Here is a 72,089-nt window from a genome sequence, read left to right on the forward strand (position 1 = left end):
AAATCAGGTGTGCACTGCGCAAATCCTTCTGTGGCAAGGTCCAAATAACCACCGATATGTGGACCAGTAAGCACGGGCAGGGACGTTATATCTCCCTAACTGCACACTGGGTAAATAGAGTAGCAGCTTGGCCTGAGGCGGATAGCAGTTTGGCGCATGTCCTATCACCACCGAGGATTGCAGGATGTTTCTCGTTGCCTCCTGTTGCCTCCTCCTCCTACTCCGCTTCTTCCTTTACAGTCTCCTCATCCGGTCAGCATAACACCTGCACCACCAACTTCCGCACAGCCTGGGGAAATGACAGCAGGCTGTTTTGAAACTCATCTGTTTGGGGGGGAAAAACCACACTGCACAGGAGCTGTGGACGGGCATGGAACAACAGACCAATGAGTGGTTGATGCCGCTGAGCCTCAAGCCCGGCCTGGTGGTGTGCAAAATCTCGTAGCAGCTCTGGGTCTAGCTGGTTTGATGCACATCCTTTGCCTGGCACATGTGCTGAATTTGGTGGTGCAGAGGTTTCTGAAAAATTTCCCCGATATATCAGAACTGCTACAGAAAGTGCGGGCCGTCTGTGTGAGCTTTCGGGATTCTCAACCTGCTGCTGCTCACCTGTCTGTACTGCAGCGTAACTTTAGCCTTCCCTCTCACCGCCTCATAAGCGACATACCCACAAGGTGGAACTCCACCTTGCACATGCTGGCTAGAGAGACTGTGTGAGCAGCAGCAGGCGATAGTGGAGTTTCAGCTGCAGCACGGACTGGTGAGTCGCTCTGCGGAACAGCACCACTTCACCACCAACGACTGGGTATCCATGCGGGATGTGTGTGCCGTGTTACGCTGTTTTGAGAAATCCACCAACATGGCCATTGCCGAAGCAGCTCATGGGCATCACTAGAGCGTGGCTGGGGGGAAACAGAGGACACAGATGATGCACCTCCCACCAGGGCCGGACTGGGGATAAAAACCAGCCCTGGAAAAAGTTGCACACCAGCCCCACAGCATTGTGTCATTATTTACTTGTTTATAATAGGAGAAAGCATTCATTTTAAAACACGTGTGTAAACACGAATATGAACTTTGCCCCACGATAGCTCTTTTGTAGAACCCCCATTGTTTATTATCACAGTGTTTCCCAACCAGGATGCCTCCAACTGTTGCAAAACTACAACTCTCAGCATGCTCAGACAGTGTTTTACCACGTCCTTTGACCCGCCCCTTTTTTGTTGGCCACCTATTTAATGATTGTTGCATGCAACATTTTACTTGACAAGCTATTTTAGATATTCTACGGCAGTCCTGTTACAATCCCCCCTCCCCCAATGAGCCTTTCGATCAAATAATAAAAATATTTATAAAATCTCACCCAAAATCTGCAATGTAAAATCGATAATAAAGATCAACTACAAACATAAACATATTTCACATGAAAACTTACAATTACTAGGCTTGGCGCTTGGGGATCTCGGACACCACTTCAACACTTGGCCGGGGGCTCGGCAGAGCTGATGTTGTGCTTTTTCCTAATGAGAAAGATTTTATAATAAGGATTTGGAGAAGGGGCAGAGGGATAGCAGAGCAGGGAGAGGCTGGTGCTGCTACTAGGGGGTCATACCATGGGGGAGTAATAAAGCCCACCATAATGCCCCCCCAGTAGAAATAATTCTCCTTATAATGTGCAAAACATTCCCCTTTGTAATGCCCCCAGTTGAGCTAATGTTCCCATAATGTGCCAATATAAAATACCCCTTCTCAGTGCCCCCGTAGATGACCCCATAGTGCTCCCCCCCCCCTTCCCCCACCATAATATGTCTCAGTATAAAATGCCCCTATACAGAGCCCCCCATATAAAATACCCCTTCTTTTTAGCCTCAGTAGATGCCCCTATAGTGCCCCCCAATAATGTGCCAGTAAGATGTGCCCCAATAGATGCCCCCCAGTCATGTGCCAGTAAGATCTGCCCCCATAGATACCCCCAATCATGTGCCAGTAATAAGAGCCCCCATAGATGCTCCCAATCATGTGCCAGTAAGTTGCCCCCCAATCATGTGCCAGTAATAAGAGCCCCCCACCATCATGTGCCAGGATCCAGTAGCCCCCATTATCATGTGCCAGTAGCCCCCATTATCATGTGCCAGTAGCCCCCATTATCCTGTGCCGGTAGCCCCCATATCATGTGCCAGTAGCCCCCATATCATGTGCCAGTAGCCCCCATATCATGTGCCAGTAGCCCCATATCATGTGCCAATAGCCCCCATATCATGTGCCAATAGCCCCCATATCATGTGCCAATAGCCCCCATATCATGTGCCAGTAGGCTCCCCCTTATCATGTGCCAGTAGCCCCCCTATCATGATCCAGTATTGTACCTATATAAAAAAATAAAAAAAACACTAAGGCTGAGTTCACTCGGGTGAGATTTCCGCGCGGGTGCAATGCGTGAGGTGAACGCATTGCACCCGCACTGAATCTGGACCCATTCATTTCTTTCAAAATAGTTTTTATTGATTTTCCTTAGTGTAAAGTACACTTAAAACATATAAGAAATTTGTAATTAGAAACATGAAATTTGGAATTACTTGGCAAGTTGTTACAGTACATTACGAATAAAATGATTAGTTATATTTATATCATCGTTTAGGTTGTTACAATTTGTTACAGAAAATAACAAGGTAATAAAGATTAATTGACGAACAATAATCTGTTTCCTGTGAGTGAGATAGTGTTTTATGATAAGCTTTAAGTTGTTGTTTATTAACAATGAGTCAAAGATTCATTTAAAGATAATATTGTAATCTTAAGCTTCACTCCAAACTCTGGTGAATCCAGATTTACAGTTTTGTTCTCCTCGGCTTCAGGTAGTCTTGAATGGGTAAACTGCTGTATTTAAATGAAAGTGGTATTGAAAGGGAAATGTGACTAAGTTTTGTTTGGAAAGTGTAGTAGCCAACTTTCCCATCTTTTTTTTACATTTGTTTCCGTTTCCGAGTTGCCAGGCAAAAGCTTGTTCGGCGGTGTAATTGTTTGACACTATAGAAATAATATCATTTATTTCTGGGGTGTTTTTTGTTTTCCAAAGTTTTGCTGAGTCTTGTAGCTATTGCTATATGGCAAATCGGAAATCTCCAATCTGGCGAAAGGTTTTCCAGTCCAATGTTTAATAGGAAAAGTTCTGGTGTAATGATGTTTTTTTTCCCTGTAATCAGCAGAAAGAGGCTTTCCAAATCTTTTCCTAACTTTTTTAGTTTGGGGCAGGACCAAAAGATATGTTTATTTGTGCCAACCCTGTCCCAATCTCTCCAGCAGTGATGAGCAGCAGGTGCCATATTCGATTTCGACAAAATTCGCGAATATTCGATAGAATATTAGTTTCATATTCGTCGAAATCGAATATTCGTCATTATTCTAGTTATCGCGATTATTATGCGATTTAAATAATCGTGTATTGCGATTTTAATTTAAGGCTACTTTCCTATTGGTTTGATATCTAGAATTAGCGAATATGACGAATGTATTCGTCATATTCCTCAAAACGAAGCTAACGAAGTATTCTACATCTTCGTTTTAGCTACCTATTCGTCAACTTCGCTAATTCTAGCAATCAAATAGGAAAGTTGACTATAGAGACAGCTAAGTTTAATTCGCTATGCGATTATATTACTTTGCTTCTTTTGAATTTTTTTTTTATAGTTAAATGCTTGATTATTATACTGATTCTATTTATAAAAATTAAAAAAAAGCGAAGTAATATAATCGCATAGCGAATTAAACACAGCTGTCTCTATAGTCAACCTTCCTATTTGATTTCTAGAATTAGCGAAGTTGACGAATAGGTAGCTAAAAGGAAGATGTAGAAAACTTCGTTATCTTCGTTTTGAGGAATATGACGAATATATTCGTCATATTCGCTAATTCTACCAAGCCAACCATAGTAAACCAGGTCCAAGTTGAAATAGCAATTCGATTAATTCAAGTTATAATAATCGAATTGCGATTTCAACTTAGCACTGCTATATTCCATATTCTTTAAATTTAGCATAATATCATATTAGGCTAGAATTAACGAATATGGAATATAGCAGTGCTAAGTTGAAATCGCAATTCGATTATTATAACTTAAATTAATCGAATTGTTATTTCAACTTGGACCTGGTTTACTATGGTTGGCTTGGTAGAATTAGCGAATATGACGAATATATTCGTCATATTCCTCAAAACGAAGATAACAAAGTATTCTACATCTTCCTTTTAGCTACCTATTCGTCAACTTCGCTAATTCTAGCAATCAAATAGGAAGGTTGACTATAGAGACAGCTGTGTTTAATTCGCTATGCGATTATATTACTTTGCTTTTTTTTATTTTTATAAATAGAATCATTATAATAATCAAGCATTTAACTATTCAATAAAAAAAAAAAAAGCAAAGTAATATAATCGCATAGCGAATTAAACTTAGCTGTCTCTATAGTCAACTTTCCTATTTGATTGCTAGAATTAGCGAAGTTGACGAATATGGAGCTAAAACGAAGATGGAGAATACTTTGTTATCTTCGTTTTGAGGAATATGACGAATACATTTGTCATATTCGCTAATTCTACCAAGCCAACCAAAGTAAACCAGGTCCAAGTTGAAATAGCAATGCGATTAATTCAAGTTATAATAATCGAATTGCTATTTCAACTTAGCACTGCTATATTCCATATTAGGCTAGAATTAACGAATATGGAATATAGCAGTGCTAAGTTGAAATCGAAATTCGATTATTATAACTTGAATTAATCGAATTGCGATTTCAACGTAATTCTCAAATCCGACAGTACATTCTAGTATGGAGACGTTCCCATGGTGATGGGGACGCTCCATGAGCACGGAAGTCGTCAGAAGCGGCAACGGGCACTGACTGGAGCAGCCAGGAAGCCAGAAATCCTAAGGACAGGTAAGAACTACTTTTGGGAAATGGGAAAGAAAAAAATATAACAATAAAAAAAAATTAAAAAAAGAATATTCAAAATATCTAATTTATAGCACGATATTCAAAATATTTGCAAATTATCTAAGTCATATCACGTCATATCACCGTGGTGATAGACCATGTGATTGGACCATGTGATCTGACGTCACCACAGGTCCTTTAGCCGGCAGCTCATGATTAAAGAAGTAAGAAGAGACCGGCAGCTACGCGATCAAGAGGAGAAGGTGAATTAATTATTTTTAATTTTTTAACCCTCAATTGACCACCTACTAAGCATTCTATATTAAAGAATGCTATTATTTTCCCTTATAACCATGTTATAAGGGAAAATAATAACATCTACACAACACCGAACCCAAACCTGAACTTCTGTGAAGAAGTTCGGGTCTGAGTACCACAGTCAGTTTTTTTTCACGCGCGTGCAAAACGCATCCGGACCTTATCCGGACACGCTCGTGTGAACTCAGCCTTATACTTACCTCCAGCGATGCGATGCAGGCCTCTTCCGGCCTGTGTCCCTAGCTATACGGCTCAGGCGGCGCGATGACGTCATTGCGCCGCCTGCACCGGCTTCTGATAGGCTGCCAGCACTAGGCCGGCAGCCTATCAGAAGAACAGGAGGGGACACACCTCTCCCTCCCCTGCCGCAGCATAGACATCTGTACCGCTGTCATGAGGACGGTGATACAGATGACTATGGAGATGAGCGCTTCCACAATGGAAGCGCTCATCTCCTGATGCTGTGCCCTGCCGCCGGCCGCCCCCACTTGCCACCAGGGCCGCGGCCTTGCGGCACTCAGGCCTGCCGGCCTATCGGGAAATTTCCTGGTATCCCGGCAGGCCAGTTCGGCCCTGCCTCCCACAGAGGACAGCTTGTCGTTGCCTCTTTGCAGCCTGGCACACATGAGCGACTACATGCTGCAGTGCCTGTGCAACGACCGCCGAGTTGTCCATTCTAACCAGTGCTACTGGCCACCCTGCTGAATCCCCATTACAAGGACAACGTACTGTCCTTAATTCAATCACTGGAGCATGATCGAAATATGCGTGATTTCAAGCGCACGCTGGTAGATGTGCTGCTAATGGCATTCCCACCTGACAGTGGGGGCTTAGTGGAAGCACAAGGCGAAGGCAGAGGATGAAGAAGTCGCCAATACAGCTGGGGCACCGCCAGCACCTCAGAAGGGAGGGTTAGCATGGCCAAAATATGGAAAAGCTTTGTCAGCATGCCACAACAACCAACATCACCAGCTGATACGAAACGTCTTAGGCAGCATTTAAGCAACATGGTTAAACAATACATGTGCACATGCCTACACGTACTGACTGATGGGTCTGCCCCCTTTAACTTCTGGGTCTACAAATCGGGCACATGGCCTGAACTTTCCCTTTACGCCTTGGAGGTGCTGGCCTGCCCTGCGGTCAGTGCATTGTCCAGGGGGGTGATCATAGACAATTACAGCCGTCTGTCCACAGCCAACGTGGACAAGCTCACCTTCATTAAAATGAACCAGGCATGTGTAACATCCTGGAGTATGTCACTAAACTCTTTCTCCCTGCTACAACATGTCAGGTGCATATGTATTGTCATCTTGTGTAGTCTAACATTGCATTTTCCATTATATGTATTTTCTATGCCTGTTACATATTTGCTGTAATTTCCATGTACACCAGCAGGTGGCAGCAATGTGTTTAGTTCAGTTTAGTATAGCTAGACTGGAATAGTTCATTCCAGTGTAAGCTCCCCCTCTTCTAGGAGCAGAAGTGGGCTGGTCCCATGTCCTGCCTAATGGGGAGGAAAGAAAGTTCTAGTGAGTGTACCAGCCACCCCAGCTAGGGGAAGGCTGTGTTAGTAGGAGCTCCCAGAAACAGGGATCCCAAGACAGGATCGAGCCTCGGCTGAGGCCAAGATCACTCTTCCCAGCCTGAGCCATCAGCCTCAGCTGGTTGACAAGAAAAGCAGCCATCTCCAGCCTCCAGGAAGAAGCATTCCCTGTGAGCCAAGCTGTGAGTACATATCCAGAGACCAGGAGAAGCCAAATTCCTCCTCAGCTAGTCAAGCCCATATCAAGCAGAAGACAGACAGAGCAGAAGATAAATACCTGCCAGACTCACTAGGCATATAGTATAGGAGCAGAAGAGGCATTAACCCCTGTTATAAATTGCCAATACCTGCTGGGACCTAAAGACTATTGCTGTACTCATATGGATTTATGCTGCACCCATTAAGTAAAGACAAGTTGGATTATATCACCAGTCTGGATCTCATTTACTATTACCCAAGTTCCTCAGTTGCTCCTATTAACAACACTCATTTTATTGCAAGTGAGCCAGGATCCAGGAGTCCAGCCGTACCAAGGTAGGAGACACCGTTGACACTACACAGAGACATTATCCCCCTCTGGCATTCCTCACCTGGTACGTGAGTTATTACATCTTAAAGGGCCCTGAGACTATAACCTGCGCACATTGCAATTGGCGTCACAAACTAAAAACTATTAATTTTGCGCCAGCGTGCATCAGTCCCAATCCGGCTTACTGCACATGGATCCCACAGGACTTGTCTGTACCTTGTGCTGAATAGGCAAGTATTCGAAACTTGCAGACTCGTGTGTTCTTTTTACCTCATTGTGCCAATATGGTATGTGAGTGAGCAATAGAAGTCATACTCACAAGTCGCTGGGACAAAACCTTTTGTTTCTTTTATTTCTTTACTTCATTCCAATATAAACAGACATCGTTCACACCTCCTCCCCTCCACACAACGTTTTGGGAGAACACGCCCCCTTACTCAGGCGTAGACAAGTATACCTGCCACACCCATCAATTTTTATACACTAGCTCACTTTCTCTTTGCTTTCTCTTTTTAATTTCCCAATGTTTTGGGGCATTCACAAATTTATTTTAAAAAAAAAGAAACAAAAAAACAACAACAGAAACAGTGTTGTTTACCTCCTCCTCCACCGCCGCTTCCACCGCCACATTCACAGCCTCCTCAACCTTCTACTCCACTTTGACCTCGGCCTCCTAGTTCAAGATTATAATTTTTGTTTTCTATTCCATGTCATTTTAAGTCATTTCCCTATCTACATTTGTTTACAGGGCAATTGTCCTGCTATTACCCCCATTTTGCTTCCTTTTGAAGCCCTCTAGCCCTTACTATGACTATTTTACAGCCATTTTAGTGCACCAAAGTTCGGGTTCCTATTGAATTCAATGGGGTTCAGGTTCGGGTTCGAATTCGGGCCAAGTTTGGGTCCCGAACCCTAACTTTGACCCGAAGTTTGGCTGAACCCGAACATCCACAGGTCCGCTCATACCTAGTGATGATAAATAATTTTTATGAGAGTATATGAATTAATATTGCCAAATATAGTATTTATGCTGTAATGGGAGGGGGCTGTGCAATGTCATATCTAAGCAGGCTCTATAATCTACTATATTCCTGGAAATAATTGGCACTCCCTGGACAGTGCTTGTGATGTGGGCACAGTTTAGCCCTGTGTGGGCAAAAAGTGCCCCATGTGGGCACTCTTCGACTTTGTTGGCAAAATGGTGCTCACTAGGCACTGTTTCTGAGTATATAGGCACAATGTGGCACTATTTAGCTCTATGCACCCCCAATAAACAAGAAACCTTCATGCTGCGTATTTCTTCATTCTAATCAAGCCACTGATATTAAATTGTTGGAATATCATTTAAGAACAGTCTAATGTCAATGGCCAGGTTTAGCCCCAGTAAATAGTCTATGACAAGATATAGACATGCACATTTTATGTTAGTCCATTGTATAGTAAAATACTGGGGGTCATTTATTTGAGCTGTACGCCAGTTTTGTGGTATAGAAAAGTTACAAATTTTTTGGCAAGTGACATTTTCGTGACAAAATGTGTGACTTTTTTACTTTTCTGGCACCTCACCAATTTTCCAAAAAGTAGAAAGGGTGTCAGTGGAAGAGGGGGGACAGAAGCCCGACTCATTTCACAATCTGTGCAGCATTACATCAGAAATCTACTGTATCTGCTGGCTGGAGTCGATTGCAGTTCTGGCGCATGGACAGCAGAAGTTGCAACAAATTTATTGAGCGGAGAGCACCTCTTAATAAAGTGGTTAGAGCTTCCTCAAGAGGGATTTTTACTGGTATGGGAAACAACGGTCTTAGTAAATGACCCCCACTGTATCCAGTTAGCCAGACTTACCATCCTATTTAAGGCATTTTAATTTGTTTTAGTGAATTGAAAACTATACGAAAATGTGAAGGACCAAGAAAAATCAGGAAAGGAAATTACAACTTCCACATTTAATATAACCTGGAACTCCGCCAGGTCAAAACGTTCCTGTGTATTAGGCCATGAGTGTGAAATCGCTACAGCTGTTAAAAGAATCCCGTGCCTAATTATGTGAACTGTTTGCAGAATACGCTTTCAGTGTAATGTATCTAGAAAAGACTCTGTGTTGCTTCCGGAAGGTTGAAGTTATTACAGTCAATCTTTGAAAATAGAAACTTTCATCATTTCCTTCTAATTGTTATGAAACCTTTTATAGTTTTAATGGGGGGTTAAATCCAAGGGACATATGTCTGTAATTTTCAGAAGATCAATAATTATCCCAGAGAATTGGATATGTATACTGTATATTCAGAGTAATATGAACAATAAAAGATAGCTCTACATGATAATCTATAATCTGTATTCTGATTTTGAATTACATTTCTATAATATATTCCATTATTAGTGTATGACTAACGTTTGTGTAGAAGACATGAGCTATACTACTGGGGTAGGCCTCATTCACACATCTGCGATGGCATCAGTGACAAGTTGGTCAGTGGTTCATCTGTGAAGATGTCTATGAAAGATCTGTGTTTGGTCCATTTGTCTGTCTTGTGCCCTTAATGTGTCATCCGTATTCAATGAAAACTGCTCAGCTGAATATTAATTTTGAGAGATTTTCCTTACAATGATCCATGAAACACAGACGAAACATGTGTTGTGCCTGTGTTTTTTCACTGACCCATAGACTATAATGGGACTGACGGACAGATAAAATAGGGACTGCTTCTGTGAAGTAATCACAGTCCTGTGGACTGTGGAAATTCATGGATGGGTGAATACACATATATACGTGTGGAGAACACGGGCATCACACATCCGTGACTCACTGACGTGTGATTAAAGCCTTAGAGTGACAAGATAATAATAATTAAACATTTTGACTACTTGAGGTTTCCTGGTATGATAAAATCCTTACAACTATTCCTAAATTTGTTATATTTTTCACGTAATGATCTACATAGTAAAGAAGAAGGCAGAAATGTTTAAGTTTTTTAAGTTTTTAATCAGATCTAAAAATTATGGTTTACCAGTCTTTTTATTCTCTTTATTGTTAATCCTATAAAATGAATTTATTATTATTATTACTACTATTTTTATTTCATTATTATCATTATATAAAAATAATGTGACTAGTTTTGCTAACTACTAATGATACTATATAGTATTCATAAAAATGAAACAATAATAGCATGAAGAAAACTAAATGTAATATGTATGCCCCCTTCAAGGATATATTGTTCACTGATGCAGCCAGTGATTGGCTGCAGCGATTTCAAACTGTATGTTTTCAGTGATCTAGCCCAGTGGCGGGGGAAGGGGGAGGTGTGCCACCTCCTCTATTCTTGCACAACTCCTTTAAAACCTTTAAACCCAAATAATTGTATGTTTATTATTTTTTTATGGGAGCATCTAATAATGGCAAACCCTTTTCAGATTGAAGCCAGCTGATTGCCTCTGGTCCAACTTCAGAAACCAATCAGCTTGTATGGCCAATGCAGGGGAAATGTAGTGTTTTGGCCATTCAAGTGAGTGGATAACAAAGCAACACATGGACATAGCTTTATTAGTGGCTCTAACAGAGGGGGGTCCTGAGCAAGGGACCCTTCGCTATGATGTCCATATGCTCTAATAGGGCTTATGGATAGAAGTTGTCTTCCTGAAAGAAAAGTTTATATGTTGTGACCGGTAAAAGGTGTTACCTTGGGTCTTTTGGAATAGATTTGTGGAAAATCTGGTGCAACAACACATGGGTAATATCGGTTTACTGCAAATGGGTATAATGCAGACTTCTCAAATGTTGAGAGCTATAGCCTCTACCATTGTGAACAGTCTAATGGCAGCAGCACTGACAGTTCTTTCCTGTGCACAGGGGTATTAATGGCAGGTCTATTCAGGTTCAGGTTCAACCTAGCCCAGTCCAGTTGAGCTCCGTATGGCAGCTCCTCCCTAAGACCTGAATGGTGGCTCTGGCCCTTGATAATCTGGTTTGGTGTCTGCAGCATCCAGTGGTAGGCTGACCATTTCTCACCAGTCCTGCTCCCCCCTACCTTCAGCTGCAAGCAGACCTCAGGTTCATTTGGCACAAAATAGGGCTTCAATCTGGCAGTTACAACTATGACACGCACACCTTAGCAGGCTTTGAAGCTATAATAAAAGTTGGTACTTTTTACTGTAATTTGATTTTGCTTGCTTCATTAGATGAGCTTTCAAAAGAGGCAGCCTTTCCAAAGTTATTTTTAATAACTGCCAAGAGAGATATTGTTGTAAATTGTAATTTATTTTACTAGACAAATGCAACATGGAATTGTTGTTTGAAATGTTAAATGTCATCTCTTTCAGAATAAAAAGTTCTATAAATTAGGCCATTCCAGGACATGGTATGAATGCAGCAATATGTCAACGGCTGGAGGCAAGAAGCCAGTCAGTAAAGACATGGCACTGCTGCTCATTCCTTATTACTTAGCTATGACTGTATTGTTAGTCACTATTACACTACTCTGTTTGTTGCATGAGGACATGTTACTTACATGGCATGACACTTTCCCTTGCTCAAGGAACAGCTGTGTTTCAGTGATGAGTCCCTTAGGGAGTGCATTCCTTTTTGGTGGTTCTCCACTTAATTTTATGGGCCACTTTCAATATGGCATCAGCTCATTAACAGTTCAAACAGTTCATCCCTTACAGTGTATACCGGTTCATGAAAAAGTTATTTGTGGCACACTGGCACTGAGCTGTACATTGAAGATTCTTAGCTGCTAGCTTGCTGTGGATTATTCCATTGCAACAGACTGGGTGAATAGTAAATTAAATTGCTGGTAACCCGAAAATTTTATCATTACTTCCAGTAAGATCAGAAGTATAATGCTGTTTGTTCTTTTCCTCAGTTCTTAATAAAATTGAAACTAGTAAAATTTGTTATAGTCCAGATTAACTGCTCTAACATCTGAAATTTGATCGAAACTTGAAATTTCTTCCTACATTGTTCATACATAGGCCCAATCTAGTTACTATATATAATTATCAGTGAACTTATTGTAATCTCTAATTGGCTTCCTTTTGCAAAATCTCACTATTGATTATATCAGAACATACGGTGGCATGATGTTTTTCAAAGGGTGGAATAACTAAACATACGCAGAATAAATCAATGCAGACAAAAAAAAATGGCAGATGCCAAAGAACAATCACCTCCCTGTTCACCTGATTTAGTTGTCCAATAGAGACTATAGTGCTTTAGTGGCATGTAATTTTTAGGGCTACAGTTATCAGGGATCATTACCTGGTCACACAGTAATCTGTTTCACCTAGGTCTTGAAAACTTGAAAGAAATGACCTATGCATAAATAAAGCCTTGAATATGCAATGTAAATACAATGTACATAAGCAGTGAGCCCTGGGGGAGCCGGTATAGAGGATGGGAGTGGTAGTTGCTCTGATGTAGTGTAGTTGTGTCACGGTGTCCTACCTGAGGACATCCCTCCCTGTCTATCACAGTGAAAATTTTTGGGTTGGTTGGTGACAATTCAGCATTTAGATACTGGCCTAGTGGTTGTTTGGTGATGTGGGTGTCTTTAGTTGTATTCCCTCACTTCACAGCAATTTCTGTAGAAGCTGAATATATATTTACTCTGCTATATTTACCTTCTCAAGGCTTTACTTGAGGCAATTAACTAATAGTTCACTGTGGAGAAATCTGTATCAGGATTAGGGGCAATGCAGGCTGCATCTTCTCCACTCTGTAGCTACACAGGAACTAAAAGGTGATGAACAGGGTTGTTAACCCTGTTCCTGCCAGTCTTTGCCATACCTTCCTTGCTGAGAGTAATAGCCAGGAAAAAACAGTGAAATACAATGCACCGCAATAAACAATTTGGAGTACCCCCAGGTCTGTGGTTCTACACATATATGTGTTATACTGTGTGCATAAGATATTGTGTGACATGTTGATGTTGTACCTTTAGGTCCTGGGTTTCTGGACTGGCAGGCAATGGTACTCAGTGGCATGGTTGCAGGCAGCAAAAGTAAATAGTTTTTTGACTGTCAGGAAGAGGTGCCAAGCATTAGCGTAGGTCCAGGAAGAACCTGATGCTGATATTGTGTTGTATCAGGTAAAACCTCTGGTTGTCCAGTGTAAACTATAATGCCTGGGGCCTTTCTGTCATATGTGCTTTGGTGAGCTGGAGGCTAGAGAAAGCTTGTTTATTGTGAGAACATTGTTAGGCTGGAAGCCAGGGCAGCCTTGTCATTGCAATACATGCGGTGGACTGGAGGCAAAAGCATGTGATTGGGGGGCCTGTGAAGATATTGCATAGTTGGTCTTTGGGAGTGCTCTTGAGACATCCAATAAATGAAGATTGTTATCTTGATATTGCTGAGCAAGTGTCACGGAAAGCAGATGGTGAAATTGCTGAGTAAGGATGGTCCATGTGGGCTGTCAAGTTGAGCTGTGATTGGCCAGTGTAAACTATAAATCCTGGGACCTGTACCATCAGAGCTATCCACCAGAGAATTAGTGAGCTGGAGGCCATAGTGAGCTTGTTAATAGCATTGTTGGGTTGGAAGCCAAAGAAGTGTGTCCATTGTAGCAGATGAGTGGACTGGAGGTCACAGTGTGTGTGACTAGGAGCCTATGGAGACACTGTATAACCCCAGAAGAGAACTGCTTGCAGAAATCTGTGCTGACTATCGCTAAAGTTGAGTAGCTGAGCATGCTGTTAGCCTTGGAAAGAGTCAGTGTTGGGAAGCCTGCTGGAACTGTGACAGACTTAAGCCTGGGAGGAAGTCAAGGATGGGTAAATGGGGCTAGATACTATTGGACATAAGCCTTAGGTGATCTAGTGAGCAGTATGTGGTAGAAAGTTGCCTGCCCCTATTTCTATAGTGCAGCATAGTTGATTCAGTCTTGTGGTTTAATGAACGAAATCACTGTAGGAGGGGTCTGTTGAGTAAGGGCTCTCAGGAAAAGGGCTGTAGATAGTAATGGCCCTCCTCATCTTTATGTACACAAAGTTGTGTTGTGATGTTGCACGATTAGTCAATGACTTTGTTGATAAGCTCTGAAAACCACAGTGAAGTTATGGCTGGGTTCACATCAGTTCTTCATATCAGCACTATAATAGAAGCACCGGATCAAATGATGGCAACAAATGGACCCAATTGACTATAATGGAATCCTTCGAGCTTCCATTAGAAAACCCATAATTTTACCAGACAAAATAGTGCAGCATGCTGCTCAATTTTTCTATGTGCTTTTAATGGAATCAGCAACAGAGGTCATAATGGAGCCTCTGATACAGATGCAAACATAGTCAAACACTGTCCAGAGATCCAGGTGAAGTTTTATGAGAGAGTTACAGTATAAACTGAGTATTCTAAAAACTTTTCAATTAAACATATGTTCTGGTGAATTCAAGTGATAGTGCCCGCAAAAGTTCTGTGCTTTATACACTGAACAAAAATATAAACGCACCACTTTCGGTTTTGCTCCCATTTTGCATGAGCTGAACTCAAAGATCTGAAACATTTTCTACATACAAAAAAGACCCATTACTCTTAAATATTGTTCACAAATCTGTCTAAATCTGTGTTACTGAGCACTTCTCCTTTGCCGAGATAATCCATCCCACCTCACAGGTGTGGCATATCAAGGTGCTGATTATACAGCATGAATATTGCACAGGTGTTCCTTAGACTGCCCACTATGAAATCCCACTCTGAAATGTGCACAGTTTTGCCTTACTAGGTGGGGAGGGGGGGGGGGGTCAGAAAACCAGTCAGTGTGGCCACCAATTGCCTCATGCAGTGCAACACATCTCCGTCGCATAGAGTTGATCAGGTTGTTAATTGTGGCCTTTAGAATTTTGGTCCACTCCTCTTCAATAGCTGTGCGAAGTTGCAGAATATTGTCAGGAACTGGAACACGCTGTCGTATACGCCGATCCAGAGCATCCCAAACATGCTCAATGGGTGACATGTCCGGTGAGTATGCTGGCCATGAAAGAACTGGGATGTTTTCAGCTTCCAGGAATTGTGTACAGATCCTTGCAATATGGGGTTGTGCATTATCATGCTGCAACATGAGGTGATGGTCATGGATGAATGGCACAACAATGGGCATCAGGATCTCGTCACAGTATCTCTGTGCATTCAAAATGCCATCAATAAAATGCACCTGTGTTCGTTGTCCATAACATACGCCTGCCCATACCATAACCCCATCGCCACCATGGGCCATTCGATCCACAACGTTGACGTCAGCAAACTGCTCCCCCACACGACGCCACAAACGCTGTCTGACATCTGCCCTGAACAGTGAAAACCGGGACTCATCCGTGAACAGAATGCCTCTCCAACGTGCCAGATGCCATCGAATGTGAGCATTTGCCCACTCAAGTCAGTTACGACGACGAACTGCAGTCAGATCCAGACCCCAATGAGGATGACGAGCATGCAGATGAGCTTCCCTGAGACAGTTTCTGACAGTTTGTGCAGAAATTCTTTGGTTATGAAAACCGATTTTTGCTGCAGCTGTCCGGGTGGCTGGTCTCAGACGATCATGGAGGTGAACATGCTGGATGTGGAGGTCCTGGGCTGGTGTGGCTACACGTGGTCTGCGGTTGTGAGGCCTGTTGTATGTACTGCCAATTCTCTGTAATGCCTATGGAGACGGCTTATAGTAGAGAAATGAACATTCATTGCATGGACAACAGCTCTAGTAGACATTCCTGCAGTCAGCATGCCAATTGCATGCTCCCTCAAACGTTGCGACATCTGTGGCATTGTGCTGTGTGATCAAACTGCACATTTCAGAGTGTCCTTTTATTGTGGGCAGTCTAAGGCACACCTGTGCAATATTCATGCTGTCTAATCAGCACCTTGATATGCCACACCTGTGAGGTGGGATGGATTATCTCGCAAAAGAGAAGTGCTCAGTAACACAGATTTAGACAGATTTGTGAACAATATTTGAGAGTAATGGGTCTTTTGTGTATGTAGAAAATGTTTCAGGTCTTTGAGTTCAGCTCATGCAAAATGGGAGCAAAAACGAAAGTGTATTTTTGTTCAGTGTATGAGATTTGTGTCACGGATGGTGTACAGGAAACAAGACAATACAATATAAACAATGACTCACTGGATCCACAACTAAGGAACAAAAGGGAGACCCCTGCATGAGACCTGCCGCTCTCCCTTATTGCTCAGCCTATGCGACCACCCCAAAGGTGGATGGGCGCATATCCACGTACCTCAACTATCTTACACCTGAAGACCCTATAATAGTGAGGGGATACGACCACTGGCTCCCTACACACACACGGAGGGAGTCAGGGTCACCTGGATCCAGAAAACAGAAAATCATAAATACATAAACAGCACTTATCTTGCAGACGACTGGGGACTGTGGACTGAGAACTAGGAACAGCATGCACACACACTCCAGGAAGTTGTATAAGCCGCACACTACTGCATTCTGGGGAGGAACTTAAAGGGCAGCAATCAGTCCAACTGCATGACAGCTGAGATAGACTAACGAGATGAGGAACTCAACCAAAACAAAGAAATTCAAGGAGGAGGATCTGAAAGGCTCCTGTCAGAGCTTCTCAGCTGTCTGGCTGTGACAGTACCCCTCCCTCTACGAGTAGACTCCGGACACTCAGAGCCCACCTTCTCAGGATGGGACCTATGGAAAGCCCTGATGAGACGAGAGGCCTTAATGTCCGTCACTGGGACCCACATCCTCTCCTCAGGACCATAACCCTCCCAATGAACGAGGTACTGGAGGGAACTGCGGACAAGACGAGAATCCACAATCCTAGAGACCTGAAATTCAAGATTTCCATCAACCATAATCGGAGGAGGAGGCAAAGGCGAGGGTACAATAGGTTGAACATAAGGTTTCAATAAGGACTTATGAAAAACATTATGGATCTTCCAAGTCTGAGGAAGATCAAGACGGTAGGCAACAGGATTGATGACAGACAGGATCTTGTAAGGCCCAATAAACCTAGGACCCAACTTCCAGGAGGGATCACCAACATTCAGGTCCGGACCAGGCACACGTCTCTTATCTGCCACACGCTTATATCTCTCACTCATGCTCTTTAGATTATCCTGAATCTTTTGCCAAATAGATGACAAAGACGAGGAGAATCTGTCCTCATCAGGTAAACCAGAAGACCCCTCTCCCGAGAAAGTCCCAAACTGCGGATGAAACCCATATGCACCAAAAAATGGTGACTTATCAGAGGACTCCTGACGACGGTTATTTAAAGCAAACTCAGCAAGGGACAAAAAAGAACACCAATCCTCCTGATTCTCCGCCACAAAACAGCACAGATATGTCTCCAGATTCTGATTGACGCGCTCTGTCTGGCCATTCGACTGCGGGTGGAAAGCAGAAGAGAATGACAACCGAACCCCCAAGCGAGAACAGAAAGCCTTCCAGAATCTGGAAACAAACTGCGTGCCCCTATCAGAGACTATGTCTGAAGGAATACCATGCAATTTGACAATGTGGTCAATAAATGCCTGCGCCAGCGTCTTAGCATTGGGCAAACCAGGAAAAGGGATAAAATGCACCATTTTGCTAAAACGGTCCACCACCACCAGAATCACAGTCTTCCCCGAGGAACGAGGCAAGTCCGTTATGAAGTCCATGGACAGATGTGTCCAAGGACGGGAAGGAATGGGCAAAGGGAGGAGAGGACCTGATGGCCGTGAATGAGGGACTTTGGCACGAGCGCAAGTCTCGCAAGCTGCCACAAAACCCTCAACCGACTTACGAAGCGCAGGCCACCAGAATCTCCGAGCGATGAGATCCAGTGTGGCTCTTGCCCCCGGGTGCCCAGCAAGGACCGTATCGTGGTGTTCTTTAAAAATCTTGTGTCTCAAAGCGAGAGGCACAAACAACCTCCCAGGAGGACAAAGATCAGGAGCTTCTGACTGGGCTGCCTGCACCTCTGCCTCCAATTCAGGAAAAAGAGCAGAGACCACCACACCTTCAGCCAAAATGGGACCCGGGTCTTCAAAATTCCCACCTCCCGGAAAACAACGTGACAGGGCATCTGCCTTCACATTCTTAACCCCAGGGCGGAACGTGACAACAAAATTAAACCTTGAAAAGAACAAAGACCATCTGGCCTGTCTCGGGTTCAGACGCTTGGCTGACTCCAAGTAGGTCAGATTTTTATGGTCAGTAAACACGGTAATAGGGTGTCTGGCTCCCTCTAGCCAATGGCGCCATTCCTCAAAAGCCAACTTGATGGCCAACAATTCCCTATCTCCCACATCATAATTTCTCTCTGCGGAGGAGAGTTTCTTTGAGAAAAAGGCACACGGTTGCCATTTGGCAGGAGAGGAACCCTGAGACAAGACCGCACCCACCCCTACCTCAGAAGCATCAACCTCAACTATGAAGGGTAATGAAATATCAGGTTGTACCAGGATGGGAGCGGAAGCAAAACTCTCCTTGATATTAGAAAAGGCCTTACGCGCCTCTACCGACCAGGAAGAAAAATCTACCCCCTTTCTGGTCATATCAGTGAGTGGTTTAACAACAGAGGAATAATTCAAAATAAATTTCCTGTAATAATTGGCAAAGCCCAAAAAACGCATCAGCGCCTTCTGATTCTCAGGAAGCTCCCACTCAAGCACAGCGCGGACCTTCTCGGGGTCCATGCGAAAACCAGAAGCGGAGAGAAGAAACCCCAGAAATTGAATTTCTGGAACTGCAAACACACATTTTTCCAGTTTTGCGTATAATTTATTCTCCCGCAGAATGAGCAAGACCTGACGTAAGTGTTCCTTATGAGTCTTGAAATCAGGAGAAAAAATCAAAATGTCATCCAAATACACTAATATAAATTTTCCCATTAAATGATAAAAAATGCTGTTCACGAAATGCTGAAAAACGGCTGGGGCATTCATCAAACCAAAAGGCATAACCAAATTCTCAAAATGGCCCTCAGGGGTATTGAAAGCCGTCTTCCATTCGTCTCCTTCTCTGACCCTGACCAGGTTGTATGCCCCTCTTAGGTCTAATTTGGAAAAGACTTTAGCCCCAACAACCTGGTTAAACAGGTCCGGGATCAGAGGAAGCGGATAAGGATCACGAATAGTGATACTGTTCAGCTCCCTGAAATCCAGACGGCAACAGGTGACTTCGAGGCCAGCGGCAACAGGTGACTTCGAGGGTCGTATGTGTCCTTTTCTCAGACTCTCAGAGATATAAGCACGCATAGCGACCCTCTCAGGTTGGGAGAGATTGCATAAATGAGATTTAGGCAGCTTGGCGCCTGGGATTAGATTAATAGGGCAATCATACTCCCTGTGCGGAGGCAAATCCTGAACTCCACTCTCAGAGAAGACATCCGAAAATTCAGAGAGGAAAGGTGGTACAGTCTTAGTAGAAACCTCAGAAACAGATGTTATGAGGCAATTCTCTCTGCAAAAGTCACTCCAACCATTTATTTGCCTCGCTTGCCAATCAATGGTGGGGTTATGTTTAGTGAGCCAGGGTAGTCCCAAAACTAGAGGAGTAGGCAAACCGCTAAGGACGAAACATGACACATCCTCAACATGAGCATCACTCACAATTAAACGGATATTGTGAACTATGCCCTTTAATGATTTCTGAGAAAGTGGAGCGGAATCAATAGCAAAAACAGGAATATCCTTTCCCAAAGTGCATACATGGAAACCATGAGTTATTGCAAATTGATTATCAATGAGATTGACAGCTGCTCCACTATCCACAAAAATCTCACAAAAAATGCTCTTGCTCTCTAGCGCCACCCTAGCAGGTAGGACAAAACGGGAACTACAAGCAAACGGAAAACCTTCAATTTCCGCCTCAACCCTGCCAATAGTAACAGACGGAACATTTTTAAAAGATTTTTTCCTTTTTGTCTCTTTATTACTCCCAGAAAACTGCCTGAATCTCCTAGAGGGACAAACATTTGCCAAATGATTTATACCTCCACAACAAAAACAAACCCTCCCATGCGGGCTGAATATTCTATTGTCTGAGGCAATCAACCCCAGCTGCATGGGTTCCTGCTCAGAAGGGGCTGACAGTGACTGAGACCCCTGCGCACAGAATGAGACCGCTGCACTGTCCCGGGACTGAGTATGACAGGAAGGAGAGATCTCTCCTCTCTCACTAAGACGCCTGTCAATACGAACGGCCTGAGACATGGCAGAGTCCAGGGAGATTGGCCTCTCATGAAAGGCAAATGCATCTTTCAATCCCTCTGAAAGACCCTGGCAAAATTGACTTCGGAGTGCAGCATCATTCCAACCAGTATCAGCTGCCCATCTCCGAAATTCTGAGCAGTATATCTCAGCGGATTGTTTACCCTGGCATAACAGACGTAGTTTAGACTCAGCCAGAGCAATACGATCCGGATCATCATATATCTGACCCAGGGCTAAAAAGAATTCATCCACTGAGCGGAGGGGCCGTGCCCCCTCCGGTAGCGAAAAGGCCCAAGACTGAGCGTTACCCCTGAGCAGCGATACAATGATCCCCACCCTCCGTTCTTCATCACCAGAGGAATGGGGAAGAAGGCGAAAATGGAGTTTGCAAGCCTCTTTAAAACGCACAAAATTCTCACTACCCCCAGAGAACATATCCGGGAGCGAGATCTTAGGCTCAGCACAAACTCCATGAACGCAAGCTGAACCGGTCACTTGAAACTGAGAAAAAATCCTACGGAGATCAGCTACCTCCAATGAAAGACCCTGGAGGCGTTCAGCCAAAAGTGAAATCGGATCCATGCTTGAGACGGTTTTGGCGGCTTATAATGTCACGGATGGTGTACAGGAAACAAGACAATACAATATAAACAATGACTCACTGGATCCACAACTAAGGAACAAAAGGGAGACCCCTGCATGAGACCTGCCGCTCTCCCTTATTGCTCAGCCTATGCGACCACCCCAAAGGTGGATGGGCGCATATCCACGTACCTCGACTATCTTACACCTGAAGACCCTACAATAGTGAGGGGATACGACCACCGGCTCCCTACACAGACACGGAGGGAGCCAGGGTCACCTGGATCCAGAAAACAGAAAATCATAAATACACTAACAGCACTTATCTTGCAGACGACTGGGGACTGTGGACTGAGAACTAGGAACAGCATGCACACACACTCCAGGAAGTTGTATAAGCCGCACACTACTGCATTCTGGGGAGGAACTTAAAGGGCAGCAATCAGTCCAACTGCATGACAGCTGAGATAGACTAACGAGATGAGGAACTCAACCAAAACAAAGAAATTCAAGGAGGAGGATCTGAAAGGCTCCTGTCAGAGCTTCTCAGCTGTCTGGCTGTGACAATTTGTATGCATGAAATGCCATTGTCTTATCAATGAAAATCCTTCTGTTTTAACCAATATGGTATGCAAATGTTTCTTTAAATGGGAAATACTCTACCACTTTCTTACATATCTACAGTAGTTGAGAAAACAGATTTAGCTTTTCCCATATGCTCTCCTATAGTGTAGAAATAAAATTTTCAGTCATAAGACTCCCTACCTTCCAACATTATATAAAACTCCTATAGCATGGTGATGTACTGTTTGCTTATTGTTGTCATTCACAGTATCTACAGTATGTTTTCTCACACTGTGCTATACAGAAATGAGAATATTACAGCATTTAACTATATTGTTAATGGAAAAAGACTAAATTCTTTTTATTTCTTATATTTACAGTACCTGCATAAGCATGATTTTTAAAGCAATGCGTTGGAGGATTTTGGAAATTCTTCTGAAGACATCTGTCTAACATTTTGTTTGTGGCACTGATATTAGTTAAATTGTTCTATTGAAATCTAAGAAAATATTATGCAGAGGTTTTGTGTTTATCGCAAACTACAAAATAATTGTTAGAATCTTTTTTACTATGTGGTTTAGTGTGACCAATGAGTACTTTATAACCTTTTTTAAAACTACTGACAGCTTATGTATTTATGTGGGCCACCCCAGATGCTTTTGTATTAGTACAATTGAACATATATAATACAGTTGCAAGAAAAAGAATGTGAACCCTTTGGAATGATATGGATTTCTGCACAAATTGGTCATAAAATGTGATCTGATCTTCATCTAAGTCGCAACAATAGACAATCACAGTCTGCTTAAACTAATAACACACAAATAATTAAATGTTACCATGTTTTTATTGAACACACCATTTAAACATTTACAGTGCAGGTGGAAAAAGTATGTGAACCCTTGGATTTAATAACTGGTCGAACCTCCTTTGGCAGCAATAACTTCAACCAAAAGTTTCCTTTAGTTGCAGATCAGACGTGCACAACGGTCAGAAGTAATTCTTGACTATTCCTCTTTACAGAAATGTTATCAGCAATATTCTTGGGATGTCTGCTGTGAATCGCTTTCTTGAGGTCATGACACAGCATCTCAATCGGGTTGAGGTCAGGACTCTGACTGGGCCACTCCAGAAGGCGTATTTTCTTCTGTTTAAGCCATTCTGTTGTTGATTTACTTTTATGCTTTGGGTCGTTGTCCTGTTGCAACAACCATCTTCTGTTGAGCTTCAGCTGGTGGACAGATGGCCTTAAGTTGTCCTGCAAAATATCTTGATAAACTTGGGAATTCATTTTTCCTTCGATGATAGCAATCCGTCCAGGTCCTGACGCAGCAAAGCAGCCCCAAACCATGATGCCCCCACCACCATACTTAACAGTTGGGATGAGGTTTTGATGTTGGTGTGCTATGCCTCTTTTTCTCCACACATAGTGTTGTGTGTTTGTTCCAAACAACTCAACTTTGGTTTCATCTGTCCACAGAATATTTTGCCAGTACTGCTGTGGAACATCCAGGTGCTCTTGTGCAAACTGTAAATGTGCAGCAATTATTTTTTGGACAGCAGTGGCTTCCTCTGTGGTATCCTCCCATGAAATCCATTCTTGTTTAGTGTTTTACATATCGTAGATTCGCTAACAGGGATGTTAGCATAAGCCAGAGACTTTTGTAAGTCTTTAGCTGACACTCTAGGATTCTTCTTCACCTCATTGAGCAGTCTGTGCTGTGCTCTTGCAGTCATCTTTACAGGGCGGCCACTCCTAGGGAGAGTAGCAGCAGTGCTGAACTTTCTCCATTTATAGACAATTTGTCTTACCGTGGACTGATGAACAGCAAGGCTTTTGAAGATACTTTTATAACCCTTTCCAGCTTTATGCTGGTCTTCTAAGAGCTCTTTTGTGCGAGGCATCATTCACATAAGGCAATGCTTCTTGTGAAAAGCAAACCCAGAACTGGTGTGTGTTTTTTATAGGGCAGGGCAGCTGTAACAAACACCTCCAATCTCATCTCATTGACTGGACTCCAGTTGGATGACACCTCACTCCAATTAGCTCTTGGAGATGTCATTAGTCTAGGGGTTCACATACTTTTTCCACCTGCACTGTGAATGTTTACATGGTGTGTTCAATAAAAACATGGTAACATTTAATTCTTTGTGTGTTATTAGTTTAAGCAGACTGTGATTGTCTATTGTTGTGACTTAGATTAAGAACTGATCACATTTTATGACCAATTTGTGCAGAAATCCATTTCATTGCACTTTTTCTTGCAACTGTATGCTACCATTTTTACATCCATCTTGCCTTTAGATCAATTCTGTGCTATCTTTATTGCGGTCAATGCTTTTTTAACTAATTCAAAGCTCTAAATTCATGCATGGACATGGGTTTAAAGGGCCTCTATCATCAGAAACATAACCTAACATGGACCTAAAACTGTTTTACCTTGACAGCTAAAATTCATGATCTTGGTCTTGATCTTGGACTGACAGGCCAGGCAGTGAAAACAAATTCATGCCTGGCCCTGAAGTCTCACTGGAAATCGTTCGGCATATGCGCAGTAAAGGGATGGAGATAGCCCATCTGCCTGGTGACTCCATCCCATTATTAATCATGTTCCGAACGTGCTCTCAGAAAACTTTGGGGCTGAGTGTGAATATGTTTTCACTAGAGGCTCATTTGTATATTACAAAAATGCAATTTTCTCGAAAATGCAGGAACAGATGCAGATGTGACCAAAACCATGTTCTTCAGCTGTCGAGGGCTCGTGTCTCAGGTGAGACCGTTTTAGGTCCATGTTTCTGATGTCATAAGCCCGGCTTTAATGATAAACTCTTGGCTTTAATCAGCTGCCAATACTGGGAACCTAGGAACTTCATGCATCAAATTTCATAATAACACAGTATGCCTTAGGCTTCAACACTCCCTGAATTGGTGGCTGCTGGAAGCCATGAGTTTGTCTTTTAATTCTCTATGCAGAGAAATCAGAGCTGTGTGTGACTGCTATGAAGATAAATTAAAGAGGACCTTTCACCGATCCTGACATTGTGAACTAAGTATCATGACATATACAGCGGCGCCCAGGGATCTCACTGCACTTACTATTATCCCTGGGCGCCGCTCCGTTCTCCCGTTATGTCCTCCGGTATGTTCGGGGACTTGGTTATAGTAGGCGGAGACTCAGGGGACTTGGTTATAGTAGGCAGAGTCTGCCCTTGTTCTGCTGGGCGTCTCCTTCTCCTAGGTTGTAGCGCTGGCCAATCGCAGCGCAGAGCTCACAGCCTGGAAGGTTTTTTTCTCCCAGGCTCTGAGCTCTGCGATGCGATTGGCCAGCGCTACAGCCTAGGAGAAGGAGACGCCCAGAAGAACAAGGGCAGACTCTGCTTACTATAACCAAGTCCCCGAACATACCGGAGGACATAATGGGAGAATGGAGCGGTGCCCAGGGATAATAGTAAGTGCAGTGAGATCCCTGGGCGCCGTTGCATATGTCATGATACTTAGTTCACAATGTCAGGATCAGTGAAAGGTCCTCTTTAAGAAAGTAGACAGCAAAGAATGTTTGGCTAAATTTAGCTTAACAAATGGTGTTACTACTGGACATTCACTATAAAGGTTAATTGTTTCCAGTTTTATGCTGCTCTCAGATACTGATGACAGAGACCACAAATAATATGATTAATCAGTTACTCTGCTAAAATCTATATTGCACAGCTCCAGTGCAAGCAATGCGATGGAATCCACTCAGTAAAAATCCCAATGGGAAGGGAACTGTCAAGCAGCAGCAAGGGGGCGAGGAGAACAGGAGCTCATGAATATGAGGAATCCTTGGCACATGTATTATGAGGACCCTACTGCTCAGCTTTCGCTGGAGCCTTTCCATTGTTGTCAATCGAATATAACTGCACTTTAATTTTGCTGTATGGTGAGTACTTGCAGTATTTCACTGACAAGGCCTGCGTTTTTTTTAATGAACTCAGGTTGACTCAAGCATTCAGGGGCTAAAAGGGATAACAAATATAGAAATTTAGAAGTCTTTAGGGAAGCATGTGGAAGTTCTGTCAGCTCAATACAGTAACCCTGTGGGAACCCCTCATTATTGGAGAAAGTGGTCGCACAACAATATAGTAGTTGTCCAAAGTAGCCAATCCCTTTCAAGCCATTCTTAACCATGGTCACCTCTTTGTTAAAAAGCATCAATCTACAATTCAGTAAAACAGCAAGATTGCTTGACATACTGTACTCATAGATATAAAATATTATTGTAGGTCTTACTCTCTATATTGTTACCCCCTACAACTCCCATCATGCCAGGGAAGCCTACAGCTATCAGCTTGCAGCAGGTCATAGTGGGAGTTGTAGTTTTACAACAGCTGGAGGGCCGCAGGTTGGGTATCCTGGCCAAAGAGTTGACGAACAGTTACATCTTAAATTGTTGTTCTGCTAGAATGTAACCAGCTTGTTGTAAACAGAGGGTAAAATCGGGCTAAGAGCATTAGTTGCTGTGGAAGACAAATAGATTTCATAAAACTTTGACTTAAAGGAAATCTGACCCAAGTTGTATGCTAACTTATCTAAAAATCACTGTTGAGCACTACTGAGTTCACTAAATACAGGACATGAGCCTCAGAGTCCTGATATTCATGAGTTTCTGTCTCTCACCCTCTCCTGCAGATGGCTGACATCTATCTTCCCATGCACTGGTGCACTGTACAGAAAGATAACTGTCAATTATCCACAGGAGGGCAGGGCAGCCAGGAGGTCATAAATATAAGGATTCCCAAACTCATGCACTGTATTGAGTGGAATCCAGTGCTCGGCTCACTCTGGAGCTGCAGAGTCAATACAAGTAAGTGACCCAACATTTTCATCAGGGTCTCTGATAGGGCAGCATAAACTGGTGACAGATTCACTTTAAATGAATATAATTTGCAGTAAAAATAGTAGAATCTATATATAAACCAAAGTTTATTTCAATATGAAAGTATTAAGATTTTTCTTAAATTCTGTGAGATGTTATCAACTACCTAAATCTACATCTAGAAAGCTGTGGCAGTGCTACAAGATGAGATGCTACATGTGGTTTACCAATTATCAATTCTGAATAAAAAAATGATTGCAAATTTTAACCTCTGGATCTCAGAAATAAAAAAATACCACAGTGTAGGTGACTAAAGACATGACGGCACATACCAAATCACAAGCTCTCTGTGAGACACAGAAGAGAATAATTACTGGAACGCCACAGGAAACTAGTTCATGCATGTGGTTACTTTAAAAACCTTGAAGTTAATCCTCATAAATTAATATTTCATGTACTCCATTATATCATCAGATACAATTACACAGCTTACAAAAAGTTACCCTGCTATTACTAGGAGTCACTCAGATGCTAACTCAAATATTTCATTATTCCATTTCTTATACAAAAGGACTTAAAATCTAGCAGTTTGGCATAGGCTTCTTTTTAGTCTTTTTTTTTAACACTGCACAAACAAAACACACAGCCTGACTCCTGACCATGCTATGTAGTAAACCTTTGGCAGGACATCTTGGAGCAATAAACTAGTCTTGATCCTCACAATGCTCCTGGATTTCATGAGGGCTTTTGGCTGAGATGGATCCCATAAGAAGCAGAATTGCTACTGAGGTTTGGCTTGCTCTCCACTGCAAAGCAAGGTCATGGGGGAAAAGAATGAACAAAAATGGAAATAAATAATAGGTCCCAGTGAAATTATCCATATGAGGCTCTAGACACTATAACTGCCATAACTATAAATTAATGCTGTTATATTTGTAAAGTAGACTGGGCTCAATGTAGTATAGAAAACTATCTCTAGAAAGGTTGCTACCAAATCATTCTGTAAAGATGAATTATGATTAGTGATGAGCGTCATGGGCTACATTCGAATTTGTGATATTTCACAAATATTTTGCAGAATATTCATCATATATTCGCGAATTTCGAGAATTCGAGAATATTTTATTGAATGCAAAAAATTGACAATGTAAAAATCGCGAAATGCGAATTTGGAGCGCAAAATACAGGTGTGGGTCACTTTGACTACATTTTTCAAGCTGCTAGAAGTTTCATGAGTTTCTCCTGAGACTGTAGAAAATGGTTGGCATGGCAGAACATTACAACAGCTTTATATGCAGTCAAGTGCTCCAATATATTAGCGATTGCGCTAATCGGCAGTGATTAGAATATTTTTTCTCACTACATGTAACTTCACATTTTAGCAGGCCTGACTACAGATTACTGATTGGTGCACTAAGTATTTTTGTGAACTTGACATTGTTTCCTTCTCATTGGCCCACAAGCAAGAAGCAGAGAGGAATCTTGTGTTCAGAAGGAAGAAAATGCTGAATATTCGATATAACAAATATATAGCAATATATTCTAAATATTAATGAATTCTCGAAGTGGCTATATTCGCAATAAAAATTCACTATTCGAATATTCGTGCTCAACACTAGTTATGATGGACAATAAGAAACTTTAACACAATCTAAACTTTTCATGAATGAAGAATGGCTATCCCTTATCATATAGCGATTTTCATAGTTACATAGTTACATAGTTAATATGGTTGAAAAAAGACCTAAGTCCATCAAGTTCAACCAAGGGATAGGTGGGGATGCGAATTCCAGAAGGAAGTGAGACTCAGATTTCTACACATTTTCATAAGCATTAATGTCATTTAAGAATTCATCTAAACCCTTTTTAAAACTGTCCACTGTTCTTGCAGCGACCATGTCCTGAGGAAGTCTATTCCACAGATTCACAGTTCTTACAGTAAAGAAGCTATGACGCTTCTAGAGACTGAACTTTTTTTTCTCCAGTCGGAGGCAGTGCCCCCTTGACTTTTGAGGGTATTTTACATGGAACAGTTTTTCACTGTATTTTTTGTATGGCCCATTTATATATTTGTATAGGTTAATCATGTCCTCCTTTAGATGTCTCTTCTCAAGACTAAATAAATTCAATTATTTTAAACTTTCTTCATAACTAAGACCTTCCATGCCCCTTATGAGTTTAGTCGCTCTCCTCTGTACTTTTTCCAGCTGCAGTACATCCTTTCTATGTACTAGTGCCCAGAACTGGACTGCGTATTCCAGATGAGGCCGCACCAGCGTAAGTTATAGAATTACATACCTGCCCCGCGAGTCCATGCCTCGTTTAATGCATGACAATATTCTGGTAGCCTTAGAAGCAGCTGATTGACATTGTATGCTGCCATCTACCATCTACAAGGACACCCAAATCCTTCTCTATAAGTGACTCTCCCAGTTTTACATCCTCTAGGAAATATGATGCACGGAGATTATTACTACCAAGATGTGTAACTTTACATTTATGCACATTGAACCTCATTTGAGAAGTTGCTGCCCAATCACTCAGAGTGTTCAAATCAGCTTCTAGCACAGTACTACATAGCTTAGTGTCATCTGCAAAAGTAGAAATGGTGCTATTAATCTCGTCCTCAATATCATTAATAAATAAATTAAATAATAGGGGACCCAGTACTGAACCGTGGGGTAAACCACTTATAACCCGGGACCATTCTTAATAGGAATCATTGACCACAACTCTCTGGACACGGTCCTTCAGGCAGTTTTCAATCCAATTACAAACTATACTTTCCAAGCCTATAGGTCTAGAATTACCTGTGGAGGACCTAGATCCTTTTTTGAATATGGGCACCACATTTGCCTTGCGCCAATCACTTGGTACTGTACTAGTTCCTAGAGAATCTTTAAAACTTATAAACAGGGGCACATCAATGATTGACCTGAGCTCTTTATGAACTCTTCAGTGTAATCCATCTGGACCCGGAGCCTTGTTCACATTCACCTTTTTTATCTTAGCTTGGACCATATCTACAGCCAATTGAGTATATTACTGGATGTACTAACAGCCCCAGCACCACAGATATCAGATACTTTCTCTTCTTTTGTATATACAGAGCTAAAAATCCCATTTAGTAAATCTGCCTTTGCCTTATCTTCAATATTGGGTTTCAAGGAATAGTATCTTACATGTAACTTTTTGTATGGATTCTACTCCAAGGTAACTCAAAAACAGCTGAAAAGAATATTAAAAGACTTCATCAGAGGGAAGACATATAGACCTTGGGGGTCATTTAGTAACCAGAAAAATGCCTTTATTAGGCTTATTTCTGGCGCAGATTGAGACACAAAGGTCCTTTGAGTCGCAATCTGTGACTTTTTCCCACTCACGCCAGGTCTAAAAAGGTGGGTGTGACATGGTCATGGAAGGGGACAGGTTGTCAGGCCCGTCTCAGTTACCAATTTCTACGCCTGGTCTCATTTGCCATATTCTATGCCTGGTTTAGGTATAGGAAATGGTCTAAATGTAAGACAGCAAGGAAGTTGTCTTATATTTAGAAATGGTGGTGGATCTGCCGAAGTTATGTAAAAGACAGAGCCTCTACATAACTCTGGTGGATCCACCACCAGCTATAGGGCATTTTAAGACTGGCATTATGTGTATGTTAATTTGTCTAACATAATTTTACTGTTCATATATAGGTATAATACACATAAAAGGTTCTACCTTTGTTAATTCACTTTATGACTTACATTGTACTGATCCTGAGTTTCACTTATCTTGCTCTAAGCCTGCAAAGCTGCATCACATTTCTGCTGGTTGATATTGGAAACCATTCACAGACACATAATGCAGTAGGGAGATAAAGGAAACACAGCGCTCCTAGTGTAATATGTTTCAGTATAGGACAATGTAAGAGATAATAGATTGCTCACCTTCAATGGTTGTGTGATAGGGCACAACACCATATATAGCATTAACAAGGTATCAGTATAAGGTTGTCATGTGTCCCCGGATCCACACGCCAAACCCAGGAGTTGGTGAAATCATTATAGGATGATCTAGTATTGGGGTCACGCTACCAGGAAATTCTCGGCAGCAGGGAGTTGGCTTCAAAATTTATTTGGACTATGCGTTACAGGGCGGAATGCTCCCTTCATCAGGTCAAGTCATATTCAAATTGTAAAAAACAAACAAAAAAAACAACAAAAAAACAATCACAGTTATGTATGTAGATACTGTATTTGTGTATGTGGGCTGATGTGGATTGTGATGTGTAATCATACAGTGTCCATTGAAACCATGAAAGGGATTGACCACTATATCTTTAATTCTATACATGTGCTGGAAACTGCACATAAAGGCACATAAAGACTGTTATTAAACCATCTGCGTCGATGTTTGATTGTTTAAAGGGAACCTGTCACCAGTTTTATGGTGTCCTAACTAAGGGCAACATAAATAAGTGACTGATTCTCTTAGCAAAATGCTGGGTCACTTTCTTTAATTGACCCAGTCAATCTGCCAACATCTTGTATTGAAAAGCTTCGGCTGATAATGATGAGTCCTGACTATTCATGAGCTCCTGACTCTCCCCGCCTACCTGCTGCTGAATGACAGTTATTTTCCATATGAATCAGCAGCAGGTGGGCAGAGGAGTGGCTATAGCTCTGAATTAAATATACGCTGGACTCAATGACATCACGCTGGACTCAAATCAGCTCATTAGCATGCGGCATGCGGCATCTTTGTGTGTATATTATGAGGTAACCATCTGTCACACCAGTAAGTGAATATATTTAAGGTACTTTTTAGTAGTTAATGATTGTATATAATTAGTTAGAATATAATCAAATATCCACATGACAGGTTCCCTTTAAATTGCTTACTCCTTGTTCATTGTATTTATTGTTACTCACAGCCCAACACTACGTCTGATAAGGGCTGTTGATGGAGGTTCATTTGACCATTCCTATCTGTCAATGGCATTCACTGACTTATGTGGCCCATGGACAAGGGAACTAGTGCATACACAATCTGTCAGTAGTGTTAGTAAATGGAGGCCACTAATGGGCAGGTCTGGTGGTCACCTTGCATCAGCCATTTTGGGACCAGAGCGGGCCCATATAATATTCTGGGAAAGAACCCATGGACCACCATTGGTCTTTCTCAAACTTGACAAAGACCCATGACAAAGTTGAAACATTGCTAATGTTTATGTGAAGAAAATGGCCAGGATTTTTTTTCCATAACATCCTGGAGTGCTGTGGTCCTTTCTTAGAAAATATGTACAGAGGTAAGATATTTTTTACACCATTAATGTCTAGTTTATATATAATTATTTGGAAAGTTATCATTGAAGTTTTAAGAATTTAGTTCATTTAAAGGGAACCTGTCAACTCCAAAAACCATCCCAAGCCACCAGCAGTACCTGACAGTAGCCAGCAGCGTGTTTCCGACGATAATTTTCTTCCTGAAGGCCGATGCGGCTAAAGCATAGAAAATGTTATTTTATCCCCTGCCGGCGCGCTTCTCTAATCATGCTTGAAGTCAAGGGGCCAGAGGCCTTCTTGCTTCAAGTCAAGATGACCACGCCCCCTTCTCTGCCCCTTTGCTGTGACTGACAGCGCTTATGCAGAGAGTTCGGCAAAGCCAGCCGAACTACCGGCTGTCAGTCACAGCGAAGAGGCAGGGAAGGGGGTGTGGTTATCTTGACTTGAAGCACAGAGGCCGCTGCCCCTTTGACTTCAAGCATTACTAGAGAAGCGCGCCGGCAGGGGATAAAAGAACGTTTTCTGAGATTTAGCCGCATCGGCCTTCAGGAAGAAAATTATCGTCGGAAACACGCTGCTGGCTACTATCAGGTACTGCTGGCGACTTGGGATGGTTTTTGGAGGTGACAGGTTCCATTTAAGGTTTCTACCAATTTTTTAAGGAAAATCTGAGCCAAGACTCTCTAACCTTTTTCTTCAGACTTGTCTACTGCAACCCACCACTGAAATGAGTGGCCGTTGTCATGTATACATTCTTTACAACAATTTTGTCAGCTGTGTGTTGCTAGTCCAAATCCTGGCTATAAAAAAAATAGCAACCTTTGCAGAATTAAATATTGCTAGGCACTGTGTGATTTGTCATTGGTTAGCAAGGAAGTACAGTATCAACATTCTTACCAACATTGTGGTTGGTAAGTTCACAGCCTGGACCAACCCCCCCCCCCCCCCCTCCTTCCAAAAATAAATAAAAATAATGCACTGGACTTTGAGATTTATGGATGGAACTTACTCAAGCCCAGACTGTTTTCTGCTTGGAACGGTTTTAATTTTTTAGGACTGTCTATGAAAATTATGGACAGTCCCTGCAAATTTGTGACTGTTGGCAGCTATGTGCAAATATCAAACACAGCTTTTTTTTTTATTGCAAAGAGGATAATTATTAATAGTTTGGAAATCTATTAAAACTCCACTTAAACCTTGTCTCATCAGACTCCCAACACAACCCTCCTCGACAAATAGTAGACATTTCCAGTATGACATGGCAACCATTCAGATGAACAGAGCTGTGCTGGCTAAGCATATTGGTGCAAAAAACCATTAGGGAGGAAGAAGATGGAGGATCACATGAAACAGGAAGGAAGTGGAGGTAGATCTTGCCCTGATTGGCTCAGAGGCTGACAGACAGCCTGGATCAGCGAATCAGAATTAGGTAGAATTATGGCAGGTCCTTTGCTTAGAATGTCATAGAATGTCATCCTGTGTTCAGTCTCTGGCCTGGCAGTGTCTGATAAAAAGCAATTACAGACACAAGCCACTAATGTAGTGTGATAGAGATTTCTGGCATAGAAAAACACTAAAATCTATACCAGCATGGGGTGAAGAGGATGAGATTGTGGATTTAACAGCTCACTCTTCCGCAGAATGGTGTGGATGTCACCACTGAGTCTGATCATGCCTTGAAACCAAGGGTCAGAGCATTCCTCCTGTTCCTCTTACTCTTCCTTGAAACCCCAGAGAAGACTTTCATTTGCACCCTGACAAGAAAAAAGCCATGCGCTATGGGAGATACTAAACAGATTCTTCCTGTTGACTTGTGTGAGAAGTGTCAGCATTTGTACTGCCATGGGGAGATTCAGGTATAAATGGGGAACCCCACGCATAGCTGTGTTGGTGGTGATGGCAGTAGTGGCTCTTGTAGCCATGGAGGTGGCATTAGGGGATCTGGAATTGACAGTGGCACGTAGGGAAAATATAGAGCAGGAATTGGGAAGGGGGTCCAGGAGCCCACAATGAGATATCACAGTCTGATAAAAGTGGAGTGTGAGGACTATAATGATGACTGTTTGTTGGATAGGACCTAGCAGCTGAATTGGGATGCTGAGGAGGATGAGAAGGGTGGTGGCCATGCCAGCAATAAAGAGTGGAAGCCTCCAAAAGAACTGGCAGGGCTAGATTTCCTTCTATTGTGGTCATATCAGGAAATGGTGTTGCCGCTGATACTATAGGTGCAGGCTCAAAACGTGACAGACCTAGGCCAAGCTTGGTTGTGGTAAATTTGACGTAGTTATTTCCTAAATAAAATTCTTCTGTATGCCATCAGCTGCAGTTTTTGACATATTCCATCATTTAGACTTTTAACCAGGTGTCAAAAGTGGTGTATTTCCACGCTTTCAGCAAAATATATTTCTTCTGTAAAATTAAATTCTTCTCTATGCCATCTGCCACAGTTTTTGCCATATCCCATCACTGAGACTTTGGCCAGGTGTCCATAGTGGTGCAGTTCCAACCCTTCACCAAAATGTAATTCTTCTCTAAAATTGATTTCTTCTGTATGCTATCATTTTGACTTTTTATCAGGCAGCTGTCCTTAAAAACTCGGCATTATGTTAATATGGTGCAGATTTGTCTTGTTTTTTAAATGACTGTGGTCTTTCCTTGGCACATACTCATTTCCTGACATCATGGTTTTCCAGGGAGACAGATTGGAACAGTGGCTGGAATTGGCCTCATTTGCTTTCTCTGTAATGTCTTGTCCAGCCTCCAGTGTCAAGTTAGAGAGGGTTTTCAGCACAGCAGGTGGCATACTGACACACAAACAGACAAAGTTGCCCTCCGCCAGTGTACAAAACATAACTTTTGGCAAAATAAACTAGGCCGATTAATAAGTCAATAAGTCTGTCTTTGCTGATGGTGCCCCAAAATTCCAATGCTGCTGTCTTCCTTCCTACCATCATATTCCTTACAGTATGGCTACTACTACTCCTGCCTTAATGCCACTGCCTGCATACCAGCATGTACCGTATGACTGCTGCTACTGCTGCTGCCATCAGAGCTGCAAATCCCTATATTATTACTTCCATTACCGCTAATGCCACTACCATTACCACTACACAGCCACCACTACTACAACTACTACTAACCCTAAGCAATCGCACATACATCTACTACCATGTCTGTTTCTTGCTTTGCTGCTACTGCTGCCATTATTATTATGGCCAAATGACACTATTTTCCTACCCTTTTTACACCCACACTGTACTGCTGCTGATCCCAATTGAGAGGGAGTCTTTTTATAGGCTTGCTCAGAACAAGCCACAGCTTCTTTTAACAATAAACATTTGTGTGTATAAATATGGGCAGGCATTCTGCTCCCATTAAGGCATCATTTATGGATGCTTATGCAGAACAAGCCACTGTTTTTATAAAATTAACGTGTGTGGGGAAGGGAACTGCACCCCTTAAGCCATAATTTTTTGGATTCTTGGCCCAACAACCCCTTTTTCCCCCCATAACACTTGTGCGTTTAAACACCATCTTCCCCGATAAAGGACAAGCTTTGGAAGGCTTCTAATGTGAAAAAGCATAACAAATGTGACTGTGTGGTGTGTTTTTAAACATGCTGATCATTAACATTTTCAACCATGATTTTTCCCCTTAGCTATATATATCCGTGCCATTCTGATATTATTTGGTACTGATGTCATAGCAATTAAGAGCTTAAATGGGTAGGGGAGGGAGAAAGAGCAAAAATTTATAAAAAATAAAATAAAAAGATAATGAAAAGATATATAAAAAAATCTGAATCCTATGAGACTTCAGAATGTCATATTCCAATTTTCAGGCCAATTGGCTATTTTCTATTTGTTAGAAATCACTTACACTCTGTCCTGCCAACAATGGATTTTACTAGCCCAAACCACTAGCATACAATACATATTAAAATGAAATGTCTTGAGACAGAGGACATCATGTTTTTGTGATTCCCAAAGGCAGCTGTGATGTGAATTTACAGTAATATCTTCGGAAATTAATAAAATTAAAGTTTGCTTTGTGTTAAATTAATATGGTAAATGAATCACGGCATGCCATTCTGAATAGGATTTAGTGTTTGATGCCCTTATTTAATGGACAGAGGAGATGAAGAAAGACTGTCAAAACAGGGTTATTATTTGGAGAAGCTTAAATAAGAATATTCTTTTTGTGCCAGAGTGCATATTTGTAGCCTACAGACCAGGCTGCCATCTAGATTTTACTTAATGGATTCCAGCTGGCCGAGAATACAAGCGCATCTGCAGCAGTAATAAATGGGCTGCTAGCAATATTCTAGGGCAAGAAAGCCTGCTATAGATTATCTCAGTCTTCACCTACATGTGCCATTGCTGTGAAAAAAAATTGAAAAAATATTACCTGCTATTTTGCAGGATTAGAGTTTGAATATCTGCTTATTTCCAATCATTAAAGAACAGAGAAATAGCTGAAGATGTAATATGGGATTTGATGCTTTCAATAAATAAGAAATGGTGATAGAAAACTGTAGGTACAGCAACATTATAAGTTAAAATCGGGTTTGGCTTGGCTGCTTTATTTTGGCAGATTAAATAACAACTTGTAAGGATACAAAATAGATGTTCTGTCATAGCTAGACTAAAGCATAGATCATTAAAGACATACTGTACAGTTTTTTAAAACAATTGGGCAATTTGTCTTTTTTCAATTGTTTCTACTGGCAAACTCAAAATGAGAAGCTAGAATAAAATATAAAAAGTCTTAAAATCAGAGTCAACTTTATGAACAACTGCCAAGTGACTAGCTTGTCAACAGCTAGACTTTGAATTAGACTTGGGATCTGGCTTTGTAGTAATATACACAAGCCATAACTAAAGGACTAAATTAAATGGGTTTTCCCTCTACAGTTAGAGAAGGTATATTGTTAGGATATTTCACTACTTACTGTTCAGTGTGGTCCAACTACGGTGCGCTAGTTAAACACCGTAGCTCCTTACTGTTTTTCCTGCACAGGGACTCTCTTGACAACCTTCCCATTTACTTGAATAAAGCTGTTGCAATTCCGTGTATAGCCTACAGATGTAAGGAGATGCTTTTAAAGGACCTGTGGTCACATGACCAGGCTGTACAGGTCCTCAAGTCAGTGGAGCAGAGAAGAGTTAAACTTGTTAGGGAACCCTGACACAGCCTGCTATAAGAACTGTTTTGTGAAAAAGACATCCTGCTATGAAAGCTGTTCTGAAAAGAAGGAAATGGCTTGTCACAGAAGCTGGGCCAGAGAGGGAGAGATGGCCTGAATACTGATAACAGCAAAGATAGCAGCCAGAGCAAGTATGCATGTAAAACTAAGGGAGAGCCATGAGCTAGTCAGCAGTTCAGGCCATGGTCCAGGTTTGACTCGTGCTAATGGCACCCTTGCCTCTACAGCAAAACAAACACATATGTTAAAATACATGCAAAAATTAAATAAAAAAAATATTAGTAACCATGACCTCATAGCAAGTTAGTATGGTATTCCATTTCCATTGACCAATCACTAATTATTCCTGGAAAAAAAAACATAAAATCCAAGAACAAGATACAAGCTCAATTATATCTCTGCTGCTGTGCTGTTATTTTCATGCATAATGAAATAATTTGTAAAAGAATAAATGTATACAAACAAATTTTTTTTGCTCCTACTCCAAAAATAGGTTGCACCAAGTTTATTCAAGAGAACCTTTTTATATTTGCTTTATACACAGAGCTCCACCTTTGGCTAAACGACTACTAATAATAAATGAGGAATTGGCAAACGCACAGAATAAAGTGCTCAGGGTGGCGAGCCTCGCCAAAACAGTTAAGCTAAAAATGTTTATGTCCGTCTTCGTTAATGACCTCAGGAGTTCTTCTCATTTCAACTTAAAGTAATCAGACTGGTACTGAAGCTAGAATGGCAAATTGCCAACCTAGTAAAATTAATAACACATGCTGAAGAAGTCATTTGTAACAAATTTTCCTTTTCTAAAAAAGTGGCTCTATAAAACCACTGACAGCAGTGTCTTATTTTCTTCTACTGAACACCTTGGATAGCTTCCAGATTTGTGGTACCATACTTGTCTTGAAGACCAAATTAATAACATACAATATTAAGCATCCGCTTTGCTGCTGGTGATGTTTTTTTTACAACACTCCTGATAGAGTTGAGGAGTTTATAAATTAATTTAATACAATCTATAAAGAGAAACAAATAAAGTAGGACTAGGACGATAGTCGTACCTTAAAGACATGACATAGGCAAAGTAAATATGTCTCCTAATACCTAGGTTCTCAATCAGTGACACACCGAACCCCAGGGGTTAGCACTGTGACTGAAAATGGTACTTCTACTGTTATGCTTTTAATAGGTACAGCATAGTGAACAGCTATAGCCTTGAGGACATTTTGACATACTGTATTTAAGTAAGGGGTATGCCAATTAATTGAGAAGCACTGTAGGCAGATCTAAAGATGCACCAAATTTATCACAATGGTTTACACTGTATGATAAATTTAGTGCATTCCTAGACATCTTTGTCTAACTTTACACAACATATTGGCTGACGTACTTAAAGGTTCTGGGTCTTCACTTGAATCGGATGAGCAGTACAATTTACCATCACAACAAGCGAGTAAACACATAGGTAGGGCATAGATATTAGGACATCCTCAGACATCCTCCACAACTCCCTCCTCCGTCAGGCAAAACTCCATCAGTCCTCCTCCCTCAGACCAAACTCCCTCCTTCTTCAGGCTAAACTCCCTCCTCCATCAGCCCAAAATCCCTCCTACCTCAGACGTCCGCCAAAACTCCCGCATCCCTCATCCAAAACTCCCTCGTCCCTCAGACGTCAGTCAAAAAATACCTCCTCCATCAGCCCTCAGCCCAAACTCCATCAACCGTTAGAGATGTCGCGAACATAAAATTTTCCGTTTGCGAACGGCGAACGCAAATTTTTGGAAATGTTCGCGAACGGGCGAACCGGGCGAACCGCCATAGATCTCAATAGGCAGGCAAATTTTAAAACCCACAGGGACTCTTTCTAGCCACAGTAGTGATGGAAAAGTTGTTTCAAGGGGACTAACACCTGGACTGTGGCATGCCGGAGGGGGATCCATGGCAAAACTCCCATGGAAAATTACATAGTTGACGCAGAGTTGGGTTTTAATCCATAAAGGGCATAAATTACCTAACAATCCTAATTTTTTTTGAACAACGTGGTTTAAAACATCCAGTGTGTGTATACGATCAGGTATGATGTTGCATCGATCAGGTAGTGTAAGGGTTACGCCCGCTTCACAGACATTGACAGACCAAACTCCCCTTTTATTGTAACGCAAACAACCGCAAACAGTCCATTTGCCCAACCGCAAACTCCCCATTTGCACAAGGTTGGATACCAAGCTAGCCATGTCCCGTTGATGTCATTGAAGGTTTCTTCCTCCACCCAGCCACGTACAAAACCAAGGGTCCCCGAAAGGTGAATTGAATAGATTTTTCGAACGGGGAGATGGTTAAAAAAACGCTGGCTCCCTCCCCTTTTGTTTGAATCCACGGTCACTGCGTCTGCACCGTGCAATTTACTGTCACACCCGATATGAGTGGTATTTTCTGTAGTACTATTCTCATCAGTTTAATCCCTGTTACGTCCCCAATCTGGGGTCCATTTATTTAATTGATTTTTCGAACGGGGAGATGGTTAAAAAAACGCTGGCTCCCTCCCGCTTGTTTTAATCCACGCTCACTGCGTCTGCACCGTGCAATTTACTGTCACACCCCATATGAGTGGTATTTTCTGTAGTACTATTCTCATCAGTTTAATCCCTGTTATGTCCCCAATCTGGGGTCCATTTATTGAATTGATTTTTCGAACAGGGAGATGGTTAAAAAAACGCTGGCTCCCTCCCCTTTGTTTTAATCCACGGTCACTGCGTCTGCGCCGTGCAATTTACTGTCACACCCGACATGAGTGGTATTTTCTGTAGTACTATTCTCATCAGTTTAATCCCTGTTACGTCCCATATCAGGGATTGCCTTTTGCGAAAAAAAATTTAGGCCGGGTACCTTCAACTGCCTTCACAGTGACAGACCAAACTCTGATACACCAAACTGAATAGATTTTAGGAATCGGGAGATGGAAAAAGCAGCTTGGTCGGTCCTCTTACTCCCAAGTTGGGGCACTGCGCGTGCACAGAGCAATGTGCTGTGACACCCTATATGAGTGGTGTCTTAACTAGTACTATTCCTATCAGTTTAATCCCTGTTACGTCCCCTTTAGGGGACGTGTGTTGAATTGATTAACCATTGTCGAATTAACGAACCATTACAACATCCTGGAATAATTTAGTTCTGAGCTTTGTACTTGCTTTGTATTGGAATTGATGGGGATTTTTTTAAATGTCTGCATTATTTCTAATAAACTATTAAGAGACTTTATTCAGATTTTTTTTATTTTATATATTAAAAACCCATACAACTTTAAAAAAAATAAATAAAAAAAATTAATGTTTTTTCTATGAAAAATTATCCAGCCGATCGCCTTTGGTCTGATCATAATGAAGCAACAGCCTTATCATCTGGGGTGTGGCAACATTGCCAACACACTCATAGAGGTGATGATCGCTTCATTGTGATACGCAAGCCCCTTCACCACGACAAGGTAGCGATCACGAAGGGGAATTGACACATGTATGTGCCTTTTTTTTTGTTTTGTTTTTGCAGCCACAGTGCTGCACCAGAGGCCATAAAAATTAGGCATGTACACATGCCTGAAAAATAATGGTATTGTTGCAGCCGCTGTTGTAGCAGCGGCCGGAAAAATTTATGTTTTCCAGGCAGAAAGGTGACTAAAACATTGCGGCTTGAACCCTAGTTGGTGGTGGAGAATTCACAAAAGTCATCCGGTATGCAGACATTAAATACAGCAGTGTGGGGACCATTTTGAGGCCATGGCATGTCATCAGGCCTTTTGTTAGTCAAACGTATCACCCACTGTCAGTCCCTTCGGGATCCATGCCTCATTCATCTTAATGAAGCTGAGGTAATCAACACTTTTTTGACCGAGGTGACTTCTCTTGTCAGTGACAATGCCTCCTGCTGCACTGAAGGTCCTTTCTGACAGGACACCTGAAGTGGGGCAGGCCAGAAGTTCTGTCGCAAACGGGGATAGCTCAGGCCACAGGTCAAGCCTGCACACCCAGTAGTCAAGGGATTCATCGCTCCTCAGAATGTCGATATCGGCAGTTAAGGCGAGGTAGTCTGCTACCTGTCGGTCGAGTCGTTCTCTAAGGCTGGATCCCAAATGGCTGTGGCGATGTGTAGGACTGAAAAAGCTCTGCATGTCCTCCATCAACAACACGTCTGTATAGCGTCCTATCCTTGCCGCCGTGGTCGTGGTAGGAGGAGGATTACTTTGACCTCTTCCCCTGTTAGATTCCCGTTGTGCTGTGACATCCCCGTTATAAGCTGTGTAAAGCATATTTTTTAGTTTGGTTTGGAACTGCTGCATCCTTTCCGACTTTCGGTAATTTGGTAACATTTCCGCCACTTTCTGCTTATAACGGGGGTCTAGTAGCGTGGCCACCCAGTACAGGTCGTTCTCCTTCATCCTTTTTATACAAGGGTCCCTCAACAGACATGACAGCATAAAAGACCCCATTTGCACAAGGTTGGATGCCGAGCTACTCATTTCCCGTTCCTCGTCCTCACTGATGTCATTGACGGTCTGTTCTTCCCCCCAGCCACGTACAACACCACGGGTCCCAGATAGGCGACAACAACGAGCACCCTGGGATGCCTGCTGTGGTTGGTCTTCCTCCTCCTCAAAGCCACATTCCTCCTCTGACTCCTCTTCCTCATACTCCTCTTCCAGCATTGCCGCAGGTCCGGCAAGCGATGATGACAAGGCTGTTTCTGGTGGTGATGGTGACCACAACTCTTCCTCTTCACGCTCATCTACAGCCTGATCCAGCACTCTTCGCAGGGCACACTCCAGGAAGAAAACAAATTGGATGAGGTCGCTAATGGTGCCATCGGTGCGACTGACTAGGTTTGTCACCTCCTCAAAAGGACGCATGAGCCTACAGGCATTGCGCATGAGCGTCCAGTAACGTGGCAAAAAAATTCCCAGCTCCGCAGAGGCTGTCCTAGCACCCCGGTGATACAAATACTCGTTGACGGCTTTTTCTTGTTGAAGCAGGCAGTCGAACATTAGGAGTGTTGAATTCCAACGTGTCGGGCTGTCGCAAATCAAGCGCCTCACTGGCATGTTGTTTTGCTGCTGGATATCTGAAAAGTGCACCATGGCCGTGTAGGAACGCCTGAAATGGCCACACACCTTCCTGGCCTGCTTCAGGACGTCCTGTAAGCCTGGGTACTTAGACACAAAGCATTGTACGATGAGATTCAACACATGTGCCATGCACGGCACATGCGACAACTTGCCCAAATTCAATGCCGCCAACAAATTGCTTCCATTGTCACACACCACTTTGCCGATCTCCAGTTGGTGCAGGGTGAGCCACTGATCCACCTGTGCGTTCAGGGCGGACAGGAGTGCTGGTCCGGTGTGGCTCTCTGCTTTCAGGCAAGTCAACCCCAAGACAGCGTGACACTGGCGTATCCGGGATGTGGAATAGCCTCTGGGGAGCTGAGGGGATTCAGTTGATGTGCAGCCAGACGCCGCAGCAGAAGAGGACTCAGCCGAGGATGTTATCGAAGAGGATGGAGTAGGAGGAGTAGAGGAGGTGGCAGTAGGCCTGCTTGCAAGTCGTGGCGGTGTCACCAACTCCGCTGCAGAGCCATGCATTCCATGCTTGTCAGCCATCACCAGGTTGACCCAATGCGCAGTGTAGGTGATATACCTGCCCTGACCGTGCTTTGCAGACCAGGTATCAGTGGTCAGATGGACCCTTGCCCCAACACTGTATGCCAGAGATGCCATGACTTCCTTTTCAATTTCAGAGTAGAGGTTTGGGATTGCCTTTTTTGAAAACTGTGGTGTCCCAATAGCGACAAATTTTTTGAAGGCCTCAGACTCCACCAGCTGGTATGCTAAAAGCTGGCGGGCTAAGAGTTCCGTCAAGCCAGCTGTCAGACGCCGGGCAAGGGGGTGACTTTGTGACATTGGCTTCTTACGCTCAAACATGTCCTTGACAGACACCTGACTGTGGGAAGATGAGCAGGAACTGCTCAAGGCGAGAGACAGAGTGGAGGATGGTTGAGAGGGGGCAAGTAGGACAGCAGTGGTTGATGTGGCTGAAGATGCTGGACCAGGAGGAGGATGGCGGCTTTGAGTTTGTGTGCTGCTTGTACTAATGTGTTGATCCCATAGGCGTTTGTGATGTGATATCATGTTCCTTCGCAAAGCAGTTGTACCGAGGTGGGTGTTGGACTTCCCACGACTCAGTTTCTTTTGGCGCAGGTTGCAAATGGCATTGCTGTTATCAGAGGCAGACACACAAAAAAAATGCCACACTACTTTGCAATGACGGCATTCTGGTGGTGGCAACAGCATGCGTTGATTGGCGTGCTGTCTGGCTGACCCCGGGTGCCGATACATGCTGTCTGACTGTGCCACTAGCTCCTTGCGACGACCCCCCCTGCTTCCAACTCGTCTCCTCCTTCTCTCTGTCTCCCCTTCTGAACTTTCCCCCTCTTCTTCTTCTCTTCAAGCAGGCACCCACGTGGCATCCACGGACACATCGTCATCATCAACCACTTCACTTGTATCTGACACGTCAGCAAAGGAAGCAGCAGCGGGTACAACATCATTATCATCATCATCATCACACTGTACGTCAATGTGTGTAATCCTGCCTGACTGAGACATATCCCTGTTATCTACATCCTCTGGCAATAATGGTTGCGCATCACTAATTTCATCCAACTGATGTGTAAATAACTCCTCTGACAGATCAAGTGAAGCGGCTGTGGTGGCTGTGGTGGTAGTGGTGGTGGTGGCGGTGGGCGGGAGAGTGGTAACTTGAGAGCAGGTGACCAAAGCTGAGCTGGAGGAGGATGGTGCGTCAAGGTTCTTAGCGGAAGCTGTTGAAGATTGGGTGTCCTGTGTAAGCCAGTCAACTATTTTCTCCGAATTTTTCGGGTTCAGGGTACGTGGCCTCTGAACACTGGGCATTATTCCAGGGCCAGTGGAAATCACAGCACCACGACGCCCCCTGCGGGGTGGCCTGCCTCTTCCTGTCATTTTTCTTTAGATAAGTGGTACTATGCGTGCAATGTACTGTGCCACCCTATATAAGTGATGGACAGTGGGCACAGTACAGTCTGTGTGGGCCTGACACACACTGGCTTGCAACTGCGATTATATTTATTACAGAGAAATAATAAATTGACTTTAGTTTTATCTGCAAGGTATTGTGACACCCTGTAATGGTATGAGTATTGGCCTGCCCAGTGGCCACAGTACAGTCTGTGAGCCTACAGCCTCTCACTGTCTGGCAACTGCAATTATATCACAGAGAAAAAAATAATTGGCTTTTTTTTATCTGCCAGGTATTGTTAGTGTGACACCCTGTAACGGTATGAGTGGTGGCCTGGCCAGTGTACACAGTACAGTCTGTGAGCCTGCAGCCTCTCACCGTCTCGCAACTGCGATTATATCACAGAGAAAAAATAAATTGGCTTTTTTTTATCTGCCAGGTATTGTGAGTGTGACACCCTGTAACGGTATGAGTGGTGGCCTGGCCAGTGGACACAGTACAGTCTGTGAGCCTGCAGCCTCTCACTGTCTGGCAACAGCGATTATATCACAGAGAAAAAATGAATTGGCTTTTTTTTATCTGCCAGGTATTGTGAGTGTGACACTCTGTAACGGTATGAGTGGTGGCCTGGCCAGTGGACACAGTACAGTCTGTGAGCCTGCAGCCTCTCACTGTCTGGCAACTGCGATTATATCACAGAGAAAAAATAAATTGGCTTTTTTTTATCTGCAAGGTATTGTGAGTGTGACACCCTGTAACGGTATGAGTGGTGGCCTGGCCAGTGGCCACAGTACAGTCTGTGAGCCTGCAGCCTCTCACTGTCTAGCAACTGCGATTATATCCCCCCAAAAATTATAAATTGACTTTTTTTTATCTGCAAGGTACTGTCTGTGACACCCTGTGCACACAGTACTGTCTGTGAGCCTGCAGCCTCTCCCACACGGGCAGGCAACTGCAATATATATATATATATATATATATATATATATAAAAATAAAAAAAAGCAGACTGATGTACCAGCCCTAAAAAGGGCTTTTTGCGGTGCTGTCAGGACGCTGTCCTTAAGGCAGATGAGTCTGTGGACACAGAACACTGCCCTAGCTAACGCTTTCCCTATTAACCTCCTCAGGACCGCCGTACGCAGGATTGCGTCTTTGCGGCGGCCCTGCTCTTCTGGGTGGACGCGCCGGTGCGTCCTCTCGCGAGACGCGAGATTTCCTGTGAACGCGCGCACACAGGCGCGCGCGTTCACAGGATCGGAAGGTAAGCGAGTGGATCTCCAGCCTGCCAGCGGCGATCGTTCGCTGGCAGGCTGGAGATGTGATTTTTTTAACCCCTAACAGGTATATTAGACACTGTTTTGATAACAGCGTCTAATATACCTGCTACCTGGTCCTCTGGTGGTCCCTTTTGTTTGGATCGACCACCAGAGGACACAGATAGCTCAGCAATATGTAGCACCAAGCACCACACTACACTACACCCCCCCCGTCACTTATTAACCCCTTATTAGCCCCTGATCACCCCATATAGACTCCCTGATCACCCCCCTGTCATTGATTACCCCCCTGTCATTGATCACCCCCCTGTAAAGCTCCATTCAGACGTCCGCATGATTTTTACAGATCCACTGATAGATGGATCGGATCCACAAAACGCATACGGACGTCTGAATGGAGCCTTACAGGGGCGTGATCAATGACTGTGGTGATCACCCCATATAGAATCCCTAATCACCCCCCTGTCATTGATTACCCCCCTGTCATTGATCACCCCCCTGTAAAGCTCCATTTAGACGTCCGCATGATTTTTACGGATCCACTGATAGATGGATCGGATCCGCAAAACGCATATGGATGTCTGAATGGAGCCTTACAGGGGCGTGATCAATGACTGTGGTGATCACCCCATATAGACTCCCTGATCACCCCCCTGTCATTGATTACCCCCCTGTCATTGATCACCCCCCTGTAAAGCTCCATTCAGACGTCCGCATAATTTTTACGGATCCACTGATAGATGGATCGGATCCGCAAAACGCATACGGATGTCTGAATGGAGCCTTACAGGGGCGTGATCAATGACTGTGGTGATCCCCCCATATAGACTCCCTGATCACCCCCCTGTCATTGATCACCCTCCTGTAAAGCTCCATTCAGACGTCCGCATGATTTTTACGGATCCACTGATAGATGGATCGGATCCGCAAAACACATACAGGCGTCTCCCTGGAGCCTTCCAGGGGGGGTGATCACCCCATATAGACTCCCTGATCACCCGCCCTGTCATTGATCACCCCCCCTGTCATTGATCACCCCCCCTGTCAGGCTGCATTCAGATGTCCGTATGATTTTTATGGATCCACGGATACATGGATCGGATCCGCAAAACACATACGGATATCTGAATGGAGCCTTATAGGGGGGTGATCAATGACAGGGGGGTGATCACCCCATATAGACTCCCTGATCACCCCCCTGTCATTGATCACCCCTCTGTAAGGCTCCATTCAGACATTTTTTTGGCCCAAGTTAGCGGAAATTATATATTTTTTCTTACAAAGTCTCATATTCCACTAACTTGTGTCAAAAAATTATATCTCACATGAACTCACCATACCCCTCACGGAATCCAAATGCGTAAAAAAATTTAGACATTTATATTCCAGACTTCTTCTCACGCTTTAGGGCCCCTAGAATGCCAGGGCAGTATAAATACCCCACATGTGACCCCATTTCGGAAAGAAGACACCCCCAGGTATTCCGTGAGGGGCATATTGAGTCCATGAAAGATTGAAATTTTTGTCCCAAGTTAGCGGAAAGGGAGAAAAAAATAAATAAAATCAATTTCCGCTAACTTGTGCCAAAAAAAAATAAATTCTATGAACTCGCCATGCCCCTCATTGAATACCTTGGGGTGTCTTCTTTCCAAAATGGGGTCACATGTGGGGTATTTATGCTGCCCTGGCATTTTAGGGGCCCTAAAGCGTGAGAAGAAGTCTGGGATCCAAATGTCTAAAAATGCCCTCATAAAATGAATGTGGGCCCCTTTGCGCATCTAGGCTGCAAAAAAGTGTCACACATCTGGTATCGCCGTACTCAGGAGAAGTTGGGCAATGTGTTTTGGGGTGTCATTTTACATATACCCATGCTGGGTGAGATAAATATCTTGGTCAAATGCCAAGTTTGTATAAAAAAAATGGGAAAAGTTGTCTTTTGCCTAGATATTTCTCTCACCCAGCATGAGTATATGTAAAAAGACACTCCAAAACACATTGCCCAACTTCTCTTGAATACGGCGATACCACATGTGTGACACTTTTTTGCAGCCTAGGTGGGCAAAGGGGCATTCTAGGGGCCCACATTCCAAAGAGCACCTTTCGGATTTCATCGGTCATTTTTTAAACATTTTGATTTCAAACTACTTACGACACATTTGGGCCCCTAGAATGGCAGGGCAGTATAACTACCCCACAAGTGACCCCATTTTGGAAAGAAGACACCCCAAGGTATTCGCTGATGGGCATAGTGAGTTCATGGAAGTTTTTATTTTTTGTCACAAGTTAGTGGAATATGAGACTTTGTAAGAAAAAAAAATCCCCAAAAAAATCATCATTTTCCACTAACTTGTGACAAAAAATAAAAAGTTCTATGAACTCACTATGCCCATCAGTGAATACCTTAGGGTGTCTACTTTCCGAAATGGGGTCATTTGTGGGGTGTTTGTACTGTCTGGGCATTGTAGGACCTCAGGAAACATGACAGGTGCTCAGAAAGTCAGAGCTGCTTCAAAAAGCGGAAATTCACATTTTTGTACCATAGTTTGTAAACGCTATAACTTTTACCCAAACCATTTTTTTTTTTACCCAAACATTTTTTTTTTATCAAAGACATGTAGAACAATAAATTTAGAGCAAAATTTATATATGGATGTCGTTTTTTTGCAAAATTTTACAACTGAAAGTGAAAAATGTCATTTTTTTGCAAAAAAATCATTAAATTTCGATTAATAACAAAAAAAGTAAAAATGCCAGCAGCAATGAAATACCACCAAATGAAAGCTCTATTAGTGAGAAGAAAAGGAGGTAAAATTCATTTGGGTGGTAAGTTGCATGACCGAGCAATAAACGGTGAAAGTAGGGTAGGTCAGAAGTGTAAAAAGTGGCCTGGTCTTTAAAGAGGACCTTTCACTTGTATAAACTATGTGAACTGAGTATGCTGCCATATAGAGCGGCGCCCGGGGATCTCACTGCACTTACTATTATCCCCGGGCGCCGCTCCATTCTCCCATTATAGGCTCCGGTACCTTTGCTCCTTAAGTTATAGTAGGCGGGTCTTCCCTTGTCCTGTGGGCGTCTCCTTCTCCTAGGCTGCAGCGCTGGCCAATCGCAGCGCACAGCTCACAGCCTGGGAGAAAAAAACCTCCCAGGCTGTGAGCTGTGCGCTGCGATTGGCCAGCACTGCAGCCTAGGAGAAGGAGACGCCCACAGGGCAAGGGAAGACCCGCCTACTATAACTTAAAGAGCAAAGGTACCGGAGCCTATAACGGGAGAACGGAGCGGCGCCCGGGGATAATAGTAAGTGCAGTGAGATCCCCGGGCGCCGCTCTATATGGCAGCATACTCAGTTCACATAGTTTATACAAGTGAAAGGTCCTCTTTAAGGGTGTTTAAGCTATAGGGGCTGAGGTGGTTAAATCAGCAGCAGCAGCAGCACTGTCCCTCCTCTCACTAAGAATGCAGCTTCCGAATGAATTTTTATTTACACAATGATGACGAATATGGGGTGGACTGAACATCGCATATGTTCGCCCGCCGCGGCGAACGCAAACAAGCTATGTTCGCCAGGAACTATTCGCCGGCAAACTATTCGGGACATCTCTATCAGCCGTCAGGTGTCAGCTCTCAGCCGTCAGGGGTCAGACCTCAGGTGTCAGCCCTCAGCCTAAACTCCATCAGTCGTAGTAATAGAATGTAAAATATGTTTACAGTAAGCGCTGGCACCACAGACCACTGTCTTCACACATAATATATATATATATATTATGGACACTAATACCAGGCACCAGTACTGGATACTAGTACAAATTTTTATCGCGAATATAGTTAATACTAAAATTCGCAAATGTTTCGAATGTAGTGATATATATTCGGCATTTCGAATATTCGAGATACAGTATATTCACGATAATTTTGCGGTAAATTCACAATTAGAATATTCAACACTATTCACGAATATGAATATATAGCACTATATTCTAAATATTCATGAATTCTTGAAGTGGTGATATTCGCGATTAAAATTTGCGATTCGAATATTCGCGTTCAACACTAATTATGGTATGTTTTAATAAACTTCGGACCTTGGTTCCGCCACTTTAAATATTATTGATATATATTACAGAGTATGAAACCTATTTCTTTATCTTTCTGCATATGCTCCATCTTATGTGCGTTCCACTGTGGAACGCATTCGGCTGGATGGATGGATTTTTTTGTATAGGGGTGTGGCTGGCTGCCATGATTGGCGAAACCCAACCAGGTTAGGTAGGGATCTTCTTTGGAGATTGCGCTATATCTTAATATCTTACTGTTGTAATAGGTTCCTGCATGATCTGCCACATATTATTGATATAGTTTGAACAAGTTTTTAGCGGGGCTTGTAGAATTTAGTATGTTATAGTATGCGTTCCAGGGTGGAACACACAAACATCACTTCTGGTATGTCATATACGGTTTAGTGGCGTGGAACACAAGGTGACGACATGATATTGATGTGGTTTAGGTGAGCTTACAGGTGTTTTAAAATTTATTTGGATTGGATCGATATATAAATACTCAGGCATTACCACTCTTTAACCCCTGATGAAGCTTTGACCGAAACTCGCGTCGGGGCGCAGGGTCTTTTTGACCGGTATGGTACATCTATGATATACACTTCAGATTGTTCTCTGGTCTCACTGGGTGCTTTGAACTTAGCCCTTGGTTACTAAATTATATTTTGCTTGCACTTTATTAATTACTAGCAGAAGGACCCAGCTTCGCACAGGTATATTTCATCTGTTTAATTTATTGTTTGTGTGTGTCGTTGAAAGATTTTGACAGTATACACTATAACAGTGACCTCCACAGCGGCCTGCCCCCTTAACAGTAACATTCACAGCGCCCTCCCCTTTAACAGTGACCTCCACAGTGGCCGCCTCTTTATTAGTGACCTCCACAGTACCCCATCTATCATTTCCACATTAACCGCCCCCTTTAACAGTGATCTCTATAGAGCTCTGTTCCCTTAAAATGTGACCTCCACAACATCTTGTTCCCTTAACTGTGACCTCTACAGCACCCCGCCCCTTAACACTGACCTCCATAGCAGACCGTCCCCTTAACTGTGACCTCGACAGTTCCCTGTCCCCTTAACAGAGACCTCCACAGCACCCGCCCCTTTAACAGTAACCTCCACAGCATCCCGCCCCCTCAACAGTGACCTCCACAGCAGCCTGCCCCTTTAACAGTGACTTCCACAGCGGCCACCCCTTTATTAGTGACCTCCACAGAACCCCATATCCTTAACAGTAATTTCCACAACACCCCGTCCCCTTAACAGTGGCCTCTACCGCAATCTGCCCCTTAACACTGACTTCCATAGCGGACCGTCCCCTTAACTGTGACTTCCACAGCTGCCTGCCCGTAGGGTGGCCACAGGTCCGGTTCTAGGCCGGACAGTCAGGCTTTAAGACTCCCAATCCTCCGTCCGGCGCAGCGCCTGGACGGACACAGGGATGTTCTTTTGAACAGCTCACTCTTAGACAGCAGCACTGTGCTGTCTGAGCGTGAGCTGCAGGGAGAAAGTCACCCTCCCTCCCATCCCTGCAACCGACATTGATTTTTACTGCAAGTCAGCTGTGGAGTGGTAGGGGGCATGGCTTAGTGGGACCTGGGGGCGGGGTTTTTAAGTCCTGAATGGCCACCCTCCCTGCCCCTGAACTGTGACCGCCACAGCACTCCGCTCCCTTAACAGTGTCATCCACAGCGCCCTGCCCCTTTAAAGCTGACCAATAGCAGTGAAGAAAAATGGCTGGGTTGTTATGGAAACCTGGTGAAAAACTGTGTGTATGTGGAGACACATGGCTGATATGGGTCATGTGACCAGGCTTCTATTGGCTAATGCATTTTTTGGGAATATCTCACGCAGGGATGTCCTTATGGACATCTCTCTCTCAGACAGCAGCACTGTGCTGTCTGAGCGTGAGCTGCAGGGCGAAAGTCACCATACCTCCCACCCCTGAAGCTGACATAAGTTGATTTTTACCTTTATTTTTTAAATCTCTGTGGATTGCAGAGTGGGATGGGGCGTGACCTAACATAATCGTGGCGTAGCTTAGCAGGACCTGGGGGCAGGTTTTTTAAGTCCATATTTTGACCTCCACAGTACTCCGCTCCCTTAACAGTGTCATCCACAGCACCCTGCCCCTTTAAAGCTGATCTGCAGCAGTGAAAGAAATGGCTGGGTTGTTATGGAAACCTGGTGTAAAATTGTGTGTATGTAGAGACTAAGGACCTGTAAGATTCTATTGGCTGATATGGGACATATGACCGTGTGTATGTCAGTTGGGATATGAAGAGAAAGACCTGCAGGGTTTTATTGGCCAATGTAGGTCATGTGATGTGCCATATTTGCATTTTTTGGGAATATCTTAGGAATAGTGTTGATCGAGCACCAAAGTACTCGGGTGCTCAGGTGCTCTGGCCGAAAACATCGGTATGCTCGGGTCCTCGGTAGAGCACCCAAGCACTTTGGTGCTCAATTAACACTATTCCTGAGATATTCCAGGAATAGGAAGTCAATGGAACCCCAGGCACCCCCTGCTGGGAAGAAAAGAGAGTGTCTGGTTCACAAAAAAATGGTTAGAAATTGATGGAAAACCCATCAAAATGGTTTAGAAACAGCATTGAGAGGAAGGGTGGATGAGTCTTGGACTCCTATTATCTACGACATGCAATAGACAACCACACAAAGGCTACATGCCAAAAGCCAGGTATGTGGAAGCCAACAATCTATCCATGAGACAGATAACAGTCAGCATACCTTACAATGGCAGCCTTGTGCACTATGAGACATTCCAAACCAGCTCTCATCTGACTGAGAGCCAATAAGCCTCAAAGTGGCTTCACATCTGTTGGATGGCTTGGGTGAACCTGCGCACCTAGATCAATATCATTAGGGTGACAAAAAGTTTTCTGATTGTCCTAACATAATATTAAATTACTTTTCTATACAGTTTTCTCATGTAAAAACTAATTTGCATAAACATGGGCATATGGGAAAGACATGCAAATGAGCAGAATCTGCCTTGTTTTTCAGCTGAACAATCATTTGCATGGAAAATTTGCGTTCTACACTACTCATGAACAGCTCCATCTATTGGATTCATAGTCTTGTCATAAGACTATGAAACCAATAGATGGCGCTGTTCATGAGTCATGAATAGTGCCATCTATTGGTTTCATAGTCTAATGACAAGATTATTAGTCTTGTCATAAGACTATTGTGATGGTCACGTACACTACACACAGGCGGGAGGGTAGTGACCACTGCGCTCCACCCTCACCCCTGGCCCTGCCTACTTGCCTTGCAAGTCCTAATGACAGGGGACAACTGGAAGGCAGTCCCTAACTTAGTATACGTGCTGGGAAGACAGACAAGACAAATAACAGAATGTGAGCGGACCGGGTCAGAACCAAGAGAGCTACGCAGTACAAAGGGTTAAGCAAAGAATGGTCAGGAGAAGCCGGAATCAAATACCAGGAGAGTAGAGAAGTACCAGAGGAGTCCGCAAAGAGTAGTCAGGTGGGAGCCGAGGTCACAATACCAGGAGGGATGCGCAATACAGGAGGAACAGGCAAAGGATTGTCAGGGAACAGGATCAGGTGAGTAATCAGTAGTCCAACAAATAGCCAGGAACCTAGAATTAACAGGCAACCTGTGGCCAGCAGGCTGCCTGTATTTATAGAGTGGTCTGAGGGTCATGTGACGTGGCCAGCATCACATGACCGACAGACAGAGAAGTCGAGCACCGAGTGATCAGCTCAGTGCTCAAGGCAAACCTAGGAGCAGGGAGCCTCCCAGCTAGCAAAGCCTCCCTAGGAACGAGGCCAAACACAGATCCTCGCTCCCAAAGCTAAGCAGCAGGTCTGTGGCTGATGGGAGACCGAGTGCGCCTTTGGCGCCCCGTGACAACTATGAAACCAATAGATGGCACTGTTCAACTTGTTTGGGCGCTAGTAAGTGGGGCACCCTGCTCAACAGAGTCCACATAGCCTATAATAGCCTGCGCAAACACTGAGGTGTATATCGGATTGCTGCTATCATTCACACATCTTCTAGCACTTTGTCTGTAATATAAGCTTGCTAGGGTGTATCTAAGGACTATTGTCCTGATTGTAATGACTCATGAACAGCACCATCTATTGGTTTCATAGTCTTATGACAAGACTATGAATCCAATAGATGGCGCTGTTCATGAGTAGCCTAAATCACGAATATTCTAATCGCAAATTTTTATCACAAATTTTCCATGCAAAAGACTGAGTGCTGCACGGTGTGTAGACTCTGTTTAGCAGGGTGCCCCACTTACTAGTGCCCCAACAAGATGAACAGCACCATCTATTGGATTCATAGTCTTGTCATAAGACTATAAAACCAATAGATGGCGCTGTTCATGAGTCATTACAATGCCCTACACTTTGTGAATGGTACAGTGACTAGCCCATACTACTTGAATAACATCATTAATCCAGTTATTGTGCGTCTGCATGAACCACACAGGCCTAATTTAATCTTCATGGACAACAATGTGCCAGCTCATCGAGGTCACATCATTGGGGAACGGCTGCTGGAAACTGTGGTACCTCAAATAGAGTGGCCTGCACTTTCTCCAGACCTGAATCCCATTGAAAACCTATGGGATCAGTTGCATCTCTGCGTAGAGGCTTGTAACTCTGTACCCCAGAACCTCAATGACCTGAGGGCCGCCCTTCAAGAAGAGTGGGATGCCATGCCTCAGCAGACAATAAGTTGACTTGTGAACACAAGCTTTAATTGATGCTCAAGGCCACATGACAAGTTATTGAGACCGTGACCTTTTTTTGTGGGGGTATACCCACCACTGTTGTTGGCTTTTGATTCAATAAATTGTTTAAGAGGAGGAAATTACCATTGCATGCTTCTAATTAAATTCCCTACTTTCACTGTAGCATTTTATATTTCAATTTTTTAAAAATTTCACCCGAAAGCTAAATATCCCAAATGTTTTGTGAGGAGTGTATATTCTGAAAAATAACACAGTAAAGGGACAACACAGATTTATTAGGAAAGATTATTCAGAATTACAATTTTGGTGGGAATGCATGTATTTATAAAAATCTCAGAATGGCTGACCAGTGTTCTTTAACGTAAATAGAAAAAATTGAGTACACACACTCATTACATACATGCACATGCACAAGAATAAATGTGTGGTCACTACATAAATACACAAACACAAATATGTGGTCATTACTAGTGTTGAGTAAAGCAAAGCATTCAACGTGGAATTTGGTCTAAAGTTTAGGAAAACTTTGATTCGCCATAAATCCGAATTTCGTGCTAACAAATCAGTTTTTCATAAAATGGCTGTTGCTTGTGTTACAAAGTGATATTATGAAGCCTGGGAATGTGAGATCACCCATAATGTTGTACAGCCAGCCAGTCCGCAGATAGCCATCTGTAACGGATCTCCTGGCAACCCGACCGGGTACCTCCGTCGATGGATGCTCCTAGTGCTTCCCGAGGACTCCAAGCACTCCACTTGACACCGTAAGCACTGCAGACCCCACAAACCGCCGAAGCTTGGTTGAGGTTCACCGTCTCCTACCCACCCTGGACCTACAACAAGGCTCCAGGCTCCAGTGGGTGAACCTCTCCTAAATCCAGAGAGCAGGAACAGCTCTTACAAGAGCTAGTAGTTATAGCCAGGGGAATATACAGCGTATAGCAATCCCCATACACAGGAGACGAGGCTCTATGTTGAATGTAAAACAGGAACTCTTTATTGAACACACAGCATTGACTTATATACACATGACATACTGAGGACATGACATAGCAGCCAATCCTGTACAGTTTAAATACAAAACTAACCCAATTCAACAAACACAATGGCATTGTCTGTGACGCAATTAACAAACACACTGGCATTGTCTTTGACGCAATTAACAATGAACATGCAAACAGATATCTTCACTCCCTCCATAATGAATGAATGAATGGGAAGAGGAGACACATGTGATGGGATTATCTCCTGAGTGTATCATAGGAGTCGGCTGCTATTATAATCAACTATCTTAGTCCCATCACTAACACAATCAGTGGGAGTCTCAGTGCAGAGTTAACCCTATTTGTGTTGCTGAATCCACACCATGCCTTTTTAATGGGCAATAGGAAATATGTGGCATATAAATTACACACATAAATCAGGGTTCATAGTTCCTTGTAACCCCAAAAGGTCTGAGGGGGTCTCCATAGTTCTCGGTCCATAGTCTGTAGGAAGGAGGCTGGCCCTCAGGCTCCTCCAGCAGCCCCAGTGACAGTTCAGTCCGTCACACCATCCCTTGTGATGTCACAGCCCTGTAAAACCCTGATTCCACATGGTCTCCCCCATTGTCCTGTGAGCTGAGCATAGGGAGAGACATGACAAGCACTCATGCACTAGGGACAGTGTTGATGAAAACGATTAATAGAAGATTATTGGAAAGAACAGGGAGACTTTTTCTGCATCAGTTTTATTTATTTATTCCATAAACTAAGATATATAATCCAATACCAATAAGATGGAAGCCTTTATTATTCCAGTACCAGTGTGCCAACCAATACCATCCAGTCTGCATCTATTATGGGGGGTGGGCAGGTCTTAATGATGACCATCCTCATCTTTTGCTGGCTTTACTTCTTCCAAATCATCCTTCAAAGTCTCCATGTCCTAGAAAAGTCAGCAAGATGCAGAGAGAGGAGGAGCTGGATGTTCCTGATGACATATTCTCATCGATATTAGATTATGTGGAAAAAGAGGAAAAACAGATGGCAGAAGAAGGGCTCCCACATGTAGGACAGGAGAGCGATGGGGTTGGAGAAGTGGATATGTCAGAGCTGATTAATATTCAGTGCTTACTGTCAATCAAGGCTTATTGCACACGACAGTATATTTTCACGGTCCGCAAAACGGGGTCCCGTTTTTCCGTGATCCGTGACCGTTTTTTCGTCCGTGGGTCTTCCTTGATTTTTGGAGGATCCACGGACATGAAAAAAAAGTCGTTTTGGTGTCCGCCTGGCCGTGCGGAGCCAAACGGATCCGTCCTGAATTACAATGCAAGTCAATGGGGACGGATCCGTTTGATGTTGACACAATATGGTGCCATTTCAAACGGATCCGTCCCTATTGACTTTCAATGTAAAGTCAGGAGTCCCTTTTATACCATCGGATCGGAGTTTTCTCCAATCCGATGGTATATTTTTACTTCAAGCGTCCCCATCACCATGGGAACGCCTCTATGTTAGAATATACTGTCGGATATGAGTTAGATCGTGAAACCTCATTTCCGACAGTATATTCTAACACAGAGGCGTTCCCATGGTGATGGGGACGCTTCTAGTTAGAATATACTACAAACTGTGTACATGACTGCCCCCTGCTGCCTAGCAGCATCTGATCTCTTACAGGGGGCCGTGATCAGCACAATTAACCCCTCAGGTGCCGCACCTGAAGGGGTTAATTGTACTATCATATCCCCCTGTAAGAGATCAGGGCTGCCAGGCAGCAGGGGGCAGACCCCCCCCCCTCCCAAGTTTGAATATCATTGGTGGCCAGTGCGGCCCCCCCCTTCCTCTATTGTAATAAATTGTTGGTGGCACAGTGCGCCCCCCCCCCTTCCTCCCTCTATTGTAATAATTTGTTGGTGGCACAGTGTGCGCCCCGCGCCGTCCTCCCTCTATTGTAATAAATCGTTGGTGGCACAGTGTGTGCCCCCCATCGACCCCCCTCCCTCTATAGCATTAACAACATTGGTGGCCAGTGTGCGGCCTCCCATCTCCCCCCCGATCATTGGTGGCAGTGGGTTACTAGCAATAGTACAATAGTAAAAGATTCATACTTACCTGGGAGCTGCGATGTTCGTGTCCGGCCGGGAGCTCCTCCTACTGGTAAGTGACAGTTCATTTAGCAATGCGCCGCATAGACCTGTCACTTGCCAGTAGGTGGAGCTCCCGGCCGGACACGAACATCCCAGCAGCCACCAGCAGGTAAGTATGAATCTTCTACTATTGTACTATTGCTAAGTAACCATGGCAACTAGGACTGTAGTAGCGTCCTGGTTGCCATGGTTACCGATCGGAGCCCCAGCGATTAAACTGGGACTCCGATCGGAACTCCGCTGCCACCAATGATGGGGGGAGGGGGGAGATGGGAGGCCGCACACTGGCCACCAATGTTGTTAATGCTATAGAGGGAGGGGGGGCCGATGGGGGGCGCACACTGTGCCACCAACGAATTATTACAATAGAGGGAGGGAGGGGCGCACACTGTGCCACCAACGAATAATTACAATAGAGGGAGGGGGGGGCCGCACTGGCCACCAACCTATTATTACAATAGAGGGGGGGAGGCCGCACTGGCCACCAATGATATTTAAACTGGGGAGGGGGGGAGGGTCTGCCCCCTGCTGCCTGGCAGCCCTGATCTCTTACAGGGGGATATGATAGTACAATTAACCCCTTCAGGTGCCGCACCTGAAGGGGTTAATTGTGCTGATCACGGCCCCCTGTAAGAGATCGGGTGCTGCCAGGCAGCAGGGGGCAGTCTTGTACACAGTTTGTAGTGTATTCTAACTAGAAGCGTCCCCATCACCATGGGGACGCCTCTGTGTTAGAATATACTGTCGGTTCTGAGTTTTCACGAAGTGAAAACTCAGCTATGAAAAAGCTTTTATGCAGACGGATCTTCGGATCCGTCTGTATAAAAAGTAACCTACGGCCACGGATCACGGACACGGATGCCAATCTTGTGTGCATCCGTGTTCTTTCACCGACCCATTGACTTGAATGGGTCCGTGAACCGTTGGCCGTGAAAAAAATAGGACAGGTCATATTTTTTTCACGGCCAGGAAACACGGATCTCGGATGCGGCTGCAAAACGGTGCATTTTCCGTTTTTTCCACGGACCCATTGAAAGTCAATGGGTCCGCGAAAAAAAACGGAAAACGGCACAACGGCCACGGGTGCACACAACGGTCGTGTGAAAGAGGCCTAACCTGCAGGAAATTGCAGGCCAGAACAGCAATATTATGCATATTGTTCCCTCCCCCACCTAACCAGTCAAACCCCATACCAGCAACCAGTGTCGGACTGGGGTACCTAGGGCCCACCAGTAAAATTTATTTTGGGGGCCCACTGTACCATACATTCGAATATAATAAATAATTTAACAAGTTTTTTATTTGAACATAGGCTGGTTGAGGTGCTGTACATTGAATATATGTATGTAGCACAGTAAATCTAATGTGTTACTCAGGGGCCCACCGGGGGATTCCCCTGTACCTCTGTGGGCCAGTCCGAGCCTGCCAGCATCAGCCCCTATTTAAAGGTGCCGTTTAGCTATTTACAATGAAGAAGGACTATACAGTGAGGTCTTCATTATTAAATAAAAGGCAGCTGCAGGCTAATTGGCTGCATGGTTCTTCACCGCAGCATGGCAACAACCTGCCCGCAGCACGGCCGCTCCATGTGGCAGTACCCTAAGGCAGAGTATAAGGCCCCTTGCAGACGAGCGTGTCTGGATTATGTCCGGATGCGTTGCGGATGCGTTCAGTGAAATCTGCGCGATTTCTAAAACAAAGCTATTCAGTTTTGTTTGCGATCGCGTGCAGTTGTTCAGTTTTTATTGAACTGAATGTTTACTAACAACATCTCTTAGCAACCATCCATGAAAATCGCATCACATCTGCACTTTCTTGCGTATGCGATGTGATTTTCACGCAGCCCCATTTACTTCTATGGGGCCAGCGGTGCGTGAAAATCACAGAATATAGAAATGCTGTGATTTTCACGCAACGCAAAAGTGATGCGTGAAAACCACCGCTTATGTACACAGACCCATTTAAATGAATGGGTCCGTATTCCGTGCAGGCACAATGCGTTCGCATCACACATTGCACCCGCGCGGAATTATCGCTCGTCTGAAAGGGGCCTAACAAATTTAGATCAATTCATCACAAATTAATTTTGAACTAATCAAATTTCCTGGCTAACTTTGGCGAAGTTGCCAAATTGAATTTTTCAAAACTTTGCACATCTCTAGTTATTAAATACATGCTTACATACATATGCATGCTTAGAAAAGTTCATGCATACATGTGAATGCGTTCTCTACATATATTTATGTATTCTCACCATATTCTCTATGTACTGTCTACACATATACATTTACTACAGGCATGTACACATGTACCCCCGCACCTGTATACTTTATATCTTCTTAGGCCTCTTTCACACGAGAGTGACAGATTGGCTACGGATGTGTTCAGGGTGCGTTCACTGAAACTCGCACCATTTTACAAGCAACTTCAGTCAGTTTTATCTGCGATTATGTTCAGTTGTTCAGTTTTTTCCTCGCGGGTGCAATGCGTTGTGTTCCTTTTTTCACGCGCGTGATAAAAAACGGAAGGTTTACAAACAACATCTCTTAGCAACCATCAGTGAAAAATGCACTGCATCCGCACCTGCTTCTGGATGCAATGCGTTTTTCACTGAAGCCCCATTCACTTCTATGGGGCCAGGGCTGCGTGAAAAATGCTGAATACAGAACATGCTGCGTTTTTCACGCAACGCAGAACTGATGCGTAAAAAAAAAACGCTCATGTACACAGACTCATTGAAATGAATGGGTCAGGATTCAGTGCGGGTGCTATTCGTTGACGTCACGCATTGCACCCGCACGGAAAACTCGCTCTTGGGAAAGGGGCCTAAGGGTACGGCCACTCCTGATACAGGAGTACAAATGGAAACCAAAATCAGGAATCGATCATAAAAGGAGAGAAAGTATAATGTACTCCTGGTTTTAGCCTCTAAAACTGTATCAGGATAATTAATCATGTGGCTGTATTCTCACAGCTCTCTGTGTGCGTCTCTCTTGGCAGTGAGGTAGTAAAGAGACAGATGATTTCCTTCTATAGCCCTGGGCATCAACCTACCTAATGGTAAAGAATGCCATTTTACGATTCTCTGCACAGTCCCATTAAAATTTGTATTTCAAAAAACATAATTACATAGTTAATACGGTTGAAAAAAGACATAAGTCCATCAATTTCAACCTAAGGGTTGAGTGGGGATAGGAAATAATGGATGGGGAGTGAGACCCAGACTTCTAGACATTTGCATAAGCAGTAATGTTATTTAATTCTAGGAATTCATCTAAGCTTTTTTTTTAAATGTCTACTGTTCCTGTTGTGACCACCTCCTGATGTAGACTATTCAACAGATTTACAGTTCTTACAGTTAAGAAGGCTTGATGCCTATGGAGACTGAACCTTCTCTACTCCAGATGGAGGCAGTTCCCCTTGTCTAATCTGATTATTTAGTCCTACATATATAAAATGTTGGAACCCCTTAAAAAAGTCATACTACAGCCTAAAAAAAGTGTAATTTCCATGTAAATGAACATAACCCCCTGATTTTTAATTGCATCATATCTGTGTATATAAAAATGGTTGGCAGCGTATTTATACTACTGTACCTCCATGGTATATGGTATGTACAGATTATGAATGTATATCTCACTTATGTACTTTTGTTTTCTACATCAAGAAAATGTTTAATCTATATTTTATTACAGCAATATTAAGATGGAATACTCAGCAAAGTAAATCTGCTTTATATAGTGTTAGAAATGTGTGACAAGCTTCTAACTAGTAGCTACAGATGATCTACTCTGGATAATGCAAAAGGTCCAGAATGTGATTTCCTCTGACCAAATAGCACACTGAAGAAACATTTACTATTGGATGAGGATGGAAAGTGGCAAGGAAGTCTATTTTTTCCCTGGAACATACACCATGCTGTGACACTCTCACCCACGGTCTGGAGAAGATTGATGTCTGGACATGTGGTGAGAGCTGCTACTGATTGAAATCAGACAACTGTTGGCTGTGAGGGAGATCTAGGGAAAAACCATTTTAACCACAGCACTTTAGTCACTACACACTTGGACAGGGCTTTCCTGTCTGCTGTCTAAAGGCACAAAGAAAGTCAGACAAGTCAGAATAAATCAAAATAACAAACCCTCGTGAAGAATATACATGTACTTATACATATGGACAATCACGTATTAAACAAGGGGCTCCCATACAGACTTTCATAAGTTTATGCAGATAATGAGCACATGGGATTTTTGGCAGAGAAACACTCATAACGAGCGCAACAAGTAGCTGTATGCCTTGTAGACATTTGTGGCATCATAACCAAATGATTGATGATTCCCTATACATACTCTAAAGTATAACTAGCATACCAGTTAAAGGGTATATTCACTGTCTCTCAAGTGGTCTCCATTAAAATAGCCAGAAGAGACACAATGGCTGCTTGACCGCCTGCAGCTCTACTACATGGCTTGTGATTTTATGCATGGGTTTAATTGCTAATTTCAGCTGTAATTTTTTTTTTTACAACCATTGCACACACTTTTGATGTAACTTTTGGCTGTTCTTCTCTACCTCACATTGGCAAAGAATATATAATAACCAGAACATGTCACTTCACCAATATAAATTGGTTACTGCACTGTCTTTGACTTGTTTTACTATTAGTCCCATTACCCTGTTAATTGATACAGACCTCCCTATGGATGGCCACTTGCGCATTCATATAAAGTCAGGTTTATATCAGTATCATTATATTTCTACAGTTCAAACTCACCCACAAAGCTCTCCACGGTGCTGCTCCTCTTTAATCTCCTCCCTCAATTCCATCTACCACCCTAGTCAGGCTCTCCATTCTGTTAGTGACCTAAGATTAAAATCCACCATAATTCGTACTTCTCACTCTCGAGCTCCACCTACTCACTGGAATGCTCTGCCGCAAAATATCAGGTCAATTCCCAACTTCCCCACCTTCAAATGTGCTTTAAAACACGTCTTTTCAGACTGTTCCCCAAATAACCCCTCTCCAAACTCCTCAGACCTGAACTCGATCTTCTAACAGTCCCACACACGAAGCAGATCGGCCTACACCATTGCTTTCAGTACAATAATGGCTTGACTACTAAATATCACAATCAACTACCTTATGTGTCAACCCAATTCCTCATAAATTGTAAGCTTTTGGGAGCAGGGCCCTCACTCCTAGTGTTTCAGTTGTACAGGTGAAACTCGAAAATATAGAATATCGTGCATAGTTCATTTATTTCAGTAATGCAACTTAAAAGGTATAACTAATATGAGATAGACTCATTACATGCAAAGCGAGATATTTCAAGCCTTTATTTGTTATAATTTGGATAATTATGGTTTACAGCTCATGAAACCTCAAAGTCTCAATTTTGACGTCCCCTTTGCTCAGGGGTTATGGATTAATTAGCTGACTAGAGTGTTACACTTTGAGCCTAGAATATTGAACCTTTTCACAAAATTCTAATTTTAAGCTGCATTAATGCAATTCCTTTTAATTTGCATTACTGAAATAAATGGACTTTTGCACAATATTCTAATTTTTCGAGTTTCACCTGTATATTAGCCAGGTACATTGTGATGTCTTTTGTTTTGTACACGAACCCTCTGAATTTGTAAAGTGCTGTAGAATATAGTGGCGCTATATAAATATAATTATTATTCCTATCTCTCATGTAATCCGGGTGTCTGGAGGTGTAGCGTTGTTTCTTGCACAGGGGATTAAAACAAGGATATTCCTTGTCTGTGTCAAGATTCCTGACAAAGGAAAGTGTTCCTTTCTAAAACATGTAGGATCTCTTTGTGCTCTTAGAAGGCACCCATACCCTGTAACTGTGACATAAGCGAGCGAGTGGCGCAAGTAGATCTGTGCTACTGGCCGGGGCAGGTCCTGTAAAGGTATCCACTGCACCACAGATCTCCTACGCAGACAAGTACATTTCTTGAAATTTGTTTTGGGTCCAAGTCACACAAATAAATTTGACCGAAATTGAAAGTGCCTCAATTGCCCTGTAAATTCCAGACATTTTCTGGTTATTATGTTTGGCAAAGTGAGGTAAAGCGCGGCCAAAAGTTGCCTTGAGCACATGCTGCATTTGCAGATTTTTATATATATTTTTATATACAAAAAAAGAGTGCACAAATGATCCCTTTTTGGTGGCAGATATCTTCTTCTCTGTCTTCTGACCTATAAAACGGTGGCTGCCATTTTGAGCGATTCATGCAAGATGAATCACAAAAGTTTTAGATTTGTTATAATCCAATTTTTTGTATGAGAGATTTGGAATGAGTTTAGAATATAGTTTAGAATCAACTTGCTCATCTCTAGTGATTTTCACCAAATATAAAAAAACAATATGGAAAAAAGACATTTTTGTGTAAGTTTTTAAGATTTTTTTCTGTTAGTTATCAAGTCCTCTGTCTATATTTAAATGAACAGTCATGTAAAAGAGAAAAAAAACAAAAAAACTTTAAAGATATTTAATAGCAGTTGCTAGGATCTCACTTTCAAAACTCTGAAGGTCACCTCCACACAAAATTTTACAGGTGAATCAAATTCGAGCAGAATCTTTTCATAGAAAAAACTATGTACACATAGTAAATTTTCAAGGTATTTCTCACTAAACTACTCAATATTGTGGAAGGCAACATGATACTTGTGCTAAAATATTGTTTTTATTTTTAGTATATATGCTTGACAAACACAAAGACCAGCATCTCAAAACAATATGAAATAAAGTACAGGTGCGTGCAAGCAAACACTATATGCAGGAGCCCACCTCCTGGCCCTAAGCCTAAAAAATACTCCTCGATAAGGTAGGCAACAAGTTATCTGTGCAAAAATATTGTTTCCATTTTTAGAATATATGCTGACAAACCCAGAGTTTGTGGATCATGCTCATAATTATCTGATATCACTGTTGTGCAAGTATGTTAATAAATCTTCATATTCTGTATATTACCTATTGTATGTGCAATCATTGCTATACACAGATTGCTTAAGTGAAAGCTATCCTATGTAGGTGACAGGGTGCCCAAGGATTGTAGCACCGGAAAAACACATAAGATTATCATTGATCTGAGGCAATTATCTGCCAGATCGTTCATGTCATACAAATGATTCAGCCATCAATATGCCAGACTAAACTGATAGATTTGGGCAATGGTTTTTAAGAAAAGTGAGCTTGTGCAAAATGGTTAATGGTCAGCAGAATTCGGACAACCATGCTATACACCAATGATGCTCAACCTGCGGCCTTCCAGCTGTTGTAAAACTACAACTCCCACCATGCCCTTCTGTAGGCTGAGAGCTGTAGGCTGATAGCTCTAGGCTGTCCAGGAATTCTGGGAGTTGTAGTTTTGCAACAGCTGTAGGGGTGCAGGTTGAGCATGCCTGCTATACACCAATAGTTTCTGCTGACAACGCCTGCAAATTCCAACCTGTCATCACATTTTTGGCAGACAACGATCTGCCAATGGCCATCGCAAATGATCATTTGAGAATAATTCTGAAATGTCGGTGATTGAAATGCTACAAATATTGTAGTTCAGCCACTTATGTGTATGGGCAGCTACTGCAAAATCACAACTTATTCTCTTGTATTCAGCAAAACCCAATATCACATGAATATACTAATACATTATGCTATTTAACTTCTAGAATGATATATAACATACAAAATAATTAAGGCAAAGAACTATGGAACTCACACTAATACTATAGACTATTGGTGACTTAAATTTAACTTGCATCATCATGGTCTGTTCAAAAGATATTTCTAGCTCTCACACTCTTCCTACATGTCTAAAATATCTAAGTATCTGATTAAGGTATATTGCGTTAAAGGTATAATCATACATCCATACAACCACAACACCCATTGATCATATTTATAACAAACTACACTGGACAAAAATATAAACGCAACACTTTCGGTTTTGCTCCCATTTTGCATGAGCTGAACTCAAAGATCTGAAACATTTTCTACATACACAAAATACCCATTACTCTCAAATATTGTTCACAAATCTGTCTAAGGCCACATGCACACGGCCGTTGTTTGGGTCCACATCCGAGCCGCCGTTTTGGTGGCTCGGATGAGGACCCATTCACTTCAATGGGGCCGCAAAAGATGCGGACAGCACTCCGTGTTCTGTCCGCATCCGCGGCCCCCTTAAAAAAATATAACATGTCCTATTCTTGTCCGCGCTTTGCTTACAAGAATAGGCATTTACATTGCCGGCGCCCGTTCCGTTCCGAAAATTGCACGGCCGTGTGCATGAGGCCTAAATCTGTGTTAGTGAGCACTTCTCCTTTTGCCAAGATAATCCATCCCACCTCACAGGTGTGGCATATCAAGGTGCTGATTAGACAGCATGAATAGTGCCTTAGACTGTCCACAATAAAAGGTCACTCTGAAATGTGCAGTTTGATCTACAGATGTTGCAACGTTTGAGGGAGCGTGCAATTGGCATGCTGACTGCAGGAATGTCTACCAGCTGTTGTCTGTGCAATGAATGTTCATTTCTCTACCATAACCCGTCTCCAAAGGTGTTTCAGAGAATTTGGAAGTACATGCAACTGGCCTCACAACCACAGACCACGTGTAACCACACCAGCCCAGGACCTTCACATCCAGTATGTTCACCTCCATGATCGTCTGAGACCAGCCACCCGGACAGCTGCAGCAACAATCGGTTTACATTACCAAAGATTTTCTGCACAAACTGTCAGAAACTGTCTCAGGGAAGCTCATCTGCATGCTCGTCGTCCTCATCGGGGTCTGGACCTGACTGCAGTTCGTCGTCATAACCGTCTTGAGTGGGCAAATGCTCACATTTTATGGAATCTAGCATGTTGGGGAGGCATTCTGTTCACGGATGAGTCCCGGTTTTCACTGTTTAGGTCAGATGGCAGACAGCGTGTGTTGCTGACGTCAACGATGTGGATCGAGTGGCCCATGGTGGCGGTGGGGTTATGGTATGGGCAGGCGTATGTTATGGACAACGAACACAGGTGCATTTTATTGATGCCATTTTGAATGCACAGAGATACTATGACGAGATCCTGATGCCCATTGTTGTGCCATTCATCCACGACCATCACCTCATGTTGCAGCATGATAATGTACGGCTCCATTTTGCAAAGATCTGTGCACAATTCCTGAAAGCTGAAAACATCCCAGTTCTTGCATAGCTAGCATACTCACCGGACATGTCACCCATTGAGCATGTTTGGGATGCTCTGGATCGACGTATATGACAGCATGTTCCAGTTGCTGCCAATATTCTGCAACATGGCACAGCTATTGAAGAGAAGTGGACCAACATTCCACAGGCCACAATCAACAACCTGATTAACTCTATGTGACGGAGATGTGCTGCACTGCGTGAGGCAAATGCTGACCACACCAGATACTGACTGGTTTTCTGACCCCCCCCCCCCCACAGTAAGGCAAAACTGTGCACATTTCCGAGTGGCTTTATATTGTGGGCAGTCTAAGGCACACCTGTGCAATATTCATGCTGTCTAATCAGCCCATTGATATGCCATACCTGTGAGGTGGTATGGATTATCTCGGCAAAGAAGAAGTTCTCACTAGCACAGATTTAGACGGATTTGTGAACAATATTTGAGAATAATAGGTCTGTGTGTAGATATGAGCGAATTTCTCAAAAATCCAATTCGGCCAGTTCGCCGAATTTACCGGAAAAATTTGCTTTGATCCGAATTAATTTAAGACGAATCACATTAAAATAATGGCTTTTTCTGAGCTGCATAGAGCCTTTATATGGGTGTAGAACACTGTACCTTGCAGTAACATACATAGGAAGTGTGAAATAATACTGTCAGTCAGTATGACATGCAGATGACAGGCGTCACTCTTAGAATCACTGCACACTTCACTTATTTGGGCAGTCACGGGGCCAAAGCTGACCAAATAACTCAAATATTAACTCAGCCTTACAGGTCGATGTTAGTGTAAAGAAGAAGCACACTCCTTTTACATCCTCGTCAGCTGAATCCACATAGATGTTGTAGGAAGGTGCAGGGGTCCGTCATTGATGGAAGGTACGTGTCACCGAGGTTCCTGGCCTTGGTGAGATAAGAACCAGTAATTTTGTGTGTCAGCAGCAGCTAGGGCTCGCTGACACTATTTTACTTAGTGTGGCTGTAAAGCCAATCCGGCCGGTTCTTATTGGGAGCAGCCAAAGAGCAGGGTGGGTGGCTGTTCCCCATGTTCAGGCCAGGTTTTGGGCTGGGGTTTAAAAAATCGAGCCAGCAGCTCAGCTGGGTGTGGAATGAACCTCCAGGTGATAGTGGAGCTCTGTGTTTTGGGAGCTGAGGAGTTCTGCCATACTACAAGGCTGAGAGCTGCATGAGAGCTGCCAGCTGAAAGCCAGGCGGCCTAAAGAATGCTGTGGACTGCCAGGTGATGTGTTTTTGAGTTCTGTGGACTTTTGCTGTGTGAATTAACACGAGGATTCCTGCGGTGTGAATTAACACCAGGGCCCTGCCAAGTATTGTGTTTCTTTTCTGCCTTTTTGTGTGAATAAACACTGACTTTTGCTTTTCAACCGTGGTTTTGCCTCTGTATTGCGTCCGCTTACCCTGTCTACCAGAGCAAATCCCTACAATTGGTGGAGGATGCAGGTAAGTGCAGTGAGGCTGATGTGAACGCCAAAATATTTTTGGTTTGCATACGGTTGTATGTCATTCATAAAACCGGCTAGATTCAAACCGGTTTCACGTGACAAAATGGAAGCTGTTATGAAGGCCCTCATGGAGGCTAACCTGCAGCAACGCGAGGCTAATAAGCAGCAGCAGGAGACCAACCAGTTGCTGCTATAACACGTAATGGCTTTGCAGACAGCAGGAGCAACCCCAAGTGTATACGATGCGCAGAAAGCAGTCCGTGCAGCGATCCCTAAAATGACCCCCGCAGACGACGTTGAGACCTACCTGGCGATGTATGAGAAAGTAGCCACCAGGGAAAAGCTTCCCCAAGACCAGTGGGCTGAGGTCGTCGCTCCTTTTCTGACATCAGAGTCCCAGCGGGTGTTTTTAGACTTGCCGGACGATCAAGCGGCCGACTACCCAAAGGTTAAGGGGGAGATTTTGGCAAGACTGGGGGTGAATGTGCTGGTCCGGGCCCAGTGGGTGCATCAGTGGGGGTTCAACCCGGCAGAGCCCAAGAGACCCCAGTATTATGACCTGCTCAACCTGTTGCGCTACAAAGTGGCTACAACCTGATGTGCTGAGCCCCACTGCTATGTTGGACCGATTGTTAGCAGACAGGTTTTGGAGGGCTCTGGCACCCCCTCTCCAGCAATGGATTGGCCAGGTCTCTCCAGGTAATGCGCTGGAGATGGTCGACCTGTTGGAGCGCTATGAGGCTACCCGGAACTTACAGGGGGGTTCTGTTGGAGGGGGCAGTCAAATCCTGTAACTCTCCAACCCGGACCCAGCAACGGTGCCCACCAAACCCACCCGGGATGTAACCCCTGTGGACCCCGCTCCAATAATCTGCTGGCGGTGTCGGGAGCCTGGCCATGTTCGAGCGGACTGTCCATGTCAGGGGGAACCCATGGACACGAACTATGGCTTCCGTCAATCATTATATGCCAGGAAACTGTGTGCAGTGGGTGCTTCGGAGTCTCTGAACCACCTGTGCCAGGTTGAGGTGGGAGACACTCCAGCGGAGGCTCTGTTGGACTCAGGAAGTCTGGTGACCCTGTTACGGCCTTCCCTGGTACGCTTCGCTGAGTACACCGGTCGTAAGGTTGGAGTCATGTGTATACATGGGGACTTAAAAGACTATCCTACTGCTATGCTGTCTCTGTCTACGGTTTCCGTCAGGTGGATCCACGAGGTGGCTGTCGCAACCAACCTACATTATGAACTTATAGTAGGGAGAGACTTCCTGGGTTTCAAGGCACTGTGGCCTGTTCCGAGAGTGACTGATATGCATGAGACAGATGTAACCCTAGCAGAGTGGCCCGGCTCAGGGGGGAGACCAGAACCCTGGGAACCTGAGTCCGAAGGGCCGGTAGGGGTGACCGCCACTTCGGTGGAAGATGGGGAAACAACCCCGCTAAGTATAATGGTGGGAGACATGGAGGACTTGCCGCCGGGGCCTGAGCTGGCAGACCTCAATGTCTCGAGGATAATTTTGGTACCGCGCAACACCGGGACCCAACCTTATCTCGAGCCTGGGAAAATGTACTAATAATAGATGGTGAACCACAACAACCAGGGGCAGAGTCGATGTTTCCCCATTTTGTGGTTCATCAGGATATGTTGTATCGGGTAAATCAGCTGCGTGGTGAATCCGTTGAACAGTTGGTGGTGCCCTAGGCTTATCGCAAACTCGTGTTAGAGTTAGCCCACCAGCATGTTCTCGGGGGTCATCTGGGAATGCAAAAAACACAGGACCGGATACTACAACGGTTTTACTGGCCCAGTGTGTTTAAAGATGTGGACGAGTTCTGTAAGTCTTGCCCGACCTGCCAGGCAACTAGCCCCCAGCACCTTTTTTGCAGTCCCTTGGTACCCCTCCCGATCATCGAGGTACCGTTTGAGCGAATCGCTATGGACCTGGTAGGTCCTGTACCGAAGTCCGCTAGGGGACACCAACACATTTTAGTTGTCCTTGATTACGCTACTCGGTACCCAGAGGCAGTGCCACTGCAACATACATCGGTGAAACTTATAGCTAAAGAGCTAATGGAGATGTTCTCCCGAGTGGGGCTACGTAAAGAGGTCCTGACTGACCAGGGGACCCCTTTTATGTCCAAGGTCATGAGGGAACTCTGCAAGTTGCTGCGTATTAAACAGTTACGGACGTCTGTGTACCATCCACTAACGGGCGGACTGGTTGAATGGTTTAACAAAACTCTAAAAACTATGTTAAAAAGGATGGTGACCGAAGATGGAAAGGATTGGGCCTCTACTGGGTTCTCGTCCTTCGAATTGCTATATGGCAGACATCCTCGTGGCTTGTTGGACGTAGCCAAACACGCGTGGCAACAACAACCCACTCCGCTTAAAAGCATCCTTGAATATGTTACCAAGATGCAACAGCGGATAGAGACCGTTTTGCCTCTTGTCAGGGAACATATGGAGGCCGCTCAGCGATCCCAAAGTCGGATCTATAATCGTCAGGCTCGGGTCCGGAACTTTAACCTGGGTGATCAGGTTTTGGTTCTGGTGCCGACCGTGGACAGTAAGTTCCTAGCCAGGTGGCAGGGGCCCTACGAGGTACGTGAAAAAATTGGAGAGGTAAATTACAAGGTACACCAGCTGGGAAGGCGAAAACCGAAGCAGGTTTACCATGTTAATTTACTAAAACCTTGGAAGGATAGGGAAACCTGTACAGAAGACAGCCCGCGGCCGGGCTTTCTTGGAAGACATTCCGGCTCCTATGTTTGATGAAAGGGAAGCGGTTGCCACAATAAAAATTGCTGACAGCCCCTCCTCTAAACAGGCTCAGGAAACCAGGGAGTTCATTAGTCGGAACACGGATGTGTTCTCAGACCTCCCTGGACGCCCTTCCGTAATCCAACATGACATTGTCACTGAGCCTCAGGGTAAACGAGGCTCGGCGAAAAGCCATCTCGGAGGAAGTGCAGCTCATGTTGCGGCTGGACGTCATTGAGGAGTCTAAAAGTGAGTGGGCCAGTCCTATAGTCTAAATTCCCAAGCCAGACGGGACATTACGGTTTTGTAATGATTTTCTTTAATTAAACGAAATATCAAAGTTCGATGCAAATCCAATGCCTCGGGTAGATGAACTAATTCAGAAATTAGGCCAAGCCAGGAATTTTTCTGTTTTGGACCTCACCAAAGGGTACTGGCAGGTACCCTTGATGGAGGCTGCCAAAGAGAAAACTGCCTTCATTACACCAGAGGGGCTGTACCAGTATAAGGTGTTACCCTTTGGCCTGCATGGCACCTCCACCACTTTCCAACGTCTAATGAATATTGTACTTCATCCACATCAGCGGTACCCTTCGGCTTACCTGGACGATATTATCATTCACAGTACCGACTGGGAAAGTCACCTGCCCAAAGTACAGGCTGTAGTGGACTCCCTTCGAAAGGCAGGACTAACAGCTAACCCAAAGAAATGTGCAATAGGGTTAGAGGAGACTAAATACCTTGGGTATGTCATTGGGCGTCAATAAACCCCAAGTAAGGAAAATAGAGGTGATACGGAATTGGCCCTGACCTGCCACCTCTAGACAAGTAAAGTCGTTCCTGGGAATGGTGGGCTATTACATGAGGTTTGTCCCCCATTTTGTCACTTTAGCGGCTCCGTTGACAGGGCTCTTAAAGGGACGGAAGTCCGTTATAGTCCGCTGGAATGATCAGGCGGAAGAGGATTTCTCCGCTTTGAAGTCGGCCTTTTGTGGGTCCCCGGTTTTGGTGATGCCCGACTTCAAGAGGGAATTTATGGTACAGACTGATGCCTCCGAAGTAAGCCTCAGCGCGGTACTGTCTCAGGAAGTCAACGGGGAGAAGCATCCCGTTGTCTTCCTCAGCCGTAAGCTCACTCCAGCGGAGACCCGGTACAATATAGTGGAGAGAGAGTGCCTGGCCATCAAGTGGGCACTCGAGTCTCTCCGCTATTATCTGTTGGGGAGGAAGTTCCGTCTGGTGACTGATCACTCCCCTCTCAAGTGGATGAGCCAGGCCAAAGAGAGGAATGCTCGGGTCACCAGGTGGTTCTTGTCTCTGCAAAACTTTAAGTTTACAGTAGAAAACAGGGCAGGCCGGTTACAGGGAAACGTGGATGCCCTGTCCCGAGTACACTGTCTGGCGTGTGTTC

Source organism: Bufo bufo, chromosome 4 (assembly GCF_905171765.1).
Source record: "Bufo bufo chromosome 4, aBufBuf1.1, whole genome shotgun sequence".
NCBI lineage: Eukaryota > Metazoa > Chordata > Amphibia > Anura > Bufonidae > Bufo > Bufo bufo.